The sequence below is a fragment of the Panthera tigris genome, chromosome A1 (genome assembly GCF_018350195.1).
Source record: "Panthera tigris isolate Pti1 chromosome A1, P.tigris_Pti1_mat1.1, whole genome shotgun sequence".
Taxonomy (NCBI): Eukaryota; Metazoa; Chordata; class Mammalia; order Carnivora; family Felidae; genus Panthera; species Panthera tigris.
The window spans coordinates 134,574,347-134,646,435 of record NC_056660.1 but is presented as its reverse complement, the minus strand read 5'-3'; the positions used below and the strand labels follow the sequence as shown (position 1 = coordinate 134,646,435).

Sequence of the window (72,089 nt, the reverse complement as noted above, 5' to 3'; positions counted from 1 at the left end):
TTGCCCCTCCCCTGCTTGTGCTCTGTCTCTCTGTCTCCGAAATAAATACACATTAAAAAACTTAAAACTGAAACACAGCAAGCAGACAAACAAAAAAACTACTGCTCTAAACTATCCCATTCCATTGCAAATCTCTACTCTTCACCTGACTTCTAATCCATTTTAACCGAGATAGATAGGTAGATAGGAGATGATAACAGTAAAAAGAAAAGGTATTGTGGTAGTTTGCTGGGGCTCCCATAACAAAGTACCGCAAACTACAAGTCAAAGATCAAGCTGTTGGCCGTGTTATTGTGTTCTGAAGAATGAGAGAGAATTTGTTTCTGTGTCTCTCTCCTAGCTTCTGGTGGTCTGCTGGCAGTCCTTGCTTGTAGAAACACTGCCCCATCTCTCTCTTTATCTTCACTTGGCATCCTCTGTGTGTGTGTATCTCCAAATCTCCCCTTTTTACAAGGACAATAGATTAGATTAGGGCACACCATAATGACCAGTAGGAACTCGATTACAAGATGCGATGATACATAGTGGTTAAGAATACAGGCTGTGGGGACAGACTGCCTGTGTTCTATTTCTAACTTGCTGAGTGAGTGGTGGTGGGTAAGCCATCTAATTTCTTTGTACCTCAGTTTTCCCATCTGTGAAATGTGAATGATAACAGCACATGCCTTGTAGGACTGTTGGGAATATTCAGTGAGTTAATACACGTTAAGCACTTCGAGCCAGGGCCAAGATAAATGCTTTATTAAGCTTAGTTAAATGATTTATTCTAGATCATTTAAAGATGGTTATATAGCAATAGAACTATCCCATAACTGTGCTACTTGGGAGTATACTCTTACTTAGGAAAGGCCAGGGATGGTCTACCTTGCCTTAGTCTTTGTACAGTGTGTGGTTGATAACTTAGGTGGAATGTCACAGAAACATTCCTATTATGTAGGGTAATGCGGGGAGCAGACATCCACTTTCTTGCCTCTGCAGAAGAGGCGTCATGCGAAGGTCATTGTAGTGGCGCGAGACCCTTAAATACCTTTCATTTCCTAAGCTACTTGCCTCTCCCCCCCTCGCAGAGGCCAGATGAGGATCCAAGTTTGACAGGACAGGCTAGCCCTAAGCTTTCTTCACATGGATCCAAAGCCCAGAAGTTAGAGAATGGCTTGCATGGCAGTGGAGGGAGGGCGCTCAATGAACAGCATGGATTGGGCTTTATAATCACCCAAGACAATAACAATGACATGTAAACTGAAGTTCATTCCATGTTTTCACTAAGAAAGCAATGGATTATTACGCTGTTTAAGGTGGGAAATTGTCACGAGTAGAGTTTTCTCACGGCAGGGCAGGATGGGGGAGGTTTCAAAACACCATAATTTTACCATTTATATGACAACTCTTGCTAATTGGATATTTTAGTGTGCATGATATTTTGAGTACTCTATTATAGAATAAACATTTTACTTTTTAGTTTTTTCACCGTATTTTTAGTGGCCACATAAAATCCTTCAAATGATGCATTGTAATTTACTTAACTATTCCCTTATTAGAAATTTGGATTGTTTTTATTTTTTCATAATTACACATGATGCTATGATGAACATCTTGGTAAATAAACCTTTTTCCATATTTTGGATTGTTTCCATAGGACAGGTTCCCAGAAGTGAAATTTCTGGATCAAAAAGTATCTTCATTTTTATGCTTCTTCATACGTATTGCCAAATTGCTTTCCTAAAGAGCCATATCAATTACAATCATAGCAGCTGTAGATGAAAGTACAATTATTACTATATGTCTCCAGCAGTGGATTTAAAATTTTTTTTTTTAATTTAATTTTTTTTTTTTTTTTTAGAGATTGAGAGAGACTGCATGGACGGGAGGGGCACAGATGAAGAGAGAGAATCTTAACTTCCATGCTGAGCGTGGAGTCTGATGCGGGGCTTGATCCCACAACCCTGGGATCATGACCTGAGCCAAAATCGAGAGTCAGACATTCAACCAACTGATCCACCCAGACACCCCTCCGGCAGTGGATTGTATATCATTTTTATATCAGTAATTTTTCCAGTAAAGTGGTAAATTAATTTATTTTTAATTTGGATTTTATTGCTAGAGAGATTGACCATCTTTCTAATTTTTTTTCTAGTTTTATCCTATTATGAACTGTCTTTCCTTTGACCATTGAGGTATTGTTCTCTCTTAATATTTGATTATACTCTTTTTTACTTTTTTATTTTTATTAAAATTTTTTTTTAATGTTTTTATTTATTTTTGAGACAGTGAGAGGCAGAGCATGAGCAGGGGAAGGGCAAAGAAAGAGGGAGACACAGAATGTGAAATAGGTTCCAGGCTCTGAGCTGTCAGCACAGACCCTGACATGGGGCTTGAACTCATGGACTGTGAGATCATGACCTGAGCCGAAGTCGGACGCTTAACCGACTGAACCACCCAGGCGCCCCACTTTTTAATTTTTTAAAGTTTATCTATTTTGAGAGAAAGAAAGAGCAAGAGTGGGGGAGGGGCAGAGAAAGAGGGGGAGAGAGAGAGAATCCCAGGTAGGCTCCTTACGGATGTGGGGCTCTAACTCAGCCGAGAACATGACCTGAACCGAAAAAAGTCATACACTTAAACAACTGAGCCACCCAGGATCCCCTCTTTTTTACTTTAGAGCCATTAACTCTTTGTACATTAAATATGCTACAAAGAATTTCTTTTGTCTGTGACTTCTTTTAATATACTTATTTGTTTTTTATTTATTTATGCTTATTTAGGATTTAGTAGTAAGCCTGTTGATCTTTCCTTTTTTAAAGTGTTTTATTGCTTCTAAACTTACAAGGCCATCCTCTCTTTGGATGTTTCAGGGCTGATTCTACTTTTTTCTATAAATTGAATTATGAAAACAATTTACTCTTTAATCCATCTGGAAGTTATTTTGGTTATGCTAGAAGGAAGAGTGTTTTTTGTTTTTTGTTTTTTTCATTGATTTGAAGTGATCCTTTGTTAATTTAGGATTTCCCTTTGGAAAAAGTAACTTTAAGGTGAAGAACTTAATTTAAGAGTACCCATTAGGAAGTCACTAGGAATAGGGAGATAAGATCTTAGTTGGTTAGCAGAAGTGAAGCAGGGAGTTGAGGGATTAAGAAATTGGTAGGAGGGCTGGGCTGTGAAACTAATGGATGAAACTTGGTTGAAACTAGGAAAGTGGACAAAATAATTACTTTGAGCTATACGTATTTGCAGAATGCCAATATGTCTACATAGTTTAGTGAAGGTGTTCAGCAGCATTACCAGTCTTCACTGATATATTTTCTTTACTGTGAATTACTAACCAGCTCTAAAATAATAAAGGAAAAAAATAGGAAAGTATTCATCTATTTTTTCAGTCATGTAATAAATATTTATTGAACACCTACATGTGCCAAGCACTATGCTAAGTGCTGAGGTTATAATATGAGCAAAACCAGTGAGATTGACTAGTCCACATCTTTACATATGAAATTGCTGAGCAAAAGACTTCATGCCCAAACATTCAAGATTCTACCACTGCGGCCCCAGCTTCTTGTTCCAGTTATATTGCCCTCTCTTCTCCTAAATATATCATCTATTTTAATCACACTAGACTCTATTTTCTGAGCCCTTGTAGTACTTTGGCCTCAGGCCTTTTATTTATAGTGCCCCCTTCTCTTTAAACACCCCCTACCCTGTATCTCCAGTTAGGAAGTCTTGACTGCCGCTCCTGCTCAGAGCTTTTGTTCATGTTCTGAAACAGATATGATCACTTCTTCCTGCTTGGCCTTTTTATGGAACTTTGTTCCTGTTGATGGGACCTACTTGAATTTTAGCTGATTATTTCTTTCCACTCGTTTCTTCCTTATTAAACTGTAAGCTCCCAAGAGTGAAGATAAGAGCGTCTTCCATTTTTCTAGTTCTTATAGTTCCACAGATGGTGCTATGTGACAAGTTTTTGGCCAATGAGACATGAATGGAAGTGATATGTGTCCCTAGAAGAATGTGTGTTCCAGGTGTTATATCTACAAGATTATGAGAGTCCATCAACGTGGGTCCCTGAGTGGATGTTGGAACTCATGCCCTTGCTGACGTAAGTTGGATAGGTAGTTTAAGTAAGATATAAACTTTTATTATTTTAAGCCAGTAATATTTTAGAATTGTTATTGAAGCACACTTTAGCACTGAAGATGGAAATTTTTTTTTCTGTAAAGAATCAGATAGTAAATATTTTCCATGAAATCATCCATGGATAGTACATATGAATGTGGCTCTGTTCCAGTAAAACTTAATTTATAAAAATAGGCAGTAAGCTAGATTTGGCCCATGGATGTAGTTGGTCAATACTTGGTCTATCATATCCTGAACATCCATCTCCATACATCTTTTTCTTTGCCCTAAAAGCTCATTAAAACATTTTTTTTTTTTTTTTGGTGGGAGGGAAGACTTATGAAACATTTGCCATTAAATTCATGAGCAAAGTAAGGAAGTTCACACACCATGCTGTAATTTAATGTCCACTGTTCCAGAAGTCCAAACTGATGCAATTGAACAGGAGAAATAAATCCAAAAAGTTCAACTGTAAAATTATTATAAAAAAAGAACAAATTCAGAAAGATGTCTGCATATAAAATTAGCATAACAAAATTAAGTCTTTCCTATAGACTGAATGTTTATATCCTTCCAAAATTAGTATATTGAGACCTCCACACCAATGTGACAATATCTTGAGATGGGGTTTTGGGAGGTGCTAGGTCATGAGGGTGGAGTCTTCATGAATGGCATTACAAGGGTAAAAGAGACCCCAGACAACTCCCTCACCTCTTGCACCATGTCAGGATACAGCGACAAGATGGCTGTCTATGAACCAGGAAGCTCTCAACAGACACTGAATCTTCTGGTGCTTTGATTTTGAACTTACCAGCCTCCAAAACTGTGAGAAATAAGTTTCTGCCATTTGTAACCCACTCAGTCTGTAATATTCCCTTATAGCAGCCCACCCAGATAAAGACAGCAAACAGTAATCTTTTAGAAGTTGTAATGGAGAAAAGAACAATATAACACAATCAAAAATAGTAAAATATTTAGTGATAAATGTCCTAAGAAATGTTTAATATTGGTGGAAAGAAAATTGTGAAAACCTAGAGATAGATAATGAAGGAAAATTTGAATAGAATGAAAAAGAATACTTTGTTTAGGCATAGGAAGGCTCATCAGGGCAAAGATAACAATTTTTACCTAAATTAATCTATAAATTATATTCACACCAATAAAAAGAGAAAGTCTATGTAAATTTAATCCTTTGAGTTGGCAATAGATTCATTTAGTTGTAAAACAAATCTAGAAGTTAATAAATTATTCTTCTCATTCTATGCCTAATTCATCTAGCCCCCCTCCACCAACATAACCTCTATTTTTCATTTTTTAATGTGTCTTCCAGGGTATTTTTTATAAAATATGAGCAAATATGAATGTATATTCACATTCAGCTCTTCTAACCCTAAAGTTATCATGCTTATACCCTGTTTTGTTCTTTATTCTTTTCGCTTAATATATCCTGGAAATACTTTAATATCAATATATAGCTTCTAAATTTTTTTTAAGTTTCAAAATATTCTTTGAATGGATGTACTATTACTTATGTAACCAGTCACTCTTATACTTGGGTAGTTTTTACTATTACAATATTGCAAAAATAATATTGAATACAACATTTTCATATGTACAGGTATATGGGTAGGATAAATTCTCCAATGCCAGATTGCTGGGTCAAAGCGTACACACATTTATATACTTTTGTACCTTTTACTGTTGCCAAAAGAAGGTCTTTTTAAATATTTGGATTTTTTGTCAACCTGATAAGTTAAAAAAATACGTCTCAGTGTAATTATAGTAATGCCTTCTCTTATATTGGAAATCTTTTCATATTTGTGTTGTTTGTATTTCATGTTCTGTGAACTTCTATTCATATAATTTATCCATACTTTCTATTTGATTATTAGCTATTTTCTTATCAATCTTAGGAGCTCTTTAAACAGAAAAATTGACCCTTTGTGATACAAGTGGCAACTTTTTTTTTCCTAGTTCACCTTTTATCTTTTAATCCTATTCGCTATCATTTTGCTATTCAAAAGTTATTTTAGGGATAGTTATATTTACCCGTCCTTTTCACATGGCTTTTAGATTTTGTGTCATAAGCTGGAAGACCATTCCCGTTTTAAAATTCAAAAGAGGGGCACCCAGGTGGCTAAGTTGGTTGAGCGTCTGACTTCGGCTCAGGTCACGATCTCATGTGAGATGGTGGAGTGGGCTGCCTTGGATCTTTTGTCCCCTTCTCTCTCTACTCCCCCTCCCCCCCCTCAAAAATAAATAAACATTAAAAAATTTTAAATTCAAAAGAAGTTCATAGACTTTTTTTTCTAGTATGTTTATGGTTTATTTTTGCATTTAAGTCTTCGATCCATTCAGAATGTATTACATTAAATTTTAAGTAGGTGATATGACAACAGTTTTCCTAGCTAGCCATTCTGTTCTCCTAACACCATTAACTTGAAATGTCATTTTCATCATATACTAAATTTCCATGTTGATTTAGACTATTTCTCTACTTCCTATTCTGTTCCACTGGTCTATCTATTCATGCCCAGTATCATGCAATATGAATTACTGTAACATCATGCAATTTAAATTATTGTAGCTTTATAATGTATCTTAATACTCATTTGGACTTGTTACTCCTTCACTGCTCCTCCTTCCCGGAGTTTTATGGGATATTTATATCATCTTTTCACATGAGATTTAAAAGCTATTTGTTTCAAACAAGAAAGTGTTCGCATATTATAATAAAAATTTGTTGGTATAAATTAAGGTTGTAGCATTAGGTTATAAAATAAATTGACATTCTAATCACCTTTTATCTCAGAAGACAGTGCACCTTTTTATTAGGTCAAATCTTCTTAAGTGCCTTTCAGGAGTTTTAAAAGTTTTTTCTTTTTTTTTTCCATGAATTTGTGAAAGTTTTTGGGTTTTTTTTCTCCTAGTATATTTTGTGGTTGTGAGACTTGTTATTTATAAGTGTTTTTGTTTTTTCAATATGATTTCTAACTAATTTGTGTAACTATGAAAGAAATTTACATATTTTAACTTAATGAATTTTCTTTAAAAAAATTTCTTTTATGTTTATTTATTTCTGAGACAGAGAGAGGCAGAGCATGAGTGGGGGAGGGGCAGAGAGAGTGGGAGACACAGAATCGGAAGCAGGCTCCGGGCTCTGAGCTGTCAGCACAGAGCCCAACGCGGAGCTCGAACTCACGAACCGCGAGATCATGACCTGAGCCGAAGTCGGTCACTCAACTGACTGAGCCACCCAGGAGCCCCATGAATTTTCTAATTGTTTAAAGTAGTTTTGAGGGGGCTCGTGGGTGGCTCAGTCAGGTAAGTGTCCGACTTTGGCTCAGGTCATGATCTGGCAGTTCTTGAGTTCGAGTCCCGCGTGGGGCTCTGTGCTGACAGCTCGGAGCCTGGAGCCTGCTTCGGATTCTGTGTCTTCCTCCCTCTCTCTCTGCCCCTCCCCCCACTCACACTCTGTCTCTCTGTGTTTGAAAAATGAATAAACCTTAAAAAAAATTTTAAAGTAGTTTTTCATTCAGTTGATTCTCTTGTCGTTTCTGGGTATATAATTTTACCTCATTGTGTACAATTTTTTATACCACTTATTCTTTTCTCTCAGATTATTGTATTACCATAGTGGTTACAATGGAATAATTGTATTTCTGATCTTAATGGAAATGCATTTGCTATTTTCCCACTGAACATGACATGGCTTTGGAACTGAAATACATATTTTATAATATTTGGGGAGACTTCACCAATTGTCACTTTAGAAGAATTCTATTTTAAATTGTATGCCTAGAGACTTATGGGCATTACTGAATGAGAGATTTCAGCTGGGTAGTAGAGCTCAAAATTAATATACAGAAATCAACAAGTCACACAATAGAAGACATTTTAAAAAAAGGATAAAAAGCAGAAAACAAAAAATAAAATAATGACAGTACTAAAGCTAAACATTACCTGTCATATTAATAAATATAAGTTGAGTCTGATGCATCTATTAAATGAACAACAACAACAACCCTTTCAAATTGAATTACATAGGAAAACCCAATTTCATGTTGTATGCAGGAGAAACACCTAAAATACAACTCTGAGATGTTTGAAAAGAGAAGGGCAAGCAAAAAGATACCAGAGTACAGCGAAAAAAGACAAGAAAAATGCTATGGCCCTGATGTCAATTTCAGATAAGGTAAAATTGAGGGGCCCAAATAATTTCAAACAAAAAGGTTATTGAGTGCTAACGATGTAATTCACAAAGAAAATATAGCTACAAATATCTATCTCTAATTAGCACAACAGTAATTAAGCAGGAGTAATAGGAAATACAGGGAAAAGGGACCAAATCAAGAGGAAAAAAATAAGTCAGGATAAAAAAAAGATCGATATAACATAAACTGGTGTAAATAAGACTTATATGAAGAAACTGGTGATTGGAAATATACCATTTTTAAATGCCCTTGGAAATTCATGAAAATGGACAAATACTGATCTCATAATCAGCCAGATATTAATCTTAGTAAATTCCCCGAGTTAGAAATATTATCGTCAATACTTTCTGATCACAATTCAATAAAACTGGAATTAATAATATCCCAAAACATACTTGCCTATTGAAGCTTTTTAATAGAGTTGGGACCTACAAGAGTTTGTTTAGTGTGGTGAAATCCTTGTTTTCCATGAAGTCTATTTGTAATTATATCCACATCTTACTTCAGCAGCTCCTAAGTTTAAAGAATTTTATCAAAGTGGTTTTGCGTGGTGGCGCCTGGGTGGCTCAATCAGTTAAGCACTGACTTTGGCTCAGGTCATGATCTCACAGTCTCTGAGTTCAAGCCCCATGTCGGGTTCTGTGCTGACAGCTCAGAGCCTGGAGCTTGCTTCAGATTCTGTCTCCCTCTCTCTAGGCCTTTCCCACTCTTGCAGTCTGTCTGTCTCTCTCTTTGAAAAAAAAACACAACCAACCAAACAAAAACCACTTAAAGGCTTTAAAAATTTTTTTTAAAAAGTGGTTGTGTGTGTGTGTGTGTGTGTGTGTGTGTGTGTGTAGTCAGTATTTCACATGCAACAGAACTGAAAAGAACATTCAGTCTCATAAAATTGTGATGAGCGTAGAATGATACTATTATTATGAATGGAAAGAAATTGCTGGGGACTTAATTTAGTTATTTCTAAGGGACACTGAGATTGCTTCCCCTATCTGATACTTTTGCTATTACCATCAAGGGCTTGCTCTTTAGTGGATGATGGAATGTGTGAGAAGGACACCAAGATTGACACATATATTATGCTTATCTGTTTGTGATCTTATAGCCAGCTTAGAAGTCTGTAGATGCAGCAAAAACTTTGTTGGGATTTCAAGAGTCTGAATTTTAAATTAAATACTTCGAAAATGAATGGAGAGTATGATTTAATGTTACCATATATGAATCAGACATATACCTATGTGGGTATATATCTGTATATTTATCTCTAGTATATCTAGTATATCTAGAGATAGAGATAGATATAAATATAGATATTTACATATACATATATAAATATATGATTATATATGTACATATATAACATATATACAGACAGGCATAATTGGTGCCTCTAAAGTGGAAAACTTCATATAAATCAAGAACACTTTAAGGACTGGAATCCAGAAATTTTAAGGGCGAGTCATATCCCAGGAAAGAGTTGACATAGAACAATAATGCCAAAATCTCCTTATAAAGTTAGTAGGCCTAAAGCTAAAGGACATTGGGGGAATCAGGGAAATGATGAAGTCACCTGTAAGAGAGAAAACAGTGTTGACCTCAGACTTCTTCACAGGAACATTCAGTGTCAGCGAGGATGCAGTAATGTCTTTAAAGTACTGAAGGAGACGGGTGCCTGGCTGGTTCAGTTGATTGAATGTCTCACTCTTGGTTTTGGTTCAGGTCATGATCCCAGGGTCATGGGATCGAGCCCCACATAGGACTACGCGCTGAGTGTGCAACCTACTTGGGATTCTCTCTCTCCCTATGCCCCTCCTCCCTGCTCTATCTCTTTCTAAAAAAATAAATAAATAAATAAAATTAAGTACTGAAGGAAAGAATGTGTGAGTCAAGGAAATTATGTTCAAATTGTCCTTTACATATAAAAACAACAAGAACAGCAATGACAAAATATTACTTAACATGAAAAAGAAAATGATGAGGAAATCTTTTTCATATGAGCCCTTTCTCAAGATGGTAGCAGAAGAATTTTAGCCAACCAGTAAGTAGGTAAATGAAGAAGTACAGATAAAAAGAAATGGAGATGATCAATGGAATATAAACATTGTAAACCCTGAAAATGTAGAAATAATATACATAATAAAAATTAAATGGAGATGGGGAATAAAAAGCTATAGATAATGAAGTTATTCCTGACTTTCTATAACTAGGATTATTTAATTAACTGATAAATAATAAAGATAGAATTATAAAGGTATAAAGGCAAACATTAAAAAAAAACAGGAAAAATTATTCAGACAATTTAGTGGAGAAGAAGTTAATTATTTATGAGTGATCCAGTGGACAAAATAAGGACAGAAGACCCAACTATTGAATTAGATTATACTGATATATAGAATCTCTGTACCATCAAAATTGAAGATAAACTTACTTTTTCTATACATGGAATGTTTATAAAAATTGACCAAATTTCAAGCCATAAAGCACAACTGAATAAATTTCAAATGGTTGAAATAGTTCTAACCAATTTAGTCTAATCACTGTGCAGTAGAATTATAAAGTAAAACCATAGAACAAAACAAAATACCACTTGGGAAAGAAAAACTCTCTCTTAAACAAATTTTTCAGCTAAAGAGGGCTCAACATTGAGGTTGCCAATTATCTAGAAAATAATGACGATGGTAATGAAAACAAAACATAAGAGATCCATCCGGATATAGGCCCTCTTCCACAGTAATGAGAGGAATTTTATAGTAATAAACAATAAATAAAGGGAGAAAATGGCTGAATGTCCAATTTTAGAAGGGTAACAATACAGAAGCAAAACAAAGCTAGGGAAAGCAGAGGATGGAAAATGAGAATAAAACAGAAATAAATTATTTCTGTGTTTACATTTATCAAAATAAATTTGAGGGGCACCTGAGCGGCTCAGTTGCTTAAGCATCTGACTCTTGATTTTGGCTCAGGTCATGATCTCACAGTTGCGAGATTGAACCCCACATTGGGCTCTGTGCTGAGTGTGGAGCCTGCATAAAAATCTTGCTCTCCCTCTTTCTGTCCTGTCCCTGTGCAAGCACATGTGCATGCTGTCTCTTCCTCCTTCTCTAAATAAATAAATAAATAAATAAACAAACAAACAAATAAATAAATAAAAATAAATATCATTTTCAGGATCCAGATACACTTTACAATTTTCTGGAAAAGTATAAATTTCCAGAACTGACCAAGAGGAGATAAAAATGTCATTCCACCATCATCATAATAAAAATAGAGAACATTTTTCTAAAAAATTTTTTTAACGTTTATTTTATTTTTGAGACAGAGAGAGACAGAGCATGAATGGGGGAGGGTCAGAGAGAGGGAGACACAGAATCTGAAACAGGCTCCAGGCTCTGAGCTGTCAGCACAGAGCCCGAAGCGGGGCTCGAACTCACAGATGGCGAAATCATGACCGGAGTGGAAGTTAGCCGCCTAACCGACTGAGCCACCCAGGCGCCCCTAGAGAACATTTTTCAAGATAGCTCCCTTCCTAAAAAAACCCAGTGTATTTGATGAATTCAGAGGGTAATTTTATCAAACCTTTACAGGCTAGATAACTGCATGCCATTTAAACCTTTAATAAGAAGGTAAGCTTCCAAAACATTTTATAACAAGTATAGCATTGATTTTAAGATCCTGCACTTATCATGGTGAGCATTTCATAATGTATATAATTGTCAAATCACTATGTTGTACACCTGACATTAATATAATATTGTATGTCAATTATACTTCAATAAGAAAATTTACTCCCAAATTTATAAGATTAATAGGTAAAGTAAAACATAATATTACAACCTCCATAAAGGTTTAAAAAGCATTTAATAAAGTTTGTTTCTTATTCCTGATTTTAAAAATCTCTCAATAGGTAGTAATAGACCTGTGTTTGTGTGTATATATATTTTACTCAACCAGTATGACTCTCTTTTTTTAAATGTTTATTTATTTATTTTGAGAGAGAGAAAGCATGTGCATACATGAGAGGAGGGAGAGGGAGGGACAAAGAGAGGGAGAGAGAGAATCCCAAACAGACTGTGTGCTGTTAGCTCAGAGCCAGATGTAGGGCTTGATCCCATGAACCGTGAGATCATGACCTGATCCTAAATCAATAGTTGTCCACTTAACTGACTGAACCACCAGGGTGCCCTTCAACCAGTATGATTCTAAATAGGAAAATATTAGAAACATTTCCATTAGAATTAAGAACAAGACAAAGATGTCCTCTATTATCAGTGTTCTTTAATAAATTCTAAGAAGTTCTTGCTAATGCAATTAGATTAAAACAACTGAAAAGGGAATAAACAAGACTTATAAAGAAGAAAATTTAAATGCTAGGAAAGGACTTGAAGACTAGTAAAAAAAAAGACATAAATGAAAAGGCATACTGTAATTGATTTTGGATAGGAAGCATCAAAATCAGAAAGATGTCAGTTTCCTGTAATCTATAAATTTTATATCATTCCAATAAAAACTATCAAAAGGATTTTTCTTGTGCAACTATACAAGTTGTTGCTAAAGTTTAAATGGAAAATAAGTAAGGATAGCTAGGAAATATTCTGATAAAAAAGATAGAAAGAGGGAGAAACTAGCCTATTAGTTATTAGCTCTTATTATAAAGCTATAATAAGTATAGTACAATCTGTTATTGTTACATGAATAGGCAGATCAGTAGAATAAAATAGAAAGTGTAGAAATAGATCCAAGTCCATATGGTTATGTAGTACATGATAAAGATGATACTTCAAAACAGCAGTGAAAGATGGGTTACTCAATAAATGGTATTGGAACAAGTGAGTGTCCATCTGGAAAAAATTTGAGACCTCTGCATTTTACAAAATGTATTTCCAAATGATTAAAGATTTGGACACAAAATATGAAATCCATGAACGTACCTAAGAAACCTCTGGAGAATTATTTTTATAACCGTGAAATGGGAAAGACCTAAATATAACACAGAACCCAGAAGTCATGAAAGAGTGATAAATTAGACTATATTAAAAGAATTGGTGTAAAACTCAATGTAATCCAAGTCAAAATATAAATGACACACTGGAAGAAATATTTGCCTCTTGTAACACGCGTAACGGATAATTTGCTTATATAGAAAGAGCTTCTACAAATAAATAAGTACATGCCTAAGACTGTAATAGAAAAATAGGCAAAGGTTACAAATAGTGGTTTATAGTGAAAGAAGTGCAAATGATTGGAAGAACCCTGAGCAGACACAATCTTCCTCAAAGTTACAGAAACATAAATGTAAGTAAATTAGATACTATTTTTACATATAATCTTCAGGATCAAAGAAAATCAATAACTCTTCAAAAATTTTTAAGTGAAAAAACCAAGGTATATAAGAGTGGGTATAGCATGCTACCATTTGGTTTAGGATTGGGAAAAATAGCAAATATATGAATGTACCTACATATGTATAAAATGCACCTAAAAGAATATATAAGAAGTTGGTAATGTTAATTTCATCTGGGGTTGGGAAATGAGAGCCACACCTAGGAGGGAGACTTTTCAGTATACGCTCTTTGTAGAAGCAACCTGAACAATTTACATACAGTAAATTGCATTTGTTTGAAGTGTATAACTCCGTGAATTTTCGTAGTTGCAGTCATGAAATCGCTTACCCAATGAATATAAAAAACATTTTTTTTTTTTTTAAAGTAGGCTTCATGCTCAGCGTGGAGCCGGATGCAGAGCTTGAACTCATGACCCTGAGATCAAGAACTGAGCTGAAATCAAGAGTCAGCCACTCATCCAACTGAGCCACCCATGTGCCCCAAGGATTAAAAATAAAAACAACAAAAAAACCCCATCAACAAACAAACAAAACCCATGTTAATCGCCACCAAAAGATTCCTCTTTTGCTCCTTTGCTATCCACTTTTGGCCTCAGGCAACAACCAGTCTGACTAATTTTTTTAAAATAATAGCTTTATTTAACTAAATAAAATGGCTTCACCTACCATATAATTTATTCACTTAAAACATAGGACTCAATAGGTCTTGGTATATTAAGAAAGCTGTGTGACCATTGCTACAATCAATTTGAGAACTTTACCCCCAAAATGAAACCTGTCCCCATTAGTAGTCACTCTCCATTTTGCCCCAACCTCACAGCCATAGAAAACCGTTGCTTTCTGTCTCTATTAATTTGCTTACTCTGGACATTTCATATTAATGAAGTCATACTGTGTGCGGTCTTTATGGATGGCTTCTTTCACTTGGTGTAATGTTTTCAAGGTTCATACATCATTTCCTTTTATTGTGGAACAATATTCCATTACATTGATACACGAAAATTTATTTATCTGTTTATCAGTTAACAGTTGGGTTGTTTTCAATTTGGAACTATTATGAACAATGCTGCTATTATATGAATATTCAAGTACAAGTTTTTTTTGTGTGTGGACATATTTTATTTCTTTTGGGCTTGTAACTAGGAGTGAATTCACTGATCTGTTTTGGCACAACTGATTAGTTTGCATTTTCTAGAATCTTGTATAAATGGAACCCTGTATGTACTATCTCGTGTCTCACTTCTTTCATGCAGCAAAATGATTTTGAGATTTATCTTTTGTGTTACGTATATGAGTATCTGTTCCTTTTTATTGAGTGGTGTTGGTTAGGTGGATATAACACATTATGTATATCCATTCACCTACTAATGGTCATTTGAATTGATCTATTTTTGGCCTTAATTAATAAAACTACTATAAACCTTCATATATAAGTCTTAGGGATGTATGTTTTAATTTATCTTGTGGAAATAGTAGTGCAAGGGTGAAATGGCAAATACTTCATGTTTAACTTCTAAGGAATTGTCAGTTTTCTCAAGTGATTGTACCGTTTTTCATGAGAACTCCACAGCATCTGGTATTATCCATCTTTTAAATTTTATCCATTCTAATATGTGTAAAGGTATCTCACATTTCTCTGATGACTGATGAGACTTTCGTGTGCTAACTGGCCATATACCTTCTTTTGTAAAATGTTTGTTTAAACCCTTTGCCCATTTTTAATGTAGTTGTTTGCCTTTTTATTATTGAGGTTTGGAGTTCTTTATTCTGGCTACAAGTACTTTGCCATGTATGTATTACAATTATTTTCCACACTTGGTGTCTTTACTTTTTTATTCCTTAATGGTGATTTTTGGGAAGCAATAGTTTTAAATTCAGATTATGGCTAATTTGTCATTTTTCCTTTAGAGTTTGTGGTTTTGTGTACTATGTTAAGAAATCTTTGCCTATCACAAGAACACAAAGATTTTTTTCCTAGGAATTTTATGGTTTCAGCATTTATATTTAGTTCTGTGACCATTTTAGACTAACTTTTGGATACGGTGTGAGATAAAAGTTCATATTCATTTTTTTTTCCACCAAAGGATATCCAGTAATTTCAACATCGTATGTTAAAAGATTTTGTTTTTCCCACTGAAATGTCTTAGCACTCTTGCTAAAACCATTTGATCCTATATGTGTGGTCTCTTTCCGGGCTCTGTATTGTGTCTCATTAATTTATATGTCTATTTTATGCTATTTTATGTTATACAATAACATTGTATTGTGTTGTATTGAATCCTACAGCCATATAATAATTCGGAAATAAGATAATTTAAGGCCTCCCTCTAACTTTATTCTTATTTCAAGATTTATATGGCTATTCTGGATTGTTTACATTTCCATATTAATTTTAGTATAAACTTGTCAATTCCTACAAAAATCCTTCAGGATTTCTGATTGAGGTCACAACTGGACCTTTATATTAAATTAGGGAGAACTGGTATTTTAACAATACTGTCTCTTCCAATCCATGAACATGGTTGATAGCTCCATTTATTTAGATATTTAATTTCTTCTAGCAATGCTCTGTAATTTTAGTGAAAAGTTTTCCCTTATTTTGTTATATTTATTCCTAAGTATTTCACTTGTTTTGATACAATTATAAACTTTTTTTTTTAGATTTTGTTTTCCAGTTTTATTTTACTAGCAAATAAAAACACAATTATTGCTGTGTAAAATATTATCCACAAAATCAAGTGGCTATAAACAATAACCAACATTTCTTGTATCTCATTGTTTCTGTAGGTCAGAAAGTCAGGTATAGTTTACCTGGATGGTTCTGCTGTGGATCTCTCTAAGATTTCACTCAAGATGTTGGTTGGGTCTGCAGTCATCTGAGGACTTGACTGAGGCTGAAGGATCTCCTTCCGAGATAACTCACCCTTGTGCCTGGCAAGCTGATGCTGACTTGGGTAGGACACCTCAATTTCCAAAACATAACAGAGTGGGATTTTTATTGAGTTTATTTTATTTAGTTTGCACTGAATCTATATATCACGTTGGGAAGAACTGACATCTTGGCCATATTAGTGTTCCTATATATAAACATGTAATATCTCTCCTTTTATTTATCTCATCAGAATTTTGTAGTTTTCCTCAAATAAATCTTGTACAGACTTTTAAAATTTGTACCCAACTATTTCCTTTTGGGGGATACTAATTTAAATGTATTGTGTTTTTAATGTCAATCCACTTGTTCTTTGCTGGTATATAGGAAAGTGACTGACTTCTGTAGATTAGTTTTGTATTTTGCAATCTTTCTATAATTGTTTATTAGTTTTAGAAACTTTGTGTTGATTTTTTTTAGTTCTAACTAAATGGCCATATCATCTGTGAACAAAGATAGTTCTATTAATTCCTTCCCAATCTGTATATATATTTTTTCTTTCCTTTTCTTGCCTTATTGCATTAGCTACGAATTCAAGTATGATATTGAAAGGGAGTGGTGAGAGGAAAAATTTTTGCCTTGGTCCTAATCTTGGTGAGAAAACATCAAGTTTCTCACCATTAAGTATAGTTTTAGCTGTAGGCTTTTTGGAGATACTTTTTATCAAGTTGAGGAAGTTTCTCTAATGCTAGTTTACTGAGAGTTCTTTTATATCATGAGTGGGTGTTGGATTCTGTCAAATGCTTTTTCTGCACCTATTGATATGATCATATGATTATTCTTTTTTTATCCCATTGATGTGATGGATTACATTAATTGATTTTTGAATGTTGAATGTTGAATAAGCTTTCATATCTGAAATAAATCCCACCTGGTCATGGCATTTAACATTATTGGATTTGATTTGCTGATAATTTGTTGAGGATTTTTGCATCTGTGTTCATGAGAGATATTGGTCTGTAGTTTTCTTGTAATGTCTTTTTTTTTTGGTTTTAGTATTAAGGAAATTCTGACCTCACAGAATGAGTTAAGAAGTATTCCTTCTATTTATTTCATTTGAAAGAGATTGCAAATAATTGGTGTAATATCTTCTTCAAATGTTTGGTGGAATTCACCAGTAAACCCATCTGGACCTGGTGCTTTCTCTTTTAGAAGGTTATTAATTATTGACTCAATTTCTTTACTAGATATGGGTATATTTATATTATCTATTTTTTTCTTATGTGAGTTTTGGCAGATGGTATCTTTCAAGGAATATGTCCATTTCATCTAAATTATCAGATTTGTGGTCATAGAGTTGTCTGTGGTATTCCTTTATTATCATGTTAATTTCCATGGATCTGTAGTGATGCCCCTTCTTTCCTTTTTGATATTAGTAACTCATGTCTTCTCTCGTGGTTTTTTTTTTTTTTAGTCTAAATAGAGGATTATTAATTTTATTGACCCTTCAAAAGAACAAGCTTTGGTTTTGTTGATATTTTCTACTAATTTCCTGTTTTCAATTTGATGGATTTCTGCTCTAATTATTATTTCTTTCCTCCTACTTACTTTGGATTTAATTTGCTCTTCTTTTTCTAGTTTCCTTAGATGGAAACTTAGTTTATTGATTTTCTTCTTTTCTAATGTATGTAATTAAATGCTACAAGTTTCCCTCTAAGCACTGTTATTGATGCATTGCACAAATATTGATAAGTTGTGTTTTCATTTTTACTTAGTTCAAGATATTTTAAATGTTTCCTTTGAAATTTTTTCTTTGACCTGTGTATTATTTAATCTCCACTTATTGTGGGATTTTTCTAGTTATCTTTCTGTTATTAATTTTTAGTTTAATTCACTGTGGTCTGAGGACAAACATCGTATGATTTCTATTCTTTAACACTTGTTAAGTTGTGTTTTATGGCCCAGAATGTGGTCTATCTTCATGGATGTGGTATTTTTTGTATTTATCTTGTTTGAGATTTTTTATGCTTTTTGAATGTATACAAGGTAAAGAATTTTTAAAATTAATTTGGGATATGTTCAGCCACTATTTCTTTATTTTTTTCAGCCCCTTTCTCATTCTTGATCTGAGACTCCAGTTACACACATGTTACACTGCTTGATATTGTCCCACATATTAATGAAGTCCTATTCATTTTTTCCCCAGCCTCTCTGTTTTCTCAGCTTGATTTTGGGTAGTTTCTGTCACTGTGTCTTCAAATTCGCCGATCCTTTCTTCTGCAATACCTGATCATCTCTTAAGTCCATTAAGTGAATTTTTTCATTTCAGATGTCATGTCTTGGGCCTCTGGAGTATTTATGTGGCTTCTTTTTATATTTTCAACTGCTTTTTTCTTCATATCCTTATTTTCTCTTAAATTGTTGAGCTTTTATAATAGCTCTTTTAAAGTCCTTGTCTAATAATTTCACATCTCTGCCATTTCTACATCTGTTTTTATTGACTGATTTCTTTTCATTAGGGATCACATTTTGCTACTTCTTAACATATCTAGTAATTTTGAGGGGGGACGTTGGATATTAGGAATATTACACTATTGAGTGTATTTTGTTGTCTTCTTTATAGAGTATTGACATTTATTTTGTCAGGCAGTTGTATTGTTTGTCTTCTGTTTGATCCTTTTGAGGATTGTTAAGCTTCTTACGGCAGGTCTAGAGTAGCCTTATTATAGGGCTAGTTTATCCCCTACTACTAAGGCTTGGTTGTTCTTAGAGACAGTCTTTGTTATTGTTTTTTGCCTGGTTTTATGGCATTAATTTACACATGTGCAGTCTTGGATTTGGCATGAGACTCAATGACAGTACTATGCATATTTCTGGAGAACTTGCTTTGTGTAACTCCTCCTACTCTGGAATGCTTCCCTGCAATTTTTAGATGCTTCAGCCTTTTCGTGTTCCAGTTTTTTTCTCCTTAACTCAGAGATTGGTTCCTCCTCCCTGCCCTAAGGTTAGGAAATTGGCTCTAGGCTCTAAGTCATGCTCTCATGAATCATAGATCAGTAGTGCCTGGTATCTTATGTATGAAAAAAAGCATTTTGTCTAGTTCTGTAACTTGTTGGTTATGAGGGGTGGGGTACAAACACCATATAGTTACTATTCCTTCATGGGTGGAAGCAAAATCCTTCCCCTTTTGATTTTAAGAGTAAAGTGAATGGGAAGAATTATTAAAAGGAAAAGAAAACTCCAGATGTAAAATCATAAAGATAGTAAAACTTCAGATAGTTAATACTGAGTATTAGCGTGTATGGAAGCAGCCTGCATTAAAAAACTATTGGTTAGTATTTAAATCTGAACAATTTTTCAGAAAGGCATTTTGGAAAAATGAAAAAGAATTTAAACATTTTATTTTTGATCTAGCAATTCTTCGTTTAGGCATTTATCCAGAGGAATAATCAGACATATATAAAAGTATTCTTTACAGAATTAATTATAATACATAAAAATTTTAGGGGTGCCTGGGTGGCTCAGTCAGTCAAGTATCCGACTCTCGATTTTGGCTCAGGTTGTGATCTCATGGTTTGTGGGATGGAGCTTTACATCGTGATGCACACTGACAGTGTGGAACCTGCTTGGGATTCTCTCTCTCCTTCTCTCTCTGTCTCTCCCCTGCTTGTGCTCTCTCTGTCTCTCAAAGTAAATAAATAAACTTTAAACAAACAAACAAATACATGTTTTAACCTATGATAAGGAAAAAAATTTTAACCTAAATGTCCAACAGTATAGAATTGGTGAAATAAATTTGTTGGTGCATCCACATAATAAATTGCTATTTAACTACAAAAAAAAAAGTAAAATGTGTGAAGATAGTTTAATGATATGGGAGAATGTTTTAACAACTTCATTAAGTTTAAAAAATCATGTTTTAAAATTACTTGCTCTTTTTAATCACAATGATATTAATATATAATAAGTATGATATAGAGAATATAAAAATATTATCAATAGTTATCCCTGGTGATATTATAGAAATATTTTCTGCTTTGTGTTTTATCTGGGTTTACCAGATATTCTACAAAAAACACAAACTTATTTAACAAATTTGTTAAAACATTATTTTAAAATGCCTCATTAGGTTGATCCACTGTCATATGATCATTGGAATCTGGGTAAAAATGGCTCTAAAGGAGCCAATATGGTGTAGTGCGTGAGGGGGCAAGCCATGAAATCTGGATTTGAATTCCATTCCACAATTTAAGTGAATCCTCTTAAACAAGTTTTATAACTTCTTGGAACCTCTATTGCCTTTCCTGCAAAACAGATACATAGATACCAACTGCTTCTTAGGGTTCCTATAAGTATTAAGTGATATAATTTGCATAAACCTTCAGGCTGGCAAGATTCTATGGATGGCAGTTAATGCATTATATTGTTACTATTATTTCTAGTACAACTACACTACTAACTAGTACTGCTACTATTACCAATACAATTATTAAGATAAAGGACCTTATGATGTTATGGGGCTATTGTACAATTAAGAGAAGAATGCTGAAAAAGGAGAAAGGACAAGAGCCAGAAAGAAACTTTACGAATTTCTCTCTGGTTTTTCTTGTTTTATGGTTTTTCTTATTACCAGCCCTGTTAAAAAAACAAAAAACAAAAACAGAACACCTCAGTTGGGGCATTATTTTCAAGATAATTATGACACTTATCTTTGATCCCTAAGATCCAAAGATCCTTAGGATCCAAGATCTTAAGATCCTTAAGATGAATAGAAATTACACCCTGCTTCGTTTACAAGGAGTATCAGGGTTTTTTGTTTGTTTGTTTGTTTTTGTTGTTTTGTTGTTGTTATTTGCTTTTGACAGAGAATAACACTTCATGTAAGAAAATCTATTATAGGACTTTCTTTCAGGTATAATGGTGACAAGATATTTGAATACCTCATGGCTCAATTTTTCCACCTATCAACAAGTTTAACATTTTTGGTAGGCTTTTAAATAAAATATATAAATTAAAAAAAAGAAATATACAAAATGGATACATTAGAAACATGTGAAGATCTGAACACACTTCACCTTCACTGCCATCACCATAGGCCAAGCCACCATCAATTCTGGTCTCTCTGCTTCTGCCTTTGCCCCACTGAAACCTATTCTGTATACAGTGCCAGAGCTGATACTTTTAAAACATAAGTGAATTCAAATCAGTAGGAGGCAATTCCAGCCCAAGAGAGCCACATGTACAAAAGCAAGGAGATACAAAACTGTAAATATAGCTGGGAAACTCTAAGTTTGGCATTGCTAGAGCTTCATGTAAAATTCAGGGGCCAAGGAAGAGGAAGAAGATGAAGAGGTCAGGAGGTATCATATCCTGAAATTTCACATGTGATTGAGCAAAATGTATGTTTTAGGTGATAAAAATCAATTGAGCAGATTTCAACAGAAGCATGATAGCACCAGTTAAACATTTTAGGAAGATAATTCTGAGACTTCATAGAAGAACAAACTTCAGAGGAAGAAGAGAGAGGGGAAAAGGATGAGATTTAATACATTTAAGAACTCATCGTGGTGCAATATGATAGTGGTGCATAAGATTTTTGACCTAGCTCACTCAGACAGGATTAAAAAAATGCCTCAGCACACCTACTCTAACAGTTTTACTCTGTGGTGATTATAGAACTCAGAGAAACACAGATTCTGAATAGAACCATATTTTTCTTAATAAGAATATGTTTAGATATATATGAGTTTAGATATGATGTTTATTATTCAACAATTCCCTCTAAACTTATTTGATCATTATGTAGCTTATTGGGAGATCTTTTATGGCCAGCCGCCAGGCTGAAGATCTATGCTTAAAATTACTGGGTTACAAAGAAATGGTTATTATGTGGAGATAGAGGGGAAAAGATTTAGACAAAAGTCTTGAAGAAGTAGAATTGAAAAGACATGGTGATTAGTTGATTGGGATTTGAAGAAGGAGGAGTAAAAGTTGATACCTAGGTTTCTGGCTTTGATAATTATGTGTGGCCAACAGAGATAGGAATTCAGTATATTTGCTGCTGAAGTGAGCACAGGGAGAGGAATTCAGGAGGAAAATCAGACTGAAGGAAATGAGAGCTTATGGATTCTGCTTCATACATAAGTTTGAAATTATTCTGCATTATCCAAGTGAAAATAGGTAGTCAATAAAGGAAAGGCATAGGGGGGATATTTGGGCTGGGTATGGTAAAATGACACAAATTCTCATACTATGTGAGTGATGCAGCCTCTCTGGGCAGCATTCTGAAATGTCTAAGGATGTTTTTGGCTTACACAATGACTGGAGGCGGTACTGCTGGCGTGACTTAGTGGGGGCCAAGGATGCTAAGTGTCCTGTGGTAAAAAGGAAAGTTGCACACAATGAATTGGCCCAGCCAAAATTCCAGTAATATCCCCATTGGAAAATACTGATACACTGGAAGGCAGAAGGTATAAAGTGAGCAGAGAAGAGGCTACAGTTAAGACAGAGAAGGAGGAACCAGCAACAGAAAGCAAGAAGATTGGGGGAGAATTGGCAAAGAGTGGTGGAAGCCAATGGAAGGAGAGAGTTTCAAGAAGATTAAACAGAGTCAAAGACAAATGAGAGGTTAAGAGTCCAAGCATAGCAATCCCAGAAATGTAAAACTGATTGTCCCAGGGTAAGTTCTTCCCAAGGAGAACTGAAGAGGGCAAAGGTGAAAAAGTTATTGGGGTGCTTTAAGCTATTTATACTCATTTCCAAAAATTATCATGTATTTTTTATCAGAAACACAGAGAACACTTTACAAGGTGGAATTAGCATTTGTGGTTCTGCCTAGATAATACTGACAAATGATTGTGTTCTTCTAACAATTAGTATACTGCTTGGAACAGAGTTTTTAATTGACCTTAATAATGCTACTTTGTATTTTTAATGGTAATATTTTATAAGAGATTGTCTTACCTTAGTTATTGTGGCTCAGTTCCATAATTCCCACCTCATTTTACAGATGGAGAAAGAGAATCAGAAAGAGAATCGCCTCACCTGTGAAGATGTGCATATAATATAAGAAATTGAAGGTATTCATTTCTTACCTATGAGATTTCAGATGCTCCCTCCCCTTGGTTGCCCCTTGTTTTGCTTAGATGAAAAAGCTAAATTTGCTAAGGCATTGTGATCTTATATGATATGGACAGAGTTCTGTATGGAATTTCTTAATTTTGTTTACCTCTTCCTTTTCCCCCTCCTTTGTTCTTTTGTTACTTTATTCTTTAACTTCTTCCTTTACTCTTCCTACTACTTACAGTCAGAAAGCATTGAAACCAGTTTATGAAACGTCTAAAACAGCATATATAAAAAGCAGAGATGAAAGAAGAAAATTAAACAAGGGAAGGGTCATTAAATAGAAAGAAGATGTGTTGTTTTGGAGCAGCAGATATAAGGAACTGGGGGGAGGTAAAGTTGACATTGAAGGTGTTCCTAGTAATCAAGATAGGGGCAGAATTTTTTTGTCCACATGGATTTTTGATAACCTAGTAATTGTGAACACAACTGGCACCTGGGTATGTTCTTAGCACAAGAATCAGGACAGGAAGCCACAATCTCCTGGTAGTTAAATACTACATCTGCCCTGGACCACACAGAGCTGACAAAACCATCAAATCTAAATCCCTGCCTAAGGGAAAAGAAAAGCTCACAAGCTTGAGTGACACCACCCAATGAGCAAATAAAGGGGACCAGGGTGGGTGGGATGAGTCGGGATGGAATGTGCCCAGGAAAGCTGGAGCTCTCTAGTGTCAAGGAAAGCCAGGAGGAGCATGGAGTATGTGGACTGCAAGAATTCCAAGTTGTTCTTGGCAGCCGTAAGTGTCAAGAAGTCCCATGACAAGCCTGGGTTAAAGACACGAGGGATCATCTAGAATGCAGTCCTCTTTGGGACAGAATGGAATTTTTAGCAGGCTATGCAGGCTGGGGTGTGTGAAGATTAAGGAGGTGTGGCTTAAAGTGGGGGCGGGGTAAGAATCTAACACATTAGTCAAATAACATTCAGCTTTGGAGCAGAGGCCTTCTATCAAGAAGTCTTTACTGTCAGCAAGCTGTTGCATCAGAAGACAAAATAGCATGAGTTGCAGAATTCTGGGGTATGTGGAATGCATGTTGCCAGAGTGAATGGTATGTGACAAATATGTGTTTGGGGCTGTGGCATACCATGAAGGGCACTGCATCCTTGCTAGTTTGTGGTATGCCACAGGGCCATGAGCAGGTGGATGAGAGCCATACTTGCCTGTGTCCCTTGTCTGAAGCTTGCTGCATACCATATGCCCTCAATCATTTTTGGATGGGAAGCAACTTTTTGGTTGTCCTCTTTCATCACGGAAACTGTAAATCGACAGAAGATGTTGGTTTATGTGGATGAGGCACTGTCACTTGACTCTTAAGACAAGAACCAAAGGTTGATTAATAGGCAGCACAGCTGTTGCCTGTGACATGCTTCCCACCCCGTATGGGCTCTCCTTCTCGGCATGCAAATGATTTGGGTCTGACTTAGTAGGAAGGGAATACAGAGCTCTCTCTTAAGGTTTGTAGAACCTGGAGCTACAGAAGCCTACTCATTTGAAAAGGAATAATGTGGCTAAATATGTGGACTCTGAAGTTGGTTGCTTGGGTTTAAATCCCTTTGCAATTTCAGGCTCCAGATCCGATCCTTCGCTTGAAGAATGGAGAGAAGAATAGAACTGCCTTTGTAGAGTGGCTATGGTATTTCAGGAGCTAATAGATGGAAGATGTGTTTGGAAACTCCCTAGCCCACATCAAATAACCCATAAATGATAACTAGCATTGCTATACTTATGATCACAATGCTCACGCTGAGGAAAAGCCTGGCCCAAATAATAAAGCTCTTAGTGCTAAGGCTGCATCCAGCTCTGTGTGGGCTCCCCTGTCAGCAGGTGCCTGTTCCAGCCTTGTTCACTTCAGGCCTGCCCTCTCTGCCCATCCCACAGTTCTGTGTTACTCCTAGCAAAATAGGAATGGAGACAGTTGTCCCTTGGGCCTGGAAAGAGTGAATGGCTAGTGCTGGCATAGGTCCCTGGGGCCAGAGGCCCAGCTTTTCTGTCCGAGGTGCTGAGTCATGAGCTGTGGTTACAGTCCCGGCTGCACCACTGCACTTGGCATGGCATCTGGGGAGGATTAGGAGATTATGATCAGAACAAGACACAAAGGAATTGCAGCTGATGTTGATAAGCGATTTGGAAGATTCTCAGAGGAAGGAAAAACACGAAGGCAGTCTGGAGAATCAAAGTGAGCGTGGGCAGAGAGAGCTCAATAGCAGGCAGGGGCATAAACCATCCAACTCAAACACGACAAGGGCTTCCCTTTCTGGTTTTGCTTTTTTGGGTGCTTCAAGGAAACTGTTGAAAGGACTTTGATTTTGACATTAGTCAAATAAAAACATTTAAAATGTAGAGCAAAGTCACTCATACATTGCTGGTGGGCACCAGAATCGACTTCCTTTAGATATGTCTTGTGAGAAATGGCTTCATGTTCCACCCTTTTATGATTGAATTTCACAGATTCTTTCAATGTCTTAACGAAAGGTATTGTGGTAGGGCTTTCAGAGACCAGGAGAAGTGAGTGGGTGTGTAGATATATTTGACTGAGAGGACTTTTCCAGAGTTCTTCTAATCACATTCCCTCTGTCAAAATTAGTGCTTTTCTTGGCAAGGACTCAAGCTTTCTAGGAGATGAAAGGTCAGGTTAGAGCAAAATCCACTGTCCCTTAAGCCTGAGTGGAGGAGACAGATGGCAGAAAGTTCTACCGTTGGCTATATTCTTTTATCTGCAAACAGCCCATGGGTGATTATTCTTGGTTCTCACTGCTTGTGACCCCCAGGAGCTGTTCTGTTGGTGGTGTTTCTGCTAATAATGAGGAGGGGGGGCCAAAAAAAGAGAAGGGCCATTATCTAATTCATGGATTTGTCCTTTGAAGCTCACAGGTCCCAGAAATCCAGTCTTTCCTCATAATACCTTATCCCTTACCCATCTCCCTATTCAGGCTTTCCTATTTGGGGACCAACTGAGATTTGTCTTGCCCTATAAAAGGGAGAAAGACTCCCCAGAACTCTCCCTTGCAAAGCAGGAGAACTCGGATAGGTCAAATGTGAAACTGTGGTCAAAAGGCAAGGTGGGGCCAGCATGTAGAGTGGGTCCAAAGTTCTACTATTCAGAAAACTTTGCTTTCTTCTTGTATTTTATCACTGGTAGGAAGACTTCTCATATTTCTTATTGACTCAAGATGTACTTGATATGGTTGCTTGGCCCCAAAGCCTGTCTGCCCCGACAACTGCAGAAGATCCAGAGATACACAGCCATCCATCAAATCTGACAGGACTGCCTCCTACAGCAGCTGTATTGTTTATGAAATGAATCACTTTCATAGCAAATCCAAAAGCAAACTTGTGCTGGATTTGACAGACGCATCCCCCTTCATTCTTCTCATTCCCTCCCTTCACATGCTTGCCCAGCTTCTGAGAAGCAGTCTAAGTTTGCTAAGGTGGAAATGAGGAACACAAAGCAGGGTTCTTTTTCTCAAACAAAGTCATCATATCTAATTTCTAGGTTTAGAGTAGTTCAGCATGTGTGTGTCTTCTCTTCACTCAGCACCAGTCTGTGGGGAGGAAAAATGAGCGGGCAACAATGGTGGCTGTTTTATGTGTACCCTGAGTTATAAGATCCTATTATTCTGTTATTCTATTCAGTGGCCACATAGAAGGGAATCTAAAATTCTTTCTGTAGCATCCATGTCTCAATAGCGATTGAACTCCCCACCCTTTAGGACCAGTAACAGCAAAATGAAATATAGGGTATTTGTTGGCTGTGTGACTGTAAGAAGGAACAAATGACAAAGATTAATTTGAGAAGTGGCCAAGGTATTGGGTGACAAAGTCACTCAATCTGGTTCAGCCTCATACGTAAAAAACAACAACAACAAAAAACACAAAAAAAGAATAAAAGAAAAAAAAACAGGCTTAGGGATAGAATTTGAGAGATTCCAAAGAATTCATTCCTTAGCTCCTTTTTTTCTAGTAAAACTATTTTTGGAGTGGAGTCACCACACTTGATCATCCATCTTGACACCATGTGACTAGTGGGTTGACAAGGTTATTAGATACTGAGGTCTCAATAATCTGAGCAAACTTAGTATGTGAGACATGGACACTGGAAGGATAAGGGGAAACCAAAGCACAGGAAAGGCCTAGGTGATGGCATTTAAGAGAATAGTTATTGGGCACCTGTTGTTTGCCAGCCACTGTGTTAAGCTTCAGGCTGCAACACTGAACAAGACATAGTCCCTACGTTCAATGGAGGTAGTCTGGTGAGAGACATAGACATCTACACAGACAATTACATAAAATACAATAAACACAATGAATAGAAGTGCTATTTGATGCTATTGAAGGATATTGCAAAGCCACCCTGAGAAAATAAAACCTATCACTTAAGGAAACTGTGCAGTTCCTCAAGATTTCTAAAGAATTCAGACATGAACTATTCCTGGTGAAAAAGGCAGGGGACAGAAGATGCCACTCAGGAATCAGCGAAGTTTCTAAGAGAAAAACACATGTGAATAAAAGATAAACAGGAATACTTATTGAGTGCCTAAGTATTTAAACTTTTGGCTGGGAAGAAATCATAAATGAAACTGAAACTTGGGAACCTGGGGGAAGGAGAAAGAACCACATTAAGTCCTACCTTAACTGATGCAGCCAACTATGGAAAACAGTATGGAGGTTCCTCAAAACATTAAAACTAGAAATACCATATGATCCAGTAATTCCACTACTGGGTATTTATACAAAGGAAATGAAAACAGTAATTTGAAAAGATATATACATCCCTATGTTTACTGCAGCAGTATTTACCATGTGTAAATCAATAGAGAAGTGGATAAAGAAGATGTGATGCGCACACACACACACACACACACACACACACACACATACACACACTGGAATATTTTTCAGCCATAAAAAAGGATGAGATCTTGCCATGGGTTGAGAGGCTTTTATGCTAAGTGACATGTCAGACAGAGAAAGACAAATATTGTATGATCTCACTCACATGTGGAATCTAAAACACAAAGCAAATGAATAAACAATTAACAGAAATAAACAAGAAGCAGAATCACAACTATAAATACAGAGAACAAACTGATGGTTGCCAGAGAGGAGGGGGTGTGGAGATGGACAAAATGGGTTAAAAGGGAGAGGGATATATAGGCTTCCAGTTATGGAATGAGTGAGTCATGGGGATAAAAGGTACAGCATAGGGAATATAGTCATTAGTAGTGTAATAGTGTTATATGGTGAGAGATGCTACCATTGTGAAAGCACAGTGTAACATACAGAGCTGTCAAACCACTGTTAAACACCTAAACCTGATGTAACATTGTGTCAATTATACTCAACACATATAAATTATATATATATATGTGTGTATATATATATAATGTTATATATATATTATATATTCATATGTAAAGGGCACTAACAAAAGAGGAAATATGAGTAGCTCATAAACATATGGAAAGATACTCAATATCACTCACTCTACTAATGCAAATTGAAATAGATGGAAGCAGGAGGGAGGCTGCTTTAGAGGTCTGCTGGATTCTGGCCTTGTGAAGGGGACGGAGAGAAGAAATGCTGATTCAGCAAGCAGAGGCCTATGTAGTTCTAAGAGACCTTAGCTGATTACTCACTGGTTAATGGCCTACGTTCTAATTTCACAGTTATCCTGGAAATAATCATGTGAGTTTAGAGCAGGGAATGGAAACCTCATAACTCCTTTGGAAAAATCAGTTTTCCTTTGCTTCTTGTCATGGTCATGGGAGTAATCATGAGAGAAAAGGGGTAATGTTCTTTGACTATGACAGGTGACCCAGGGTGTTCCTTAATCAAGGTGTTTCTGTGATACAGTGAAGGGTCTTGAAGGTTTGAATGTTCGAATTTGGAGAAGGTTATGTCCTTAGAATATGCTACCAAACCTGGCTTTCCAAACCCCACAAAAAGTGACCATATCCAGTATTTTTGTTTCATTCTGATTTTAGGCTTTCAAGCAGCTAGCTATAGTTGCAATGACTTCCACTGTCCCTGTTATCCCTCCAAATCCATATATTGAAGTCCTACTCCCCAGGACCTCAGAATGTGACCTTATTTGGAGATATGGTCTTTATAGAGGTAATCAAGTTAAAATGAGTTCTTTAAAGAGGGCCCTAATCCAGTGACTGGTGTCCTTACAAAAAGGGGGAAATTTGGAGACAGACATAACAGGGAGAATGCCATGTGAACTTGAAGACAGGTATCTACAAGTCAAGGAGGGAGGCCTGGAACACGTCTTTCTTTCACAGCCCACAGTAGGAACCAACTCTTCTTATACCTTCATTTTGGCCTTCTGGCCTAGAGGCCAAAAGGGAACTGTGAGACAATAAATTTCTGTTGTTTAAGCTACCTAGCATCTGTTACTTTGTTATGTCAGCCCTAGAAGACTAATTCGATCTCCATATTCAATCATATTCTTCCATATTGCTGCATCTAGAGTACAATAATTTTTTTAATTTGAAATGAAAACAATTATATTCTATGAAACTGTTTTCAGACACGAAAGACACAGAGAAATGAGGAGGAGGAAGAGGATCACTTGGAAATGTAACAAGTGCTTCTGGTATGAGCATCCCTCTGTATGCCAGGCACCATCTTGTATGCCAGAGATATGATAACTACAGACCTTCCCGGAGCCTATAGTCTAGCAGGAACCAACTTGAACCTAGACAATTATGAGACAAGGGTGTGCATAGCCCGTTGAGGGAGCAGATCCTACTCTTAGGATCCAGAAGGACTTCTCTGACTTGGAAGTGACATCTGACCTAAAACCTGAATAATAGATAAGGATTCGCTAGTGGAAGGGGTGGAAGATAAATGAAAGACAGTGAGGGCAATGAGAGCAGTGTTTCTAGGCAGAGGCAAAAGCCTCTGTGCTTCATGTATAAACAGGGAAGAAAGCTTGTCTTCCATTTTGGAGCTGAGGGAATGGCCCCAGAGTCATGAGGGAATAGAGCAAAGCAGGCAGAGATGTGTGTGTGGGGTGGGGAAGTTCTCAGCTGCAGTCCCTAAGTGGGCAGCATGCAGGTGTGGAGGTGACCTTGACTTGGGTGGGTCACCTCGACTGCTAAAAGCAGGAGGAATAATATTGGCTGCCTTAAGCGGCCCCTCAGGCATGGTATGCAATCTTCCTGACCCATTGGCCTAGTGTTCTCACAACACTTTCACAGCCTGATTTAGAAGCTTCTGAAAATCTTTTTTCAGAGCTTGACTTTGTGAGAGGACCAACCAACAAAGAAAACCCCACTTAGCTGATGGGAGAATTGTTGGGGCTTGTCCTCTGATGGGAGAGGCCACTCCCTCCTCTTCCAATCCCTTCCAAGAACCTTAAAGCTGAAAGGGCCTTTTATGTTTCTGATAAATGGTTTGGCAAACATTTGAGTCTTGGAATTATATCCTACCTGACTTGCCTTCCACTAATCCCCTAGTCCCTACCCCCTGCCCCCATCAAAATATGTTGTGTCTCCTGGCAACACAGCCTGAATGTCTCAGGAAAGTTAATGTTCTCAAGGTGCCTTCTGGATCTTCATCCTGGCTTTGCCATGTATCAGTCCTGTCACTGAAAAATGTCATTCTCATCCCTGAATCCCACTTTCTGAGATAATAAACCAGTTGGGTGAGAAAGGCTGCTAGTAGGATCCCTCCCAACATGAATGTTAGGATTCTATTATTCTTCTACATCCAAAGGCAATTTAATTCATCCCCAGTCAACCTAACCATGGCCTCGTCATTGTCAGAAGTCAGAGAAAGCAGCCTTTTGGCAGTGTTGGGCAGTCCTAAGGCTCCTGTGTTGTCTTTAGTAAGTGTAGTGAAGAGTGGGTAAACATGAACCAGCAGAAACCCCATTTCCCCCTCAGCTCTCTCACCTGCCATCACCAATGGTGTCAACCTTCCCCCTCCAGCTCCCTCCCACTCCTCTTGCACCCACAAATTCATCCCAAAACTTTTGCCTGGGGGCGGGGGAATTCAAGACTTATTTCTTTAATGGTCAGAATTGTGCTAGGTCAAGACTTTTAACTGTGTATTTAATTAGTCATCTGTATGCATGTAACTTAAAGGCGTTCAGCTGTGCCTTTTTTATAGGATTAATAAAGCGGGTTGTAAATCACCTATGCAGCCTATAAAAGTATTTATAGCAGCTTTTCTCTCCCTTTGCCATTACAGAAGCTCTGTTTGAACTAGCTGAGGTTTGCATGGGGATAGTTCTACCCAGTTCTAGGAGGAAAGCGTTAACAGTCCCTTCCTGGCAAACCACAACTCCATCATTAGGCAATGCGAAATGTGCTGAAATGTTAAGCTCCAGCAAGGACGTTCCAAGGCGTTATTGCCAACAGCAAGCCTTCTGTGTTAATGAAAATCAAAATACAAAAAGCCAGTCAACTGCAAGCACAAAACTTAAGCCGAACTTGAGAAATATGACCAGAGCTGGAATGCCATGGCTTCTTGACTTCTATAAACCTTAACAGGATTTGGCAAGCCCTTCTCCAAGCTCATACATTTGCACTGGCCAAACACCTTTTGGAACCACCTCAGCCAATTCCACAGTATCAATGAGTCTGTAAAGGAACAAACCACCTTTTGTCTGATAGACATGCAGAGCTTTTGTGGGTAAAATAAACAGTTACCAGAACTGCTTCTTTGTTGTCAGGAGGAGGTTCATTTCTCACATCCTTCTCTCCAGCCTACCAAAAAAAGTTCCCAGGTCTTAAAAGAGAATTAGACCCATGTCATGTCCCCAGCGTGATTCCTCTTCAGGTCCTGCCTGGCTGCAAGGGGCCAGTTCAGCTGCCAGTTGACAAGAAGTTGATCACAGATATACCTTGATTATCATCCCAGGGCTAACCCTGGAAAGAGCAGCTATAGTTTGATCTTGCAGACACATGTTCTGAAACCTCACAATTCATATTACTTCCTTAGATGAATCTTGATTGTCTAGTGATCAGCACCCTTTCAAAAGGAAAAAAAAAAAAAACAGGATTGTTAAAGAGATCACAGGACCCTATGAACAATAATCTGACTTTGGGTTTGGACACTGATGGCAAAAGACAGAGTGTATTCTCCTCAGGACTGGGGGCTTCCATAAATAGGTAGTGGTTTACATATTGCCCTGGCCACCAGAGGGTAGAACGTTTGATCACTTTGATGGTTCCTAGGGCTAATCAATCTAGGGAGGGGGGCAGCTGGGCTTTTGCTTGCAATCCTGGGGTATAACTTCCGTGTTTGTATTCATTCAGGAATAGTGTCAGAGAGCATGTGTACTAAGGGAGAGGAGTGGCAGTGGGTTCTTCTTCCTGAAAACTGGCTCTATGAGTTGGAGCTATGGGAATTTGGTTCACTATTGTGAGATTTGTCCAACCTTGGAGTTTGGCTTGAGGTCCGTCCCTTCTTCTAGTTTGTTAGTTTTTCTTTCTCCCTCCCTCCCATCCCTTTTCCCCATTTCTTTCCTTCCTGCTTTTCCTTCTGTTTGGAAAAGAACTTTGAGGAAAATATGGGTGGTTGCCCTAGTATGTAATTTAAGAATACAAGATTCAGGACTGATTCTTATTGAGATATATCTTTTACAAAGAAAATGTGTGGGAGATAACTAGCATTCTCTTTGATTATGCCTAGGTTAGTTTGAATTTGTTTTTTGTTAATGGATCATTTTGCATTTCCAGAAAAGACATAAAGACATTCTCTCTCTCTCTCTCTCTTTTTTTTTTTTTTTTTTTGCAGTTAGAGAACTGTTCCTTCTCTCTCTCCCTCCCTTTGTGTGTGTGTATGTGTGTTAATAAGGATTAGAAAACATTTGAAATTGAGATTGAGAGTTTATCTTTACAATTTTCATTCATTGCGTTTACTTTGGTTGCGACTGACTTAACTTTATGGAGGTGAAGTTTACATATAATGAAATTCAGTCATTTTAAGTGTACCATTTGGTGATTTTTGGGGGGTAGATTTATTAAGTGATGTAACAGCACAATAATCATTTTAAAACATCATCCCTCCTATAAGATTTCTCATATCCATTTACAATTTATCCTGTTTCTCACCCTAGCCTCAAGCATCCATTAATCTACTTTCCATTTCTGTAGATTTGCTTTTTCTGGACATGTCGCATACATGGAATTATTCAATATGTAATCTGTTTGTTTCTGGCTTCTTTAACTCAACATGTATTTGAAATTCATTCATGTTGTTGCATTTTCAATATTTCACTTGTTTTTATTGCTGAGAACATTCCATTTTTGTATAAACCACCTTTCATTTATCTATTCATCCATTTATGGACATTTGGGTTCTGTTCACTTTTAGGCGATTATGAATAATGTTGCTATGAACATTTGAGTGCACATCTTTGCATAGACATATGTTGTCCTTTCTCTTGGTTAGATATGTAGGTCTGGAATTGCTGGGTCCTATGGTAAATTTATGATTAAGTTTTAAGAAACTATCAAACATTTTTCCAAAGCACCTGTACCATTTTACATTCCCACCAGCACTGTGTGAGGGTTTCTATTTCTCTGCATCCTGGACAATGTATTCTGTTACCTGTCTTTGACAGCCATTCTGGTGGGTATAATATGATATCTGTGTGTGATTTTTATTTGCATTTCTCTAGTGACTAATGATGTGGACAATCTTTTTGTGTGCTTATTAGGCATTCGATATCTTTTTTGGTAAGATGTTTATTTATATCTTTGGTCCATTTTTAATTGAGTTGTTCATCTTTTTATTATTGGGTTGTAAGAAGTTTTTTTTTTTTTTTTTTTTTTGTATATTCTGGATACAAGTCCTTTGTCAGTTATGTAATTTGCAAAAATATTTTCTCCCATCCTGTGGCTTAGTTTCATTTTCTTAATGTCTTTGAGGCACAAAAGTTTTGAATTTTGATAAAATCCAATTTATCAATTTTTTTTCTTTTTATCGTGTTCTTTCTCGGTGTTGTATCTAGGAAGTCTTTGCTAACTGAAGTTACCGAAGATTTTCTCCTGTTTTCTTCTAAATGTTTTATATTTCAACCTTTGCATTTAGGTCTCTGATCCATCTTAAGCTAACTTTTGTGAATAATGTGAGGTCCGAGTTCACCTTTTGCATATAGATATCCAATTTTCCTAACACCTTGTGTTAAAAAGACTATTCTTTCCCCATTGAATTTCCTTGACACCATTGTCAAAAATCAATTGATTGTAAATGTAAGGATTATTTTCTCTCAATTCAGTTGTATCTTTATACGTATCCTTACACCAGTGGTTAGGTTAAAGAGAATCCCTGCAATTGGACATAAGACGTTGAGCTGAATTTTTTTTTTTTAAACAACTCCTCCTCCGACAGAAATGGGAGAAATGAGGTGATCTAAAAAATGATTTGCATGAAAGGAGAACCCCGAACCAGAGCTATCTGTGGACTAAAGTGATTGTCATGCAGAGAAGACCTACTGTATTGACTGTAAGCCCAAGCAAATCCAAGACTAGAATTAAATAAGGAAGCTCTCAAGATAGGGGGACAGGGGATGGAACAGCTGAAGCAGGTGGCGAGTTACGGAAAATTCTTCTCTCTCCCGCTTGCCCAAAGTCAGAAGAATGTAGATGTGGAGTAATTTCATAGGAACCTCTGTTTATTTTTTAATGGAGATAGCACTAAAAAAAACTATGACTTATAAAAAGAGAAACTCCTCCTCATTTTCCTAAGAAAAAGAGAAAACAGGCAAAAACAAAGCCACCTTCTTATGGAAGAGTAGTGTGGGGAGACTCTAGCTTCTAGAGTGTTCTCTGTCCTTTTTTCCTCAGTTTCCATCCATTTCCCAATTTCTCGTATGTCAGGGATCTGCTACTATTCTAGGCACAGACAGAACCAGCTTCTCTGATCTTTTAAAAAAATGGATATATCATCCCAAATGCTGTTTAAGTGGCAACAATATAGCAAGTCTGGTTTATGATGATTTTGCTTACGACTTAGAGCAACATGCAAGGGACAAGGAAGACATTTGTACATTCTTGAAGTCCATTGTTAGGAGATGTTTCCTGAGAAGTCTTCTTTACTGAATCATGAGTTATTGAAATTGCTTCCTCAAAGGAACACTGTTTCCTAAGCTTTTCATAGACCAATGGGAAGAGTTCATTGAAGCAACAGATGCTGACAATACCGAATAAAAGGGCTTTTTGTGGAATCATATGGAGTAGATGTGGCTGTGGCTCTTTGTATGCCTCGTCTGGAGCAGCCTGGGATCCTTGAGACTTTGAGCATAGGCATGAGCTATAATTAGTTTGGGGGCCTTTTGTATCTATAGGTGAAATGAGTTCCCATCATCCAACACTATGATCCAAGTCCCTTCCTCAACCTACTAGGTGAGGTGAAAATAATATGACTCTGCAGTCAGGAACACATTACACTGTATGTGGGCGGATACGTTACTAGCACCTAGTGATGTTCAATGTTGGCTTCTCTGTTGTACCAGTCACTCTCCATCCTTCACTCCCCGAAGAAGGAGCTGTCAGAGAGCTAGGATGTTGGACAGGTAAGTTTTGATAAGTATGAAGGGGATGGAAAAGTTGAGTGCCTGCCACTGAAGCAAAAGCTTTGGATCTAAACATGTGAAAATGAAGGGACCCATCAGAATATTAAACCCATATGGATTTTATATTAAATTCCCTTCCAAATAACCAAACTTATAATGACTGTTACCTTCAATGCAGAGCAAGAATTCGATGGAACTCAGCTGGATAACCCTATCCTGAGCCCAGCTCACATGTAAATCAAACAAGAAGCTCCTATTTCCCTGTGTACCACCCCACTAAGGCAAGCACTGAGAACAGGCAGAAACCCCAAACCCAGGGCTGGGCCAGGACATAAAGTCAGGAAAACTATTTCTCTGAACCCCTTCACCCTGCTTTAGACCTTCTCTCTCTTTGTTTTTCTCTCTTCCCTGTTAGTCCCAGAGCCCTGCAGTGGCCCCTCATCATGCAGGGTCTCCTCCTAGATCTGTTCACTTAAAAAATACCTTCAGAGCACACCTGGCCACCTTTCTGTTTCTCCCCTCCAGGGAGAAGGCAGCAAATCCACCCACAGGGACTCTTACGGAGTGACTGTGTTAAGGCATCTAGAAATTATTTTAGTTGACAGAAGCTAGCTGGGGAGAGACTTAGAGGCAAATGGAAGCCTCCAAAATCACACTGCTTTGTAGCCTGGAACCCACTCTGCCTACTGTTCATGTCCTCTCCCTCTTTTTCTTATAGAAATCCAGAGAAGCCAGGTCCATCCAGGCCATGTGCATAGGAGGACAGTGACAATGTCTTCTTAGCTTTGTTCTGCAGAATTGACCTCAATTATTGCAGTAAGACTCTTGTCTTGTTGTGAGCAAATCATCCCAGGCTGGCCTCAGATGCTCTGGTTAGTCATTGCTCTTCCACGGGGCTCTGTTGTGAGCCCTGGACGTACAGATACTGACAGCAATCGCCACAGGCTGCACTTTGCTCTGTAGCTCGGACACTTTGTTCTGACCACGCTCGGCTCTTGGCTTGGCTTCCTTTCCATAGAAGCTGTGAAGTGCCCATTGTGTTGGGGCTGGCTGGGACTCAGGAGAGTCATGCAGGGATGAGAGTCTGCTGGATCGTAAGCCGCCTAGGGGTTTAAAGAAGAAGATGGGAGCTGCTGTGAAAAGCCCAATGCCTGATGGGGCTTCCCAGCCCTTTCTTTATTAGGAACCCAGGAAAGGGCTCAAAGAAGGAGCTGTTTGTGTACAGAGGAGCACTCTGGGGATTCAGGGCATGGGAGGAAGGGTAGATGGACAGTTATGGGCGGTGGGGCGGGGGTGGGGGGAGAGGGGGTGGCGAGGAGAAGGAAACCTGAGTAGACCTGGCTTTTGCTCTGAGCCAAGCTCATTACCAGCAATCTTGGGGAAAAAAAACATTCAGTAACTGTCATTAAAGGGCTCAAATACCTTTTTTTTAAATAGCAGATTTTCTTTTCTTGTTTATAAAAATAACCATTCTCACTGTGACAAACATGGGAAACCCAAGAATCACCAGTAGAAAAACAAAAATCATCCAAATAGGGATAACTGTTGTTAATATATTAGCACTTTGGTATAAATTCATCTGTTTTTTTCCTTATACATAAAGAAATTATATATTATATATATACATATTTTTAACTAAAGGAGGAATCATATTCTATTATACCCTGCTTTTTTCACTCAGTGTTATATATTTTTTTGCAAAATGATTTAAAAAAATTTTTTTTAACGTTTTATTTATTTTTGAGACAGAGAGAGACAGAGCGTGAGCAGGGGAGAGCAGAGAGAGGGAGCAGAGAGAGAGAGGGAGACACAGAATCTGAAGCAGGCTCCAGGTTCTGAGCTGTCAGCACAGAGCCCGTCGCGGGGCTCAAACTCACAAACCGCCAGATCATGACCTGAGCCGAAGTCGGACACTTAACTGACTGGGCCACCCAGGCACCCCGAAAAATGATTTTAATCACTGAATATTATTTCATCTTTTCATGTACCATAATTTACTCAATTAAACACCTATTGTTGGACATTTAGGTTGTCTTTATTTTAACATAAGTCTTTGCTCACTTTCATAATTTTATCTTTAAAATACATTTCTAGAAATGGAATATGCACATTAAATTTTTTATACATACTACATTATTTCTCACCAGTAAGATGTTCTAAATTGTATTTGTATCAATAGTATATGAAATGTATCTTTTACAGTCTAACATTGGATAGACTGTATCTTCGTTAATCTTTGTCAAATTGAAAAGCCTAAAGTTCTATCTCATGACTTTAATTTGAACCTTTTTGCCTATTAGTGTGATTTGGTGTTTTTTTTCACTTATTTGTTGATGAAATATGTAGATACATTATCACCAATTAATGGGGTGTTCCTATTTTTAATTGCTCTATTAGAACTATTTATATATTGGGATATTTTGTATTTGTTTTATATGATACAAATACTTTGCTAATTTGTCATTTCCTTTAATTTTACCTTATTATTTAAATGTCATATAATCAAATGTATTAATCTTTTACCTTTAGAGTGTCTTGATGCTATTTTGTATACTGGATGCTACTTAGGTAGATTATTTCCACTGTAGGATATAATACTCATTTTTCCCCCTAGTATTCAGAAATAATTTTTTAATGTCACAAGTAACTTCTTAATCTCTTTGTAATTTAAGGCTCCATAGGATAAGTTAGGAAATCTAATTCCATTTACCAGATTATTTTCCCAACTCCATTTATTGAGTAACAGAGTCATCCTTTGTTGATATAAAATGCCACATTGTCGGGGAGCCTGGGTGGCTCAGTCGGTTAAGCGTCCGACTTCGGCTCAGGTCATAATCTCATGGTCCCCGCGTCGGGCTCTGTGCTGACAGCTCAGAGCCTGGGGCCTGTTTCAGATTCTGTGTCTCCCTCTCTCTGACCCTCCCCCGTTCATGCTCTGTCTCTCTCTGTCTCAAAAATAAATAAAGGTTAAAAAAAATTTTTTTTTAAATGCCACATTGTTGATATAGGAAATACTTATACGTGAACTCTGTTTCTAGGTACTTTATAGAATTTCACTGATCTGTACGTACAATTCTGAAGCAATACCAATCTCTTTAGTGATCATAGGTTTATCCAGCTCTTCTATTTATCAGGTTTTTTCTTTTCTTTCAATTTCTCTTCACTAGTTTTCGCTTCTTCTTTAATGGGTCATCTTCCTCTTTATTTTGGTATTTTGGCTTTCTTTGTAACGTCTTCAGTCAATTTGTAGTACACTTCATTCTTTCTTTAAAAATGCATTTAATGTTACAGATATGCTTCTGATTACACTGACCTCATAAAATATGATTATATTTTCAGGTTATAAAATATGATGTTCTCATTATTATTCTCTCAGTATTCTTTAATCATGGTTTTGAATTTTCTCTGTCCCAAGAGTAACTTTTAAAAGCATGTTTGGATAACCAAGTAGTGATTTAAATGTTTTCTACTTTTATTATTAAAATAAAGTATAAAATGCCTTATTTGGTAAACTTAGTGCTGTGCTCTCTGTGACCCAAAGCATGTCAATTATGGGGAAAAATATTTATCTGCTCATATGGTCCAGAAGTCAATATATATAAAATGAGACAACTGTATCAATTGTATTTCTCTAAGTCTCTTTCTCCTTACTTACTTTTTTGCCCCTTGATCTATCAAAAACAAGGAGGATTTTGTTAAAATCTTTCCCTATTACTGTGCTTCTGTAAATTCTAGAACTTCCTTACGTTCTAGGTTCTTAAGTGTTCTGTATTCTAATGTTGTATTATGCTGTTAGTAAGATGTTATTATTAATTGGACCAAGTGATATACCACCTGATAAGATACTGCCTTAATATAATAATAATGAGAACATCAATTTTGTGATATTTCTGCCCCAAAACATAATCTAATGTAATCATGAAGAAATGGCCAATAAACCCAAATTGAGAAATTTTCTATGAATAATTGGCCTGTAACATGTTTGAAAGAGTTAAAGTCACAAAAGTCACAGAAAGACTGTGGAATTGCTCCAAATTGATGAGCATTGAAAGTCATGACAACTAAGTCTAAGTATGATCCTGGATTAGATGCTTTTGTCATAAAGAACCTTTTTGGGACAATTGCTAAAACTTCAATGGGGTCTGCAAATTAGATACTAGTAGTGTATCGGTGTGAATGTCTGGGTTTTGATGTTTGTATTGTGGTTATGTAGGAAAATATCTTCTCTAGCAGGAGTTACACGCTAGAGCATTTCGGGGTTAGGACACATCATGTCAACCACTTACTCTCAAAAAGTTCAAGGAGAAAGTTCTTTGCACTGTTGGAGCTTTTATGTAAGTTTGAAATTGTTTAAAAGTTTTTTTTAAGTTGATTTATTTATTTTTAGAGAGAGAGAGAGCACAAGAGGTGGGGCAGAAAGAGAGGGAGAGAGAGAATCCCAAGCAAGCTTGCGGTTGTCAGCACAGAGCCCAACGTGGGGCTTGATCCCAGGAACCGTGAGATCATGACTTGAGCCCAACTCAAGAGTCGGATGCTTAACTGACTAAGCCACCAGGCACCCCTAAAAAGTAAAAGATCAATACAAGTCTATTCTGAGACATCTCTACTTCCTCCTTATAACTAAGTCCTATCGTCTAATGTGTCTTCACAGTCATGTTGGTGCCAATTAACATCAGTATAAAGTGATGGTTTTTAACTCTGAATGTGTTAGCGAACACACGTGAGTTCTCTGTGTCCAGAGGGGGCCCAGCTAGCGACCTGAGCAGGGAAGTGCAGAACTGGGGAGAAAGGGTGAAAAGAGAACAGCAAGGGCTCGTGACAGAACTGGCTGGAGATGTCCAGAGCAGGGCAGTATTGAGTGCTATAAGAATGAATGCAGTTGGAGGCAAGGGTATGATTCACTGTGGAATGAAATTAATTCTGCTGAAAGCGTTGAAGAGATTAAATGTGCCATGCATGATGCCCTTGGTGATCTCCAGGCATCCCTGTCTCTGGCAATCTTTGAGGGGGAAGTGGTAAGTCAGGTTGTTGTCCGGAGACTCGAATTCTTATCTTGCCCTGCTACAAACTAACTGTGACATAGGGAAAGTCACTTAAGCTCACAGAGACTCAATTTTCTGTGTCGTAAATGGAGGGGGTTGGAGTTTAAGGCTCTTTCAAGTTCAAAATTATAATTTTGAACATCAGTGAGAATGAACATTTTCATAATTCAAAGAAAAGAGATTCATTTGGGCTGGAGCAGAATAGAAAGGTCTTCATGGAGTTGCTGGGAGTGGTGTGGGACCTTACATGTGGGGCAGCATATAAATCTCTGGTCACGAGGAGAGAGCCCTGGAGAAAACGCGTGCCTGAGGAATGGTCTTCGCAGGACTTTCCTGTTGGGGTGAGAAAAAAGCAGACAGGTGCGGTGAGAGGTAGAGAGGGTGAAGAAGGGCAGGAGGCAGTCAGGACTGGCTTTGGATATGGTTTTTCATCTTTCATCCACATGAACATGTGGCTGTGGAGACCCTGGCGCAAATTTCTGCTCTTAAGGTTGTTGTGTGGATGAAATGCATGAATGTTTTCAGTACCGTTAGGAAATGATCAGCTGTTTAAAGGAGACCAAACCTGCCTTCTTACACTGGCATCATTAATGTAGTGTTTTAAGGGGGCATTGTCCTTTATTTTTTTTTTTCTCCTTAAACGAGTGGGCAGAATTGAGGAGAGCAAAGGCAACTGGAAAGAAAGAACTATAAAAAGCAACTTGGTGTTTTCTTGTGAAATGTAATATGCCATCGTTGGGCCTTGTGGGTGCTTTAGTATTGTTCCCTCTCTCCAAGAAACCATCTGGTTAGGGTACAGGTAGAAGAGCGGAAGGCAAAAGAAATAGGTGTTCCAAACCGTGGAGCGACCCAGGGGACCTCAGTAGACCACATACTTCTTGTGTCAGTGACCCCCATACCAAAGAACCGCAGTCAGCCATGCTTACACCCTCACTGTAGAGGCAACACTTGTCAGTAGTGGACGGGAGACTGCCAAGGGCTAACCAGATCTGGCTGCGATGGAAAGGGCACATGTTGACACAATGGGCCCTGCAGGCTGTGGGGGTACCTTGGCTCTCTCTTGGTGACAGTGGGGTGTGATACCTCTTGGTTCTCTGCCCTTGAGTGGCCAAGCGGGAGCAGTCTGTCCCATGGGGCGAATGTTAGGCTTGGTTGGGCGCTGTGGCTAGGAAATTCTTCATTTGTCTGAAGGAAATCAAAATGTGGGCAGACTATTTTGTGAAAAGCAGACAAATGCCGCCCCGAGGAGAGAAGAGCCTGTACCCGATGGCTAAGTGGAGCGTGGAGCCCTGGCAAGGAAGGGAGGAAAAGCAGGCCTGGGCTGAGGGCCACGGGCGGCCTGCCTGGTGGGAGCACAATTATTCCACCCCCTCCTGCTCTCTGTGGCTGGGAACACAAAGGGAAAGAGGGTGGGGTGGGAGGGCTTGGCCCCTCTCCCTGCAGAGGTCGGTCCACTGGCCTCAAATGATTATTGCGTTTAATGAATTGCAGCTTGTAAAAGGCTTTGAAGCTAGAAGGCAGAGCCTGAGTGCTGAGGATTCTTTTTCTTAAATCATTTTTTTTCTATGACTCGAAAAACAAAATCTCTCTTGAGCAGAGAGCAACAGTCAAGGCTGCCAACCTCCACTCGTGCTAACTTTTTTTTTCTTCCAAACTGCAATTCAAAGGTGAAGACTACAGAATGTGGAAACACTAAAGCACAAGTAGACAATGGGTTTGACATTTAGGCAGGAGGTAGGGGAAAATGTTAAAGGGGCCTCCACTGGAGCAGTAACAATTAGCCCCATTAGCTTGTGCATAACCCATAAATGTAAGGAGCACATAAACTGTGAGAGCAAATCACTGTGGTGCTCCTGGGAAAAGATCTCGATGCTGAAACCGTCTCACTAAATGGACATAAAGAGATCACACGGTGTGTGTCTTTCAGTGGCAATTAACCTCAATTACTATCCTACAGTCCATAAAGACAGCTGCCTCCAATAGGTTCCATGTGGGATCTGTATCTGAGTCTGGGCTGTCCACGCCAGTTATCCTATAGACAGTGGCTGCCTTTGGGGCATTTTCAGACATGATATAAATCCTCACTTGCATTGCTTGCTCCTAACTATAAAAGGAAGAGTAGCAGGTGTGTCTTTCCAACCCACCCTTATTGGCTGGGGGTTGTGACAGCACCTTGCTTGCTTGCACCTCAGTAATGCGCCAGAGAAAAGCAAAGAAGGGAAGGCAACTGAATTCACCAGGGTTCGCTGAGGCACCTTGAAGAAAAAAGTCCAGCCTGGCTTTTCAATTCATGGAGTTCCTTCCTCTGAAGAACACCTTGCTGATATTGTCACTTTAGCCTGTCTGTGTAGTTTGATTTTGAAATCATTAAAGGCATTTCATATCGGCCTTTTCCCTCATTAACAGAAAATCAATGTTTCTATAAACATCGGAATAATTGCATGCCTGTTTCTTGGAAACGTTTTAGAAATTCTGTCTTCTCTCCTGTGTCTTGTTCCTCCCTTCTCCCCTCCCTTTCACTCCCCCTTTCCGCCTCTTCTCTTTTCTTCTCTCCCTTCTCCTCCCCCTCCTTTCTCTGCTTTAGGCAGTTTATTTTTTAAATTCCTTGACACATTTCTAGCGTTTACCATTTATATAACATGCTTATTTCTATTTCCTTTTCCACTTCCGTTTTAACCAGACTCAAGAAATACTTTATGGGACGCCTGGGTGGCTCAGTCAGTTGAGTGTCCGACTTCAGCTCAGGTCATGATCTCGCAGTTGGTGGGTTCGAACCCCCATCGGGCTCTGTGCTGATGGCTCAGAGCCTGGAGCCTGCTTCGGATTCTATGTCTCCCTCTCTCTCTGCCCCTCCCCCCACTCATGCTCTCCGTCTGTCTCTCAAAAATAAATAAACGTTTAAAAAATAAAAAGAAATACTTTATTTTAGTTGGTTTTGTCCACATTCCCATTCTTCATAATGGTACTCCTGTTTCTCTGTGTCTTCGTTATGGTATATTCATACCTTCACGGGTAAGCATTTGTTGCCCATTCTTTTCTGCTACTTGTTAGCAAAGATTGGACTCCAATTTTCCTGAAACTTTCTATTAGTATCTCTTAATACTTCTCAAATCTCTCTTTATTTTTGAATTTTTGCTTGTTGTTAATGGTTTTTAAATGTTGTGATATTACGATTTACAGTAAGAAATGCATATTTGGTTTTCCTCTCCATTCCTGGCACAGACTCCAAAATCCCCTGGAATTTTCTAAGAGAAGCTATCAGTTGATCAAGGTGTCTTTTATTCTGTTAATGAGGCAAACATGGAGAGCTCCAGGTAACTGGAGAGTAAGGTGCTGGTTGCTGGGGGGAACCAACCTGATTAGAGGGTTGGGTTGATCAGCCCCACCCTCTGACCTTGTGTCAGAAGAGGCTGGAGGCTGAGTTCAGTTACCAAAGGCCAGTGATGTAGCCAATCATGCCTGGGTAACCTCAATTACCTCCACAAAAGCCTAAAGAACAGGATTTCAGAGAGAGCTTCTGGGTTGAGGGACCATAATGCATCCATCCATGTGCCAGGTCCCCAACTCCGTGCAGAAAGAAGCTCCTGCCTTTGGGACTTTGCCCTCTGTATCTTCATCTGGCTGTTGATTTGTATCCTGTGATTTCCTTTGTAATAGTCGGGCAATCTGGTAAGTAAACTGATTTCCTGGGTTCTGTAAGTAGCTCTTGTAAGTTAATGGAACCTAAGGAGGCAGTTGTGGGAACCCCTCATTTGTAGCCAGTCAGAAACAGAGGTAATAACCTTGACTTGCATTTGGCATCTGAAGTGAGGGCTTGTGGGACCGGGCCCGTACGCTGTGGAATCTAATGCTACCTCCAGGTAGGTCGTGTCAGAATTGAGTTAACTTTGTGGGATATCTGGTTAGTGTCCACAGAGAACTGGGTTAATTGCTTGGTGGTACGTCAAAGAAAAAACACGTTGGAAACGGTGTCAGAATTGGAAATGTCTTGGTTCTGTGATCCATGGAAATGGCTTCGACATTTTTCCATTGAATGTTCTTTCTTATTTTCCTTGAAAGGTTGCTTATCTTTGTCCTTCACTTTGCCATCCTTAGTAACTATATGCTTTTCAAGAAAGCCATAGTATATAGAAGAAAGACAAGTCTGGGTTCCAGGCTTGACTCAATTTGATCTTGGGCAAATTACATAACTTCTTAGCCTCAGCTTTTCTATGAAATGGGAATAATAAGGTCAAGCTCTCAGAGCCACTGTCGTGGCTAAATTGAATAGCATAGCTAGAACCTCTATATTCCAGGTGCCCGTAAATGTTGGTTCCCCTTGTCATTTCAGGCAAATGCTGTCCATTTTTTAAAATTATTAGTGAGGAAATAACTTCCGATAAGCCTTTCAGTATAGAGAGGTGAAACCTAAAGCCTTACCTCCCATTATTATCTTGTGACATTTTCATATTAAAACGTGAAACCTTAGTCTGTAGACTTTTGTCCTGTCAATCTTCTTTTCTGAGGAGCACACCTGCTTCACAGTAGCTCCATGAGGCTATGGAGATATGGCCACCCCTGTTTTATAGAGGTCAGGAGTGTTATAGAAGTCTCCTCTGTCCTTGGAGGGAATTGTATAATTGTCCTCCATTCTGAAAGTCCTCAGTTTCTCAAGGGAGTGCAAGAGAGGAAAAGGGTGGCTGTTTGAGGCCCAAGGCATCGATGTTGTTGGGGAAAGAGAAGTGTGGGAAGAGAGTCATGTTAGATCCTTGCCCAGTGTAGTCAAAGTATTGGGCTGTGTCTACCTATGTTAGGCATTTCATTTTATGAGACTACATCAGGTTCATTACTGAATCAACCAATAGTGAGCTAATACCTGAGAAAACAGTGAGCAATAATAATTCAAGAAAGATCAGTGAGAATATGAGACGGGGTCACACCCTCACAGAGACGGAAAAGCTACAACTCAGTGGTAGTGAGGTTGCAGCTGTTGTGGTGCATCAGCGTCTAAGTTCGCCATGGCTTCAAAATGGTAGGGTCAGGGTGGCTTGAGACCGAGAACACAAAGTATTTTAAATGATGAGAACTCATGCAAGAGCTGGGATGGTAGAGAAGAGAGAGTCATTCCCATAGAATCAACTCCTGCCCACGTGAAAGAGTCAGTCACTTCAACGGGCATAGCTATGCTCTTAAGGATGGGTATCCTCGGCAACTCTAGTCAGTTTTATTTGAACTGAGAAGTTGGTAGAAGAGAAATGTGCATCTCTAACTTTGTCCTTTTTTAAAAAAAAAAACTTTTTAAAATGTTTATTTATTTTTAACGTTTATTTATTTTTGAGACAGAGAGAGACAGAGCATGAATGGGGGAGGGTCAGAGAGAGAGGGAGACACAGAATCTGAAACAGGCTCCAGGCTCTGAGCGGTCAGCACAGAGCCCGACGCGGGGCTCGAACTCACGGACCTCGAGATCATGACCTGAGCCGAAGTCGGCTGCTTAACCGACTGAGCCACCCAGGCGCCCCTAATGTTTATTTTTGAGAGAGAAAGAGAGAGAGAGAGAGAGAGAGAGAGAGAGACCGACCATGAACAAGGGAGGGGCAGAGAGAGAGGGAGACACAGAATCTGAAGCAGGCTCCAGGCTCACAGCTGTCAGCACAGAGCCCGACGCAGGATCGAACTCACAGACCACAGGATCATGACCTGAGCCAAAGTCAGAGGCTTAACCGACTGAGCCACCCAGGCACCCCTCTAACTTCATCCTTTTTCCTATTTCTCTGCCTGGTCTTGGGTATGCCAGCCACTGTTCTCAGATTTTTTTCTTAGGAAGTAGAGAAAGGAACAGAAACCCTAGAATGGCTTTCTGTATTTGAGGTTCTTCCGTGGCTAGAGCCTTTAGAATATGACTGTTGACCATCAAAATGAGATGCTAGAGTAGTGGTTCTCAAAGTGTGAACCCCCAACCTACTGCATCCGAAGTTATGGGGTGAGGCTCAGCATTCTGGTTTGACAACCCCTTCAGGTGGTTCCGATTTGTGCCGATGTTTGGGAACGGCTGGATAAGAGCACAGGGTTTAAGAACGCAGACTGTGTTACCTGGGTTCTAACCCCAGCCCTACAGTTGACTAATTGTGGGATGTCTGAGGGCTCTTACAAGGATTAGATGATACAATGTCTGTTGACAGGGTTTTAACAGGATTAGAATCATACCTGGCACTCAGTAGATGGTGCCTGTGCACTTGGGCGGGGTGGGGAGCGGTTGCGCGTGTGTTTGTTGCAAGGCTTGCTAAGGGAACTACTGATTTTTGCCTATCAGGCTGGTCCACCATGATCAGTGTTGTGGGTTCTGAATGACTTTCTTCCTTGTGTCCCACTGTTATCGAAGACGTATGGAGAAGGTTTCTTAGGGGTACCCTAGTCCTGTTACTAGCACTCACCAGTGCTAGTGAGCATCATGGCTGCACCAATAGTGAAAACACAGGCTGGCTGAGGCCAGAGCTGTATCTTACTGAGTGTTTTGAAAGCTGGGTGGAGGGAGCAGGAGTTACCCAGTTTTTTTCCCCTTTGGCAACAGTGTTTTTCCTGAACCCTGAGGAATAATGAAGAGAGAAAAATGAACATTTTTGTGGTTCAGCTGACATTAAAATGGGAAAAAGCACATCACTGGAATTAGAATGTCCTGTTCATTCGTCACTTTTTCTTCAATTAAAATGTCTCTGCAAGCAGGAAAAAGAACAAGCCCTCGATGACCTCATAATTCATTATTTCTAAGGAATATACTTAATTCCCAGTGGAGATAAATCTGAAATCGATTTTCCATTTCTGTCAGCCATTGACTGGCGGCCTCTCAGGTCCTCGTGAAGGAGAGTATGTACTTTTTGTGGGGTTGGCAGGGGCTGGAGGGGAGAGGGGGTTGGTAACCTTGAAGGCAGCTGCTGAAGATCCATTTTCCTTTGCAAGCCATTCGGAGCCTGTTAGAAACTGAAAAGGAGGAACTTGGGCAGGCATTTTCATCGCAAGGCTTGGCTCACTGTACTCAGGGCCACTCTTAGAAACCGAGATCCCCTTTCCAGGCCATTAAAAAGGATGTGAAAGGAACCAACTGCTGATAAAGGGCTAGAGTGAAGGGCAATAGAACCTTCGTTGATAGGAAGATGGTGGTTAGAAAGAGGGTGTGTTCTGCTTTCAATGAATAACATCCTTTGCCTCCACGTCCCTGAGACCTCTGAGTCTGAGGTTAACTATGGCTGCCACTGAACTTGGAACTCTCTGAGCATCACCCACCCCATCCCCCTCTTCCCCAGTGCCAGGATTATACCTTTTCTTAATCAAATGGGATGGGTCAGTGTTCATCTCTGTGGTTAGATCAGGACAAAGTTCTGGGCGTGGTTCACATATCTTGTGACGTGACAAGCTGGGCCAACCTGGGACCCCTGGCAAGTGAGTAACACCATAGCCATTACCTTCCTGCAAAGGCAACAGACGAGAATATAGATCATCATAGAATTAAGCAGTGACAAATTCACCCTCAAGGTCAGTGAAATGTCTGCTGGCTTTTCAAATGGTGTTTTACGTCGAATTTACGGTTACCAGCTGTGCAAACACGAGATGATAGGAACAGAAGTCACGAATGAGCCGCACCTCAGAAAACATATACTAAATTTAACATTTTGTAACTTGAGTCCACATAAATACGCTCACATTCCTTTTTACAGCATTAATTAAATTGAAATAATGGTCCAGGCAAAAACCAAATAATTTGGGGGTTGATTGCTCGATGGAAAGTAGCTGAATGTTGAACAAATCTATGATTTCCTTGGCTATATTAGCAACCTTAACAAATTGCATTTAAATAGCAGATGCACATATAGCACTGTAATTAGAGTCATTGTTTAACTGCCGTCCTTCATTAGAAAGATAGAGTAATTTCTGGGGACCTGGCCAAGAAAGTATTCCCCACAGACTCCACGGTCAGGCTTCTGTTTCTGTAGTAGGCTGAATAGTAGTCCCCAAAGATACTAGGTCTTAATCCCCGGAACTCGTGAATGTTAACTTATACAGCAAAATCTTTGCATCTGTGATTTAGTTCAAGGCTCTTGAGATGCGGAGACTGTCCTGGGTTATCAGAGTGGAATCCCAATGTAATCCCATGTATCCTAATAAGAGTGATGGAGAGGAGAAGGCCATGGGAAGCCAGAGCAGAGAGAGATGTTTGAGGATGCTGACCTTGAGGAGTGGAGTCACATGACCACAGGCCAAGGAGTGCTGTGGCCCCCAGAAGCTCCAAGTGGCAAAGAACAGATTTTCTCTGAGATCCTCCCTCGTGGTCCTGCCAACACCTCGATTTCTGCCCGGAGATAGTGACTTTGGATTTGCAGCCTGCAGAACTGAAAGAGAACGGGTGTTTTAAGCCCCTGGTGTGTGGTAACTTGGTACAGCGGCCGCAGGAAATGAATACAGTACCTACAGCCTCTCCCTGAGGGTGAATCTGAGTGCAGGACTGGGGTGCTAGAGCAGACTTCATTCCAACAGTTGAGCCCTCTCTCAGCCTCACCACATTCAGTCACTCCTGTAGGACACCTGTGGTCCTTATACAAATGAACTGCATCTCCCCCTGTTTCCACTCACACCCAGAGGAACAGCTGAGTTCCTCTGGATCATTCGGGATCCTGCTAGTCACACCAGTCACTGTATTTGGGACACAGATGTGAGAATAAGAGAATATCACCCATCCACCATCCACCCCCACCCCCCCCCCCCCCCACACACCAAAAGCCACTCAGTGAACTGAGTGCACTTTCAGAATTCAGCAAAATTTATCTTCCGGCTCTTGACATCTAAGCCCAAACTTGGGTGAATCTCCTTTAGTGCGAAGTCCACACAGAAAGGAGAAGTGCTACTTTTCTTGCTTGAAGAGAAGCCCTTCCTAAAATCTAATCTCCCTTAAAGATTGTTTCTGGTCACGTGGGTGAGGAGCAATTTGTTTCTTCTCCCACCCACTACAACAGGTGAGCCATTACAACACAAGCACAGGGTGTCGCCTGCGGTGACAATATGCTTGGTCTCATCAGGTTTGCTCTTGTTGCTAACTGATTTCAGAAGATGTTACTCTCTGTATTTGTACTTTCAAACATGCCCATGTTATTTAAAACATTTTTTAAGGTTTTTAAAATTTATTTTTGAGATTGAGAGCGCGAGCAGGGGAGGGACAGAAAGAGAGGGGAACAGAAGATCTGAAGCAGGCTCTGTGCTCACAGCGGCAAGCACAGTTCGGGGCTCCAACTCACAGACTGTGAGATCATGACCTGAGCGGATGTTGGTCGTTCCACCAACTGAACCACCCAGGCTCCCAGGCCATTGCATTTTAGAACAGGGACCTCAGAGGTCTAGGGTGGCATCACATTAATTTCTGTTGTGTGACTGCTAACAGTGTCGCTTCTAGGAGCATGTGTATGACTAAATTAATTATAAGAGAGGAATATGGTGAATTCAGCAGACTGATTCCCCTGAGCTTTATCTATTAAGGTATAATTCAGATAGATTCTAAATGTTAGTCAATTGAGTAGCTTTTGCAAGATATGCTCGTTTTAATACCTCCGTGGATCTGTTTACTTGCTGAAAAGTCTGAGTATCTCTTGGATCTTGATACTTTTTCCCAGGTTGTCTTAGTGCCTGAAATAGTAGCTAAGAAGCCAGATAGTGGAGGCAGAATATGAGAGTTCAAATCTCACCTGTAACCACTTTATAAAACATGTAACCTTGGTCATGACCTCGCTTGGTTTTAGTATCCTTAGATGAAAAAAAAAAAAAAAAAGAATTACAACAGTTCTTATCTCACAGGGTCTTTGCAAAGATTTTCTGAGATCTGCATGGAAAGTGTATAGCATAATGTCTCCCACGAAGACCAGGAACAAGGCAATGATGTCCCCTCTCATCACTGTTTTTAACAAACCAGATTATAGAGCAAAAGTAGCAGTAAAAGTAGCAAGTGACTGAGACAAATGAAGAAATGGAGAAAAATAAAAAATGTAAAAACATTTTATTGAATTTATTGGCAATAGATAGGAATTGAGTACCCAATACTTGACTTGAGGGCTTTAGGCTTTTTGTGAGGGAAGGGGGAGTCTATGAAGGTACCTAGGAAATATAAAGAAGGAGGCGTCCTTTCTGTTTGTTTGTTAAAAGGACAGAAGCCTCTATAATACGGGAAACTACTGGCACAGGCCAATCCCTGCTGTATCCTTTGCTCTTAGTGGAGTGTTTCTTTATGATGAACCTACATCAATTAGGTTGGCTAATTGGAAGTATTGGCTTCCTGTAACAAAGACCCAAACTACAGTAGCTCAAATAAGAGAGACATTTGTTTCTCTCTTGTGAACATGTAGGAGGTGGGCAGTTGAGGACTGACTGGCAACTCTGCTTCACAAAGTCCTCAGGACTTGGCCTCTTCCACTTAGTGCTCTGGTGTCTCTAGAGTGAGAGTTTTGCCCTCAGGGTCCCAACATGGTGGTTGGAATTCAAGCCATCCTATCCAAGTGCCACAAAAGGAAGAAGGGGTGGAGAAGAAAGGGACAAAGGGTATCTTAAGCTTTCTTTAGCAAACTTTACTGAAATGGCATGACAGTTCCCTGCATTTCCCATTGGTCAGCACCTAGAGACATGGTTACATCAAGTTGTAAAGGAAACCAATAAATGTGGCTGTGAGTTTAATTAAAAATGGGGGGTTCTGTTACTATGGAGAAAGGAAAGGGCCGTGGTAATTGCCTAAATCCCAGCTCTCAGTCAGTGATTATTTTAACATGTACATGTTAGTCTAACCTTCTTAGTATCAATATCAAACTGCCATTATGCAATGTAAAAGATGTGGCTACCTACAATTTAAAGTCCGTAATAAGAGAATCTAGCTTCCTTCCTTGATTCTGATAAATGTGAACAGCTCTTCTAAAGGGTGATCTAATGTTTGAGTTCTCACTACAAGTGACGGTTAGGAATCAGACATAACTGGATTCACATCCTAGCTCTCCCACTTAGTAGCTATGTGACTTAGAGAAGATTACTTAAGTTCTCAGAACTTCAATTTCATTATGCTTTTATGGGCATGACACCCATAACCAAAGATATTATTAGGATTAGATATCAGTAGAGATGTTAAATACCTGGCGTGTAGGTACAGTTGATAGAATAAATAAGAACTCTGTTTCCTCCTCTGTGAATACACATTATCCTTTGTTTTCTTGAAGCTTCTCTTCTACTCTCTGATGATTTCTATACTTCCAGCCTCCCAAAACATCTTCTTTTCTCCCTGGTTTGGATGTTTTCTAACCAAGTCACCTAAAGGGGTAGCCCTAGCATATTCAAGGTACACCATCAACTGTTGTAATTGCTATGTTGTCATTGAACACAAGAAATGAACTACAGCCAGGAGCACATTCCACGGACTGATGCTCACCCAGAAACATGCAGAATACACTCAGCTACACCTAAGATTTCCATAAATATAAATGAAAATGTGCACAGGGATAAGAAGTTACTTTTTAATGAGCAGTAGATGATCAAGGTGGAATCAAATTTCCTGGAAGAGCTGGAGCAAATGAGGTCCCTAAAGTAGTTGCTTGATGTTGACTTAAGGGAGTCTACATTGACCAAGGACCAGTGCTCTAGACTGAATATTTGTATTCCCCAACATTCATATTAAATCAACATATATTTGGAGGGGGACCTTTAAGAGGTGCATAGGTCATGAGGGTGGAGCCTTCATAAGTTATATATAAAAAAAAAAGACTTCGGAGATCTCCCTTCTCTGCCCTGCCTTGTGAGGTTGTAGGGCCATCTATGAACTAGGAAGTGGGTCATGACTACACCCTCAATCTACTGATGTTTTGATCTTGAGCTTCCCAGCCTCCAGAGCTATGAGAACTAAACGTGTATTGTTTATAAGACACTCAGTTGACGGGATTCTGCTACAGCAGCTCAGGCTGACTAAGACAACCTGGCTCCTACCCAACCTGGTTCCCATGTTCTCTCCTCATGCTTTTCTTTGCTAACAGCATTTATTTTCTCACAGTGCTGGGATCTAGAAGTCTGAAATCAAGGTATCAGCAGGACTATGTCCCTCTGACCCTGGAAAGTCATTTGTTGCTCCTGCCTCTTTTCTGGTTTAGCTGGTAATCCTTGCCTTGCTGCTGTTTCCACTCCAGTTTCTACCTCTGTTGTCACATGGTGATCTCCCTGTGTGTCTCTGACTTTTCCTCTTAGGGGAACCCACAGTCATGTTGGCTTAGGTGCCAATTTAAAGATCTCGTTTGAACTCAGTTACATCTTCAAAAACCTTGTTTTCAAATGTGGTCACATTCACAGGTACCAAGAGTTAGGACTTTAACATACCTTTTTGGGAAACACCATTCAATCCTTAACACTTATGTAGAATTTTGAGAAATTATAATTAATTAGAAAAGATTCAAGGTTAACCCCATGAAAATTTCACTGACTTCTGATTGCATTCTGATAATCTTGATTAGCAGAAAAAATAGGATAGGGTCATGTGCTGTTGGCACTGGAGAAGCTGAGGACCCAGCATGAGCTTTGGAACTGAGTCTTGAATGTGAATGTGGCCATTGCCAGATAGATCCCAAAAGGTCAACCATTTTCATCCTGCTTAGGAGTGGAGCTGGGATGTCAAGGAAGAGGGGGCCAAGTAGTTGCATAGGAGGTCAAAGTCAGGAGGTGGGTTGTACTAAACTTGTGTGTGTGTGTGTGTGTGTGTGTGTGTGTGTGTGTGTGTGCGCACGCACGCGCATAATTTTATGAGTGACCACGTGCATGTGAATGAGTGTGAGTGTGAAAGTTTGTGTATATGAGTGAATGTGTATGTATGTGGTGAGTGTGTGTGTGTGTGTGTGCGCGCGCGTGTGTGTGTGAAATTTCTAGAAGGCAATAATGGGAACCCTGGGTATTAATAGCAGTTAGGTGGGTGGGGAGAAAAGACCATCACAGGGGCAGACCAGCTAACTATAGAAAGTTAGAATGTGACTTTCTAATGAAAGGGAACACAGAAGACTCTGTAAAATTAGAAACCTGAAAGTATGTGCCAGGTTTATATTCAGTTGCCTTATGTTTCTCTTCCTCCATTATTTAGGATGAATGGCTATAGGCCAGATCCAATTGTAGTTTTTGCCTCCGATTTTTTTTTTAATGAGAAACAAACACTAGTATTTTTTATTCTATCATATTTAGAAAACTACATCTCTTCCTCCCTCTTTTTTCATTCTACTCTAATATAAGAAGCACCCAACAGATTGAGAGAAGTGTTGCCAAGAAAGTTTTATTATGAAGATGAAAATACACAGAGAAAAGTTTTAGTCTGAGAATACAAGGTATTTAGATAGCTTTTTTTAAAAAAAAGGAACTCTAAATTTTAATCCATGGGCACATTTTGCTGTAATTATTTTATTTGCCATTAGCAATAAATCTTAAGCTGTAGAGCAACCAAAAACCTATTTCGGAACCTAGTACCAGCGAAGGAGCCATTATCTCTACCTATCCCACTTATTCTCACTTTACTTTCCAAGTCCTTTGATGTCACATTCACAGAGTTTGACTGTAATGAAATAATGCAAAAGAACAAGACAGAATGGAAAGTGAAACTAGCTTTGAAGCTATTTTTCCTGGAGAAAAAAAAAATGAAAGAATTCCCAAGAACAAGATACACCAATGGGAGATGAATATCCTGTAACTTTTTCTATAAAATAAATATGAATCAGAATATGGTGCCCTCCACATGGAAGACACTAAATAAGAACTTGTTTATGATGATGGTGGTGGGCGTGGTGATTCGAGATCTGGAATAACTTGAACCAAAAAGAATATTCATGTGGCAGATTGGGTTTTTCGAAGATGGCCATAATAAGATGGCCTCAATTAGAGGGCCATCACAAAACTTGCTCTTCCCACCATATGCTCTTAGAATGCGACCTTGACATACCTATATTATTATGTCACGGTATGACCTTGACTTATGTTTGTGTATGTTTCCTCCCTCTCATCCCCCACAGACCTTTGTAACTGCTGTGCCCGACAGAATGTGGCAGCAGTGATGCTGGATGACTTCCAAAGCTAGGACACAATATGTAATAGGGCTTCTATTTGGTGTTCTCTCTCCATTTCTCCCTGTCTCCCTCTCTTCCTCTCTCCCTCTCCCTCTCTGATTGTCCTTGAGGCCCAGCCACCAATCTGAAGAAGAAAGCCTACATGATGAGACCGGATTGTGGGTGTTCCAGCTGACAGTGCTAACTAGGCCCGCCACTAATAGCCAACATCGCTGCCAGATTGTGACTGAAGGAGTCTTCAAATGATTCCAGCCCCCATCCCCCAGCCTGCAAGCTTTCCAGCTGAGGCCCCAGATCCAGTGACCTGTCTGAATTTCTGACCTACAGGAAATGGGAAAGATAATAAACAATTATTGTTTTAAATCATTAACTTTTGGGGAGTAATTTGTTATGCAGCAATCGCAAACCTCCTTAGAGAATTCAGGGATGCTACCAGATGATGCACATAGGGAGCTGGGAGATTCTGCTTCTCGGAGTATTACCTTGCTTGGCTGGTGCAAGAGCTTTCTTTCTGTCCTGGGTGTTCCTTCTTGACCCAACTTCCCATCATTGCTGGCCTCAGCCACTAGGCTCTCATAGGCTCTTCAAACTGGGGCCTCAAAGTTATGGTTAGGGTTCCATAGTCCACTATCCAAATCTTTATTGTGTGGTCACATAACGTACTTGTTTTGAGTTTTTGCCTATGTTGTATAGATGAATGCTTTCCAACCTTCTAACACGCTTTCAGGTGCTTCTGCTGCAGGTCTGTGGACCACACTTGGAATCAAGAATAGAGAAGGTTGTGTGGAAAAAAACCAAACAAAAACAGACAAAACAAAAAACTTGTGTATGATTCACCCCCAAGGAAAGAAACCGGGGATAATACTGTAATTGATCATCTACAGTTGATACAGATATCAACTCTAGTCCTCATGACGCTGATGCAAGGTAAATGTTATCTCCACATTGACGGTGTGGCAAGTAAGGTTCATAGAGATTAGGTAAGCAAGCAAAGCCATTTTAATTGAACAAAAAGTGACAAATGAGCAGGACATTCTAATTCCAGTGATGGGCTTTTTCCCATTTTAATGTCAGCTGAACCACAAAAATGTTCATTTTTCTCTCTTCATACTTCCTAAGCTTGTGATTGGTTCTCTGGTTATCATTTTATTTTTGAATGAAGAGAAACTTTTGAAATGGCTCTGTACAATAGAACGTTCTGCAATTACAGAAATATTCCACATTTATTTCTTCAAATAGAACTTTCTGCAATTACAAAAATATTCTACATTTATTCCTTCAAATATTGTAGCCACATGTGGCTCTTGAGAACTGAAATGTGGCTGGTGTGACTGGAAAACTAAAATTTTCATTGAATTGCATTTTACTTAAAATTTTAAATATTTATAGCTATTGGCTAAAAAAGTGGCTAATTCTCGTTGGCTGCTGTATAGGACAGCACAGCTTTATGGAAAGGGTCCTGGGGTCATTGAGTTTGAAAGCTGACCTGGATTTGCACTGGAGGTATATGTGCCATTTCATACAGTGTTTGTAATTTTCATCCATAATCCGTAATCTTTACTCCTCTCTTCTTCCCTTTCCTAAATCACATGGCATGAAACAACTTCTTTCTTTTGGATTCACATCCTTTAAACAGAAGTTTTAAACATGGTAGAAATACTGGAAGCCACAAGGAGGAAGAAATGCCAGTTCAGGAAGGGGGAGGATTTGCTGGGGGGTGGTCCCTTAAGAGACTAGAATAGCAAGTGGAAACCACTGTTCCATTCTTTCAAGGTTTGGGAAAAGAATGGAAAAGATGTGTTCAGATTCTTTACTTTTCTCTTGGGACTTCTACCAATTAGAATGCTTTCAGATATGAGGAAAAGAAACCTTCACTCAAATGGCTGTAAACAATGAAGAAGTGTATTATTTCACATAGTTGGAAGTCCAGGGCGGGGTAGGCTTCAGAGTCCAGTTACTCTGAACAGCCACTCACAGGGGTCAGCAATAAGGTACTGCAGACTTTTTGTTTGTTTGTTTGTTTGTTTGTTTGAAGGATAGTTATTCAGGAATTTGGGTTAATGATATTGCCTAGGATTTTGTCATGGGTTGAACAGTTAACATAACATTAACTCAATTATCATTATCGTTAACAAATGTCCATTGAGTGTCAACCATGTACAGGACACTGGGGCTTGGTACTAGAGACTCAAAAAATAAATAAACACCTTCACTTAGAGTTTGGAAAGAGCACATGGGCTTCAAAAGATGTGCTGAAATTTACTTTCCAAGGAAAATTGCAATCTGCTTGTTTCAGGTCTGTTTTCCTCTTAACTCATCCACTCAAAGGTTCCTAGGGGCTATGATAGACCAGGTGCTGTGCTAAGCCAAGGGTAGGGCCAAGTGGTAAGGATACAGAGATGAGAAGAGATAGTCCCAGTGTAACAGGGAGCAGTTCAACCCCCCACATGATATAGTCAGAGCTAAACCGAAATCTTGCTAATCTTTGTGGGAGTTCAGAGAAGCAGCTTTTTTACTGTGGTATTTGGAGCACTGGTTGCTTACATCTGCCTAAGAATGAACTATGTACCTGGGACTGTACCAGGCGCTTGAAATATATCTCATTTAATATAATTTAATTTATCATTCTTTAGGATCATTTTAGGTAGATATTCTTACCCTAATTTTACAATCCCATGGATTCCCCCTGGATGGTAACTGAAACTTCTTTGAAAGGAGATAAAATACCATTCCTGGAACACTCCCAGTATTCATTTGAGCGTGCTGATTTGCATAAGGGGGTCTGAGGTTTAAGAAGGCCTTGAACTCTTAGAGGGGAACAGTGGGAGAACCTTTGGGAGGAACGGTCAAATGGGGAGGAGGTGGCCCAGTGAGTTGACTCGCTTGAAGATTTGCTCAGGGCTTAAAGGTTTGGCGATGTCTGGATAGAGATAGGCCCTGTATTTACTATCTGTAATTATCTGGGGAAGAAGAACTATTAAACTTTGGAACCCAATTAGTATTGTTGCATCATCTTGGAACTCCTTGACTGACCAAAACATGTGAGAGAGGAACTTTCTCTCTTGTTCAAAAAAGAACTGTTAAGAAACAGTAGTGGTGTTGCCCACAGACTTGAGCAAGGAGGATCAAGATGGTGACAGGGATGGTGGTAGATGTTTCTCTTGAGCAGCAGTGAGTCTGCTCCAACTGGCAAGGAAAATCACTCACCCTTAGGTGAGTGAGATGACTGTGACATTAATAATAAGGGCAAAATTCCAGCCGCCAAGTACACTGCATGCATCAGCTGGGTCTGGATTTAGAGAAACCAGAAATGAATTGCCTTTCAATTGGCTGGGGGAGGAACGGGGTGGTCAAGCCAGTGAGAATCAGGGATGTGTAAGTGCCTAGATTTTTACCCCTAGCGTAGCGGAGCTCTTTGAGTTGCCTACAGATGAGAAAACTGAAGGTTATTCATTGCTCATGGTCATGGAACCAGGACATAGCAGAGCCAGGATTCAAACCCATATTCTTTGGACTATGAATGTATTCCTCTTGCAAGGTGACCTTTGAATAGAGGCTTTGTAAGTGGAAAGGGAGCATTTAGATCATTCCAGAGACAGACGCAGCCAAGTTTGCAAAGACCCAAAGGTTGAAAGAGCAGTGTGTTTTGGAGACGAGGCCATGTAATTTGTAATTCAACAAGACTGATGATAGACTTCACAGGGAAGTGACAAGTGGTGATCCTGAAAAGACATGTCGGGGTAGGTTGTGCAGAGCTCTGTGTGTCTTGCGAAGTCACAACATCTAGACCTCTCTTAACTCACCCTCCCACTTTTTGATAAGCACAAAAATTGAATTTCCTCCTTGATGGTTACTTGAAATATCAAGTACAGTAAATATGTTGACCAAAAACATCACAGTAGTGGCAGTTTTTAGAATGTGAATTTTTAAAATGACTATGTTGTTGAGTTCATTTGGTATTTTCTATCTCCATTGCCTGAAGGTAGGTAGAATTGAGAGTCATGGAGATCAGGCTGAGGCTGTTATACTTTACAAAAGCAGGAGAAAGGAGAGAACAGAACAAAAGGAGAAAGAACAGAATCAAGAACCATTTCAGAGAAAGAATTGAGACAAGCTCTCATAAGAGAGAACTACTGAATTTTTAACCTGCCTTAGGTATTGAGGACTTTTGTTTTGAACCAGGAAGCTGCCATATTCCAACTCTGCGTAGACATTGGAATTTGATGTCAAGTTCAAGAATGACTACAAGAAGTGAATTTTAGGCCTGGTAGATACTCTGCTCTTCACAACATCAATATAAATGGGTGTTTTGTGTCAAAATGAAAGAATCTATGGCTTTAATTATTTATCCCTCAAAGCAACTGGATACTTTGCCTCATGCAGATCACTTATAGTAACTTCAGTTGATGGTTGGAGGCACTGTAGGAAGTGCCTTGCATGTATCATCTCATCAAATCTCACAGTAATGCTGTGGATTAGTTATTATTAGCCTCATGTTATAGAGAAGGAAACGGGGCCTCACAAATTTCATACAGCTGGTTGAAGTGGTGAAGTTGGAAAGGGAACTCAGGCCTGTTTCACGTCAGAGTAATTCTGAGTGTGTGAGGACCTGATGCAGAGGGAGCTCGGGGGCTTACACCGTGAGCTAGGATGTGGTCGTATCCCCGTCTATCAGCCAGGCAGAGATGCAGGCGGTGCGGGCAGCAAATGCTTCCCGGAGTCGGGGCACATCATTCCTGTAAGGAAATCTTTATTCTGTGCCAGAGGAGGCCCCTGTAGGACTTTGGCTTGAAACAGAGAAGGCAAAACTCAGTCCCCATTCTGATCCAGGTGGAATATGGAATGGTTCTAGGGGCACACAGGGCCAGGAATAGAATCTCAGAGAAGAGAGAGAATTCTCCAGCACCTCTGGCTCAGTGGCCCCAGGTATTAAATGACCTTGACCCTTCCTTACCGGGGTTATATTAAATACGTTGTACGTCATTTTTTGCACTTACTTTTTTTTTTTTTTTAAGTGATTATTTAAACATAATTCTGAAAAAGGTGAACATGTTTTGGCTTTAAGAATTCAGACATCATAAAATCCTGAAGCTGCTTTGCAACATTTAACAACAGGCTGCAATTGTGAAAGAAACAAGTTATAAATGGCATTTAAACACAAATTGAATTCTTTTCTCCCAACCGATAAGGACTTCTCCCCTGGAACCACAGGACACCATTCCCCTTATCATCTGTAGAAGGCTTTTTATTTGTCATGGATTCTGGAAGAAAAAAAGTGCATCATGTATGCTTATCTAATGTAGCCGTTTTAAACTTAACAGATGGCTTTCTAAAAGCCACTTGTGCATTATTTCTAATAGGCCTACAACTTAAATTACTAAGGTTTAAAAGTGCACAAAGATATCACGAAGGCCCTTGGCTACTGTCAGACTCTGTTCTCCATGTACTTGGCACCTAAGTCTAGGTCAGACAAGTCCCAGCTGTAATTTGATAATGGCCAATCTCAGTACTGTGATATATGGCCCTAGAAATTAGGAAGAGAAAAGCCATCTCTGAAAGAGTTGAAATTTGTTACCATTTAACTGGCAGAAGCTGAATAGAGTATGGTGGAACAATGAATCCACATTTCTTTGGAAGAGGAAACTAAGTAAGAATGGAACAATCTATAAATGTGGGAGGAGAGTAGGTAGTGAGTCTCCCAAGGTTAACCACAATGCCAGTACTTGTTTTCCCAAGTTGGAAAAAAACAAAGTTTTGCACCACCCAAAATGAAGTCAGACCAAGCCCATCATGTTTTAAATATGTGGTGATGTTTTCTTTAGAAAGGGCCCCTGAAGAAGACATAAGAAAGAACAGTTCTGCCCGCAGGCCCGGTTGCACGCTGACTTTGACGGCTCCTGTGGGCTTTCATGTGGCTATTTATTCGAATAAATAATGGAACCACATTCTCACGCAAGGACTGCTAATTCTGCAGCCTCCTGAGATCCAGAAGTTACCACAAAACCAAACCTTGTACTTACATGTGCAAGGGGGTCTGGAACTCTAACAAGGAGCTTGCGTCTCTCTCTGGCTAGCTAATGTCGGGAATCTTTGTTCCATTTACATTTAGAATGTTCTGTTGTTGGTTGGCTGGTCAGTTGGTTGGTTGGTTGGTGGTGTCTTCCACAGTTACATTTGGAGGTAGTGATGGAGGAATGGAATATTTGGACAGATTTGGAAAAAGGTTGACAATGGCCTCTTTCACATGAATCTAGCTGTACCATTAAGTTTCCAAAGAGATGGCTTGTCAATTATTTAGAGGATGGAGGGAATAAGCAATTGACTGTTCCTTCTCACTGGATGTTGCTATGGGAATGCATGCTAAACAGCCAAAGCAAAGGGCCAACTACTCTCCTCCTCAGGGAGGTCTCTCACATTTCTCATCTAGTGACCACCGAAGGGGTTCATATGGTTTGCTGTAATGAGGGAGGGAGGTGAAAGTAAATGCATATCCCTTTTTTGCTGACCTCTCGAGACTACAATGACCTCTCATTGCCATACTCCCCAGGCCCACAGGGAGCCCTCTCACTACTAAGCCTGTTGGAAATTGAGCTCCAGGCCAATGAGAATTAATGGAAGAAAAGACAAGAAGGAAGGAAAGAAGAAAGGAAAGAAAAACAAGTGGGTCGTCACTTTAACAGTGGTCAGACTTCCACTTGAAAACAGATGGAATGAAATACAGAGTGTGGTTACTATAAATAAAGAATGCATAAAACGCTGTCCATTAAGTTAGGTACACATTTTTACCACGACCTACTTGTAGCCTTTCAAGTGATTCTTTTTACTTAGATGCTAAGGAACTGAAGACTTTTTTAAGTTTCTTTATTCGCGACTGCTATCTGAAGAACCACACATTTGAAAAAGGTGGACTAACTCGTAGTTTCCTCAATAACTGGCTGCTGATGGCTTCTCCCCCTCATCGTAGCTCCTTGAGGGAGGCACTGGTTCTCACTCAGTGTTATGTACCCAGGACTTTGTGCATTGGAGACTCTACGGATAGCAAATGAATGAATGGGCAACAAAGAGAATTAAAGAGTTAAGAGTTGAGTGCTCTGTAACAAATGCACTAAATAAACATTAAGGGTAATTACCATGTGCATCCATAATAGTGACATTAGGGTGAAAAATACTTTACACGTCTACATGAAGATTCAGTTTTAGGAATGAGTGATGGCAAGAAAAGGTAAGAATCAAACATCAGTAAAGCTGCAGCATCCAAGGACTGACACAAAAGTAATTAGTAGTCAGTGGCAGGCTAATTTTTAAAGACTCTAATCAGTCATTTGCAAGGAGAGTTAAAAAAAAAAAAAAGGTCTAGGAAGCATCAGTTTGTCTTGTGCACCATCTCTTTATGACTCAACTGCTTTCTTCAAGTAAGTCAGTCTTCCAAGGGTGTGACATGGACCTTTTAAAGCCACTAAATTGGCAATACTTGTCCCTCCATCCCCCTCCAAGACTAATCATTTATTCTTTAACTCATTAGATATTTTTAAAATGCCTATTATAGATCACTGCATTAGCCCTGTGGAATAGAAAAAAGATTGTACTCACAGTCCTTACTTTGGTTACTTATTACATGTCTTAGTCTGTTCAGGCTGCTATAACAAAAATACCATCGACTGAGTGGCTTAGAAACAATAGAAATTTAGGTCTCACAGTTCTGGAGGCTGGAAGTCTTGGATTAGGGTGCCAGCAGGGTCAGGTAAGGATCCTCTTCTGGGTTTCAGATTGCCGACTTGTCATTGTGTCCTCACATGGCCGAAGGGGCCAGGGAGTACCCTAGAGATAGCTCTGTAAGGGCACTAGTTGCATTGGTAAGAACTTTGGCCTTGTTCTTACCACCTTCCAAAGACCCTACCTCCTAATACCATCACCTTGGCAGTTAGGTTTCAACATCTGAATTTGGGGGGCACATATAATACAATAGTATAACCAACCTAATTGGGGAGAAAGGATATAAGCCCATGAAAAACTAAGGTGATCAACAATGAAAATGACAACACACACACACACACACACACACACACACACACACACACACAAATGTCAAAAGGCAGTATGTGATCAGAAACTTGAAGAAAGGAGTCCACCTAGAGCTTTACTTTCTTTTAGGAGCCATCACTTCCTTATCCTAATACACAGGATTACTATAGAAGCCATGTTCCCATAGCGTGAACCCACCTGCCATTCAACCCAGAGTTAAATGAACCAAGGGTGGCACCTGACGAGGCTGGACCAATGAGTTCCTTTTCTAGGAATTTGGAATTTGGCATATGATTCCAGTTTAGTTTGGTTATCCCCCTTAGTAGAAGAGATGTAAACATTGGTAGTGGCTATTTTCTACCATGACAAAGCCAAGACAGTCAGTGGCTGGGTGGGAAAAGAATGAAGCAAATGTGAGGAGAGCCGCAAAGATAAGAGAAGGTGAAAAAGGACTCTGGTTCCCTCACGGGCTCTTGTCTTTGTTTTTAAGAGTCTTCAGATTCACTTTTCTTCTTGTCTTGTTCTCCATGAGACATTTTTGTATCCATTTAAGGGTACACTTCCACTTGCTCCTGCAGAAAACAGCTTCATCGTTAACAACGTGACTAGCTGATCTGACATCTAGCTGGCTTGCACCAATGGAAATGCAATGACTTCCTGGTCCAAGGTGAGGACACTTTCCTCCTGTCCCTTCCTCCTGTCATGTGCGTCCACTAGCCCCTCTCATCTCATACCATCTCACACTTGGGTTCTTCCAAAGCTCTGTCACTACCCTTTCGTTCAGCCTCCAAAGTGGACAAGCCCTTCAAATATTTCATCTCATTTAATCCTTACAGTATCCTTTTGAGGTAAATACTGTCAACTCCATTTTGCAGATAAATCTGATGCGCAAAGAAATTGAGCAATTTACCTGCCATTACGTATCCAATAAGTGATAGAGCCGTGATGTGAACAGAAGCAGTGTGACTCCTGAGCACATGCTCCCAACACTAAGCTCCTCCCCTTTCTGCTGGTACAACAGAGGGAGCATTACATAGAATGATCTTTTCTTGAGCACTTGAAACCATTAGGACGATTCTATTCTTCCCATTCTACATGTTAGTGTCATAAAACATAAACTTCATCGTACACATGAGGTTGGTGCTTACTAATCCCGCTCCTCTTGTTAGACACACTGGAAGTCTAAGTTCCCTGCTCTCTCTTGAAGTTAAGTTGGAGACAGTGCTGCATTTTGGCCAATGGAATGGGGCAAAAGGTGATATATGCTCCTTCCGAGCCTGGGCATAAACTTCTCTAGACAGTTTTCTATGCTCTTTCTTCTCCTTCCTTGTGTATAAGGAGTCCATATCCTGTGGATGACGGTGGCACAAGCTACGAGGAGACTAGATCTTTCACACATTCCGTGGAGGTGAGCTATCTAGGAGAACCATCCAACCCTCACGCACTGGGACATGAACGGGAAATAAATGGTTATTGTGCTGAACTACTGCAATTTAAGGTGGTTTGTTACAGGAGCTTCCAGCTTTTCCTTATTGATCCACCTACTGAATTCTGAAAATTAGGTGAGCATGATGGCAGCCAATAAAGTAGGCATTTGGGTATACATACCAAGATTGTTTTTTATGGACGTTTCATCCTTTAAGAAATCAGGTTGGTGGTGTTAATGAAAGAAAGTATTGATAATATTCTCAAAAGGCACTCAGCCCAGTGCTTCTGTGGTTGTTAAGAGGACAGTACCGTGGGAGTCTTTGCCATAGCTGATGGAGTAAATTTTTCTGTGGCTCCTCAGAGCAATTCCCTGGGTGGTAGGGTCAGCTCTGTGCTTATGCAGGGACAGGGACTTCAGTCAGATAGGGGAATTACATTTCAGGACGGGATGCTCAGGGGCTGAGGTCCAATTTACATAGAGGCTGCTTTTTAGTTGCTGTCGTCTGGACAGCAGTGGAGCAGGATAGAAGATTTTTTTTTTTTTTTACTTACATACAGTGTGACCATTCAGTCCCCTTAAACCCATCACTGTCGGGGCTTTCTCCATTCCTTCATGTTAGAAAGGGGAGTCACTGTTGTCCAGACGGAAAACTTCTGGCTTGGGTGAATGGAGGAAGATACGATGCCATGCAGTTGATTAAGAATGAACCCTTATTTTTGCAGGTTACCTATTGGAGCTATAGAATAAAAACAGTTTCCTTAGGTTAGGAAGTCCAAACTGGAAGCGGACAAAGTCTTTTGGGGAAGCGGTTGAAAATATGCAGTAAAAGTTGCTCAGTTTAATGTTAATCTCATCATTAAGTCAAAGGTCAAGGTTTTATTTCCAATTACATTTATCATGAACTTACCGAAATGGCCTTGCTGCATTTCTAAATGATCTCCACAATCCCTCTATGGTTTTGTTAAATTATCATCTTGCAAACGAACCTTCCGACTTTCCCAGTGCAAAAGGGTCTCTGCCTGACCACATGAAGGTAAGGAGAGACACAAGGGCTAAAATCTATGTTTCTGTTCTATTGTTACAGTTTAAATTAAATGACCTAAGAATATCCACCATTGCTTCAAAATACGCTGGGCTGCCAAGAGATCACTGCATTAAGATTCAAGGACATGAGCTTTGGAGATGTCATGCTTAAGATAATCTGGGGCTATTGTTTTTCTATATTATTATCTACTCAACTAATACTTCCTCAATGTCTCCATGTTCCGTGCACTAAGTGGGACAGAACTGCTACCTCCTGTCTGGTGGGGCAGTTATTTACAATTTGTTGCCACTTCTGCTAGAGCAAACCCTATTTTAATATGTTACAATACATAGTGGGTGCTCAGTAAATGTTTGTTGAATGGATGCATGAGCCCATTATGAAACCTGAGAAATTCAATGTGAGCCGCTGCATCACCTCGCCTCTGCTTTACCTCAGTCTGGGTCCCCGTGAAAAGGATTCACTCTCCCACTTCACAAAAGGAAAATACTTGTTTCTACAATGTATTCATGCAACCAACATTTACCGAGAGGCTCTTTCGCGGTGGGCATAGTGCTGGGCACAGCGGCTAAGAGACACCTGGGTTCTGACCTCTCCTTGCAGCCCCAGCGTACTGGTTGACCCACGATTTATTGACTTGGGTAGTTAGGTAATTACTCAGTTAAGCACTGCTGCCTTTGAAAATGTCTCCTTTCTTTCCCCCTGAATTATTACAAGAGAGGAGAGACGGAGGCAGCTGATTGGTATGAATGTCAGGGCCATAATAAACCCTGATTTACTTAAGAGTACGTGGAATGAAACAAATCAAGTGTTAACCAACATTTTCTTTGAAATGAGGTTGGGAAGGATTAGCTTAGAGGAGGGTAATCATTAGAAAGAGAAGAGCCATTAATCACTGTTCCAAAATAATCCAAGTTGAATATCTTATTGTTTAATTATTTTTAATCTTTTGGAAATACAGAGCCGCCCCAGGGTGTTTTCTTTTCTCTCTCCCTCCTACAGAGCAGCCTGCTCTGGGAGCTGAAGTCCTCCTGTGTATTCCTTGAACTGGATCCAAATTCATTACAGATAGACTGTGAAGCGGACATAGATGATGAAGCTGGTGAAGAGGAGGGGGCAGGAGGGAAGGCAAGCAAGGGACGGTAAGTAGCCAGGGCTTGTTTTAAAAGTTGAAAGGTGACCTTTGACCTTCTCGTGACTCATAAAGCACTTTATGACTCCCACCCCTTGGTCAAGAATTTTCAAGCTCAACAAAAGGGCTTTTAGCTCAAATGCCGTTTTAACCAAGCTTCACACGGACGAGTTATTTTCGTTTCTGTGTTGACCAAGTAAAGTTCTTCGCTTTGACTACCTAATAGCCCACCAACTTGGTTGAGCCCGTGTCTGTTTGCCAGGTCATGCACTTTGCCCAGGCGTAGAACAAGGGGAGTGAGGTTTGATTTCTCAGTTGTGGGAAATGGATCACGAGATGTCTGATTTAGGCACACAGATGGATTAGGGCTGCCAATAGGCAGAATAAAGACAGGAGAATTTTCCAGTCCAGAGTCATTCAAAGTTCTGAACCCTCACGAGGCAAACTAATGGAATCCCTGGAGGAGGATTTCTGGGCTCAGTACCCTAGGCCCATCCGCAGGAATTTCTATCACTTTGATGATTCGGCATCAGAATCTCTCATGCTGCAGTATGCCCGATAAAAAGTACCAATTATTCCGTTCACTACTGTTGAAATGTCCAGTTTCCCTCTGTGAAAGGCAACTATTAGAGACCCCAGTGGGATTCAAATGCAGTTCAGATGCCCTGTGACCAAGGTGTTTGGGCAGTAAGCTATAGAGGGCCATAGGTGCTAGAAGATTTGAAGTCTTCTGTTTTGTTTTACCCATTTGCCCATACTTTTTGAACTCTATTTCCCAAGCCAGAAAACATGATTAAAGAATTATAGCCAGTCTTCTTTTAACAGGCCTGGCAACTGCTCTTGCAGTAGATTAAAGATGGCTACAAATTCTCCAACATTCCTTCAATGACAAAGTGAAGCTATGTCTCTTCAGCTTGAATCTGGACAAGATTCTGGGACTGCTTGACCAATAGAATTCTTGGGAGGTGACATCTATGTGGCCCTTTGTGGCAACTGGTTTCTGGACTATGTTGCTTGGGTTTAAGATAAAACATCTGAATATGGTGACACACAGGGGTCTCTTACAATTGTGAGAAAAGGATCACATTTAACAAGAATCTCGTATTTTCCAGGAGCTGTGCCAGGTCTGTGGGGCATGGATATTCATATATGGCTCCCGTTTGTAAGAAGTTCACAGTCTAATGGTAATGATAGATGTACATGAATCATCACGATTTGGGCCAGTGATGGTACTGATGGGATGGTACTGATGGGAGACCGCACAGGTTATCCTGAAGAACATGACTGAGAACCCCATTTTAAGCTGTACTACCTGCAGAAATATGGATTTTGGAGTGATTCCCAGGGACTGTGCGGGGAGTCATCTGAATTGCCTCCACTGAGAAGGTGACAGTTCAGCAAGGCTTTAAGAGAGTGGGAGTTTGTGCTTCTAAATGCAGAGTTCTGGCAGTCCTACATGTTGTGAGAGGTATCACATGACGAATGCTAAGATGCTTCCCTAACCAAAAATACCTTCCTCACTAGCCCTTCTACAGTGATCAAAATTTCTACAATATTCAGTGTGCCTGGGTAGCTCAGTCGGTTAAGCGTCCGACTCTTGATCTCAGCTTCAGTCATGATCTCACGGTTCTGTGAGATCAAGCCCTGCATAAGATCAAGCCCCGTGTCCTGCTCTGTGCTGACAGTGTGGGGCCTGCTTGGGGTTCTCGTTCTTCCTTTCTCTCTGCCCCTTCCCCTGCTCACGCTTACATATGTTCTCTCTCTCTCTCTCTCTCTCTTAAAATAAATACACATTAAAAAAACTTCTACGATATTTAATCTTGGAATAGGTTTTGAAGGTCTGAAAAGTTTTAAATATTATTTGGGAAAGATGACACAGTAGATGACTTTTTAGTCACTCACATATTAACACAAATTTCCTTTTTTTAAAAGTTAATTTATTTATTTTGAAAGAGGAAGATCACGAGAGTGGGGTAGGGGCAGAGAGAGAATGGGGGAGAGAGAATCCCAAACAGGCTCCGCACATTCATTGCAGAACCCGATGCAGGGCTCGAACTCAGAAACCATGAGATCATGACCTGAGCTGAAACCAAGACTCGGAGGCTCAAAGTACTGAGCCACCCAGGCATCCCACAAATTTCCTTATTTTTATGTTCAAAATTATTGTATTTCATGGACTATTGGGCTAGTGTATTACAGATGTTCAAAATAGTTTTTCTAATTAAATAAATGATTTGTCTCGAGCTCAAAATACGGATGCTTAAAGGCATAGACTATTTTAGGAGAGACACTCCAGTGAGTTGTAAGGAACCCCTCCTTTCAAAGCATGAATTGTTTCCTGTGTGGAGAATGATGGTATGCTTTTAAGAAAAGCAAATAAACACCTGCTTACGTTCAGAGCGTATCTAGCACTGGGGGTGGCAGTGAGGAATACACAGCAGGATTTGGCACGGTGCATTCAAGGGGGGTGCGATCTACTTAATCAAAATTAACAACTAATTCACAAGACTATGATGTATACATATCTCAACAGGAGGTAATGTGGCAGCCATTTACAGTGGTGTAGGAATGCAGCAAAAAAGTCAGCCAGAGGGGGATTCTGGTGCCAAGGAAGTTTCTTCACAAGCTTCCTATGACACAAAAGGACCCTCTGTGCAATATATCCAGTGTTGTTCTAGAAACAGAATGCTCATAGATTGTATAAAAGAGTACTTTGATCTTAGAGGAAGGTTATCTTTTGGAAAGACAATTAAGCATAATGATCATTTGGGTTATAAAGGGAGATGATTGTACTGATTCCTTCTCAGCTGTCACTTGAACCAAGTTCTCTGGGGCTATCGTGGTCAGAAGAAATTCTCTCATTTATTTTGATCATCTAGTCTCTTTGTTCCACTTGCTTCCAGAAAAGGGTTTGTAGCTCAACAGTGTCGTCAATCCCATTTCTATATAGCTGACAGCCTTTCTAAACTATAGGTCCGGTGATAACACTTGGCTGCTGAAAGTCCATAAAAAAAATCCCACTCCTTCCATCCAACCTAGCATTCCATAGCCTGGCCCCTCATCTCTCCGGGATCCCATCTTGCCCCAGTTGTTTACACCCTGGGCTCTGGCCACACAGCTGTTTTCTGAAACTCCTTTGCCCCCAGCCCTTCTCAGCCTACAGTGCCTTCCCTTGGGCCTAGATTGGCTTCTACCTGTACTAGAACCAGCTCAGGCATCAACTGCCTAATTGCACATTATTAGCTTTTAGCTTCCAGGAAAGAATGCATTTATTGTGCTCTTCATTGTATACTCATTATACTTAAAAATATGTGGTTTTTCTTAATACTCTTGTTTGTCCCCCCTCACCACACCCACTCTCCACCCTTCTCCATTCTTCTCTGTGCCCCAGGAGGCTGACCCATATGCACCTCATGCTCCCTTATCCTTCAGCTCCCAGTTGGCCTTGGCTAATAGGAGACAGGAGCAGGAGATCAGGAAGTAGGAGGAGAGGGAGGGAGCTGAGGTCTTAATCCCCCGACTTCAGACTGCCTGGTTGCCATCGTTTGTGTCTTTCTGCCAAAAGCTGCAGTCTTTTTCAGGAAACCCTGCCCCTCTAGCTGCCCTCTCCTGCTTCTGGTATCCTCTCCTCTTTCTTGTGTGTTCAGGCTTCCGCTGGTAGCTGAAGTTCTTTGTTCCTACTGGCCGCGAAGCACTGCCCTGCCTGTTTTGTTCCCTGCAACCCTGCCTATGCCTTTGTGAACAGTCTCATTCATTTCATGAATTACCAATATGAGTGAGCCATCTGTATCCTGCATGACTCTGACTAGACACCTAGTTTGCATATCAGAAGCTTTATGTAACGTTTATCATCTGATATTTTGGTGTCTTTCTTCCAAGATGTGATCTGAACTGCTTCTTTGAGCTGTAAGACAGGTAGACATAGCCTGCTAACAATACCAGAAAACAGCACTCCAAGCCCCCCACTCCTGTACTTCAAATGAGGAATTCGGATGTCTTGTTTGTTCACCAAGGCCCTAATGACAAATCTAATGAATTCAGATCAGGAAAACTCCAAGAGCAGCGTTTGTTAATAGCCATGTGTACCCCACTCTCAATTAGCAGAAGATAAAATATTTATATAGTGGCTGGAGGCAAATATAAAGAACTAATCTTGCTCTTCTTCCAATCCCTTCACAAGATATGAAGGTGGCAATTCAAGTAAATAATACGTGTTTGGATTAATTATAGCAACTGAAATTACAAAGTAGAAGCTCAATAAAGACTGGTAAAAAAAATTTTATTAGGATAATTGGTGACACCACAAGTAATGTGCGGGGCTGACCTGAAACCAGAATTGAATTCCCGCTGGAACCAGCCAGTTTCTGAAGGCACGCCTGTTATTCCAGGGATGTTGGTGGCACAGCTAACCTTGTGATACATCTGTGGAGCGCCCCAAGTGAGAAAGACCACCCATTAGTCTCTGAACTACAAGCTAAGGAGAGTAACTCACTGTAAAGTATTTGCCAAATGATAATGTCAACTACACATACATTACAGTGGTGGAAAATTACACGTCTGATCCAAGGACACTTGTACGTTTAAAGTTTCAGATCAGCAAGGAATCGCTCCAGCTTTCCTCCCCGACAAATGCCCAGGTCCACACAGGCAGATGTAGCTGAGCCTCTAGGCCGGGGGTCTGGAGAGGCAGTCGCCACAGAGAGGGAGTTTTTCATGAGTGATGCTTGTGGATCAAAGTGAAACCCCTGACTTGTGTGCCCAGGGGCGAAGATCTGAACCCCTGGCCTGAAAGAGGGCTCTGTTGGAAGAACAGTAGTCCTCCCTATGCTGAAATTGGCCAGTGGGAGTTTTTCAATTTGCACCTGGTGTTGGGCAGGAGTTCATGAAAATCCACAGAAAGGAATGTTTCCGAGTTGAATGATGGAAGAGGAAAAAAAAAAGTTGAACGGTAGTCCTTTGGAATCATGAAAAGCCCTGATTGAATTTGTGAAACAGAGACTTAAATCTTTGCCGAGGAGAACGCTTCTCGGCTGGCCTCTGAGGTTTGCCCAGCACTAACACATGCAGTGGGGCGTCCGCTGTCCCCGCTGCAGTGAGGCTTTGGAAGGCGAGCGGAGTCGCTCACAGCCACCCGGGGGAGCCAGAAGGGCTGTGCTTTTC

At 39.5% G+C, this 72,089-nt stretch overlaps 1 long non-coding RNA gene across 2 annotated transcripts; it reads left to right on the top strand.

Moving 5' to 3' along the window:
* The first annotated feature begins 16,448 nt into the window (after positions 1 to 16,448).
* LOC122239270 lies at positions 16,449 to 55,566 on the top strand. Of its 2 annotated transcripts, none has more exons than XR_006218220.1 (3): positions 16,449 to 16,610; positions 23,535 to 23,604; positions 55,251 to 55,566. It is a non-coding gene; the product is annotated as an uncharacterized LOC122239270 (long non-coding RNA). The 2 variants fall into 2 exon arrangements; XR_006218222.1 differs by lacking the exon at positions 55,251 to 55,566 and adding an exon at positions 23,832 to 23,913.
* Positions 55,567 to 72,089: the final 16,523 nt, after the last annotated feature.